At 36.5% G+C, this 52,376-nt stretch overlaps 4 protein-coding genes, 1 non-coding gene and 1 pseudogene across 5 annotated transcripts; 1 reads left to right on the forward strand and 5 right to left on the reverse strand.

Moving 5' to 3' along the window:
* Positions 1–20,560: 20,560 nt before the first annotated feature.
* On the reverse strand, positions 20,561–22,024 carry LOC141834988 (D-amino-acid oxidase). The gene is made up of 2 exons (XM_074722405.1): positions 21,147–22,024; positions 20,561–21,075 (listed from the first exon to the last, which is right to left on the reverse strand). Exons 1-2 carry the CDS (start codon positions 21,958–21,960, stop codon positions 20,696–20,698), a joined length of 1,194 nt encoding a protein of 397 aa, XP_074578506.1. The 5' UTR covers positions 21,961–22,024; the 3' UTR covers positions 20,561–20,695.
* Positions 22,025–22,248: 224 nt separating this feature from the next.
* On the reverse strand, positions 22,249–28,893 carry LOC141834457 (uncharacterized). Its single transcript, XM_074721790.1, has 3 exons — positions 28,714–28,893; positions 28,564–28,647; positions 22,249–22,365 (listed from the first exon to the last, which is right to left on the reverse strand). The coding sequence occupies exons 1-3, from the start codon at positions 28,891–28,893 to the stop codon at positions 22,249–22,251; spliced, it is 381 nt and encodes a 126-aa protein (XP_074577891.1).
* Positions 28,894–32,066: 3,173 nt separating this feature from the next.
* On the forward strand, positions 32,067–33,864 carry LOC141834587 (PAN domain-containing protein At5g03700-like; annotated as a pseudogene).
* A 639-nt stretch (positions 33,865–34,503) lies between these two features.
* Positions 34,504–38,657, reverse strand: LOC141834589 (protein LOL2-like). The gene is made up of 7 exons (XM_074721905.1): positions 38,507–38,657; positions 37,900–38,046; positions 36,920–37,027; positions 35,228–35,337; positions 35,069–35,146; positions 34,918–34,989; positions 34,504–34,846 (listed from the first exon to the last, which is right to left on the reverse strand). Exons 2-7 carry the CDS (start codon positions 38,006–38,008, stop codon positions 34,805–34,807), a joined length of 519 nt encoding a protein of 172 aa, XP_074578006.1. The 5' UTR covers positions 38,009–38,046; positions 38,507–38,657; the 3' UTR covers positions 34,504–34,804.
* An 842-nt stretch (positions 38,658–39,499) lies between these two features.
* On the reverse strand, positions 39,500–41,149 carry LOC141834588 (patatin-like protein 3). Its single transcript, XM_074721903.1, has 3 exons — positions 40,280–41,149; positions 40,003–40,065; positions 39,500–39,934 (listed from the first exon to the last, which is right to left on the reverse strand). Exons 1-3 carry the CDS (start codon positions 41,147–41,149, stop codon positions 39,614–39,616), a joined length of 1,254 nt encoding a protein of 417 aa, XP_074578004.1. The 3' UTR covers positions 39,500–39,613.
* Positions 41,150–42,908: 1,759 nt separating this feature from the next.
* TRNAM-CAU (transfer RNA methionine (anticodon CAU)) lies at positions 42,909–42,996 on the reverse strand. The gene is given in 2 exon segments: positions 42,909–42,944; positions 42,959–42,996. It is a non-coding gene; the product is annotated as a tRNA-Met (tRNA).
* Between the last annotated feature and the right edge of the window lie 9,380 nt (positions 42,997–52,376).

Consider the following 52,376-nt stretch of genomic DNA (forward strand, 5'->3'; position numbering starts at 1 on the left):
CCACATGCCTCCCTCAAATGGAAAGCCTCGGAAAGCCTCCGTTTGATGTCTGAATCCTCGACCCACCAAGACTTTCTGCCTCTCGGTCCATCCGACCTACAAGGACTTCCTGCATAGCCGCAACTAGGACGTTTGCCCCTCGGTCGACTTCCTGCCTAACCGCAACTAGGACTTCTGCCCCTTGGTCTACCCGGATCATGGCTCTTCCGATGGTTAATCCGATGAAGAGCGACCTCGCTATGATACCACTTGTTGGGTCCTCAAGGATTCCGCATTTCCACAATGACATGATATTGTCCGCTTTGGGCCTAAACCCTTGTGGTTTTGTTCTTGGGCTCTCCTCAAAAGGTCTCACACCAATGGAGATATCTTTCATCCTTTTAAATCCATGGTCTTTTCCATGTGTTTTAGATGTAGAACTATGTTTGCACTCTTACAACCCAACAAAACCTCCAACTCGAATCATCGAGTACTTGGTCACATGGTGCAATATTGCCTCTTTCTCCTGCTAGATGTTGCTTAAGGCCAGAAATTCCACCACCTCAGATTAATTATCTTGTGGCAGTACTTGCACTGAATCTTTTGGCGATCACCATTCACCATTATCCCATGAGCCCATCCAAGATCAGTAGCTCTAGAAGTAAAATCCTTCAAGGATTGGATAAATAGAAAAACAAAGTCAACTTAAATTGAAGAATTCTAAGCAACATACTTGCTCCTTGTATTGATTATTTCCAAATGTATCAAAGAAACCCCTTGTTTCAACTTCGAATTGTTGATCCACCATTTTTTTAGCTAACAAATAAGAAATATATATGAATCAGGAACCATGTCTAGAAAATACACAATGCTGGACAAAAGTCTTATTTCCACAGAAACACAACCTAAATGTCATAGTACAGAAAAGACTAATCACATGATGCCAAACATTCACAAGTGCCTGATATGTCTCAAGGAAACTGCCATATCATTGCTAGTTAAAAATCAAAAGAATTTCTATAAATCATAAACCTAAAAACGTTAAGTTGAACAACTTTGTCTATGAAATCAGTTACCACAAATAGTACGAGTAACAATATTATATGAAGTATTAGATACTTGAGTAAAATCTAAGCAATATGTTAGACTAATGATCGAGGATGGACAAAGTTGCTTGGTCAAGTTAACTAGTTATGTCTGAATCCTCGGGCTATGTATTCAGGCAACGTATGCCTACTTAAATGATATTTAAGCAATTATATCTCATTGTGCTAAGCACTGTGTTAGAATACCAAATAAGCACATTAGTTGCTTGGTCAAGTTAATCAATTTTGTTTGCTGTTTCACAATATTCTACAAATGTAGGTGCAAACTAATTTCCATAGATTCAGCTATGTATTCCATCCCTACTTTTCATTAAATCGTTCTGACTGACAATTAGTTTCAGTCTGACAATTAGTTTCAGTCATTATAAAAAAAACATACCCTTGGATAACACAAAATAACAAACATGTATTTTTAAATAGACATGATAACAAACAAAGAAATAGTAGAGCAATTAATTATTTCTAGAATCGTCGAGTTCAAGTTATAAGGATTATTAACATGATTGTGTCTAATGTAGGATCGGATTGGATCGGCTAGAGGGGGGTGAATAGACGATTTAGAAAAATAACACTCGATTTTTTAAAAAAAAATCTTAGTTGCAACTGGATCGTTGCTTCCAAGGCGGTGAACACTCAATAAGAACTCCTTTAGGCAGAGAAACATTTACAATTGTAACACAGCGATTTAGAGAGAAGAATAAAAGTATTGATGATTTAACTCTAAAACTCTAAGTCTATTTATAGCTCAAGAGAATAGATCTATATCGCTGATCGTAGATGAACTTTTTCTTGATCGTTGATCCATTGATGCGATCCTAACCGTTGATCAGAGATAGGCTTAATCATAGCCGTTGAGAAAATAAAGATAAACTTTATCTTTAATAAAAGATAAAGAGAATTATTTTTAATAAAAAAATAAGTATTTATCTTTTATATGATAAAAGATAAATCTTATTATTTTTTCTTTTTCTCTTTTTTTAACCGTCACATCCAAACGGTCCAAATCTAATTAAGTCTTCTTCTCTGATCAAAGTTAACGGTCAAAGCCAATAGTCAATAGTTTGACTTTTGTTGACTTTTTATAGAATCTTCGGTTGGGTGATTTCTAACCAACCGGAATTATGCTCACCCGAACCCAACTCCGGCCTTTTGCCCCTTGAGCGTGCTTCCTCCCGGCTTCTCGTCCCTTGGACTTCGCGCACGTCCTTATCTCTCCACCGGCGTACTCTTCCGTAGCTTTCGCGTCCCTCGAATTGGACCGAGCCCGTCAACTCACTTCCCCGCGCAACCCTTCTCGTTTACTACGTCTTACGCTTGACTTTCTCTGTACCTAAGTTCCTGCACACTCAGCAGAGGGATTAGAACAACACAGGACCTAACTTAACTTGGTTGATCACATCAAAACTAACCGGGGCACCAACAATCTCCCCCTTTTTGATGTGCATCAACCCAGGTTCAGTTAGGGTTAAACCAAAAAAAAAAGAAAATAAATAAAACTAAATAAACTGGTTAAGTATGAAAAAAATTTGCATGTTAAAACTATAATCTCCCCCTGAACTTCAGCCTATTCTCCCCTTTTGATCACAGCAAAAATGGGGTATTTAAAACTAAGGAGAAGTGTCTAATAAACGTAGAACAGATCATAAAAAATTTGATTGCCAAAAATGGCTTAGCTAAGTATTTTTCATTTAAAATATAATTTCCATTTAAAAATTTACAGAAAATAATTTCACGGTCATAAAAATTTAAAAAATTTTGTGAAAGTTGAATAAAAAGTTTAGTAACAGTACAAAAATTTTTGGAATTAATTGGATTTTATGTGAGAAAAAATAAATTAAATATTTAGATAATAAAATTTTGAAGAATGAATTTTTAAAATTAAAAATTACATTAAAAATATAGATTTTTTTTTGACAAAGACAATACATAATGTGTAGATCAAGAAAAATCAGATCTAGTCAAAATAATTTTCTATTAGAATTTAAAATTAAAAAAAATAGATTTTAATAAAAAAATCATAGAAAATCAAAAATGTGTTAGAAAAATCTAAAATGAGTATAGTTGTGATGTCCTTTTGATCATTGCCTGTTAATAAAATATCATCCACATAAATAATAAAAAATATCATAGATCCATCATTGTATTTGTAGAAGGGTGAAGAGTCTGTTTTTGATCCAGAAAATCCTTGAGCTTGTAACCAAGTAGATAATCGACACGCACGAGAAGCTTGTCGAAGACTATATATGGATTTCTTTAGCTGACAAACATGAGATAGAAATTGTGGATGGATAAACCCAGGTGGTTGCTGCATGAATATAGTGTGCTCAAGATGACCATGAAGAAAAACATTAGAAATATTTAATTGTCGTACATGTCAAGTAGAACTTACAACTATCGATAATAATAATCTGATAGATGTAATTTTAATGACGGGGCTGAAGGTGTCATGAAAGTCAATACCTGATTGTTGATTAAATCCTTTTGCTACAAGATGAGCTTTGTACCTTTCAAGAGAACCATCAGCTCGATGCTTGAGGCGGAATACTCATTTACAACCCACAACATTCATGAAGGGAGTGCGCAGAACTAGAGTCCATGTTCCATTGCGAATAAGTGCATCAAATTCTGTAGACATTGCACAACGCAATTCGAATCCTTGTTCGCATGTAAAAAACAAGTTGGTTCAATAGATTTTGAAGATACCACTAAACTTGTAGAAGGGGATATCGAGTTGTCATTGATGGACAACGTTCATAGATATCACTTAAAGGAAGCATACGACGAGAATCACTATCATTTGAATCACTTGTTGATGGCGATGAGGAAGTGGGCTAACAAAGTGAATTCGATGATGAACCTGTTGGTGAGGCTTCCAAGATTGGACACGGAATAGGATCCAACATATTATCCCCTCTGATAGTGTTAGTGCGTCTTGCTCTGGTTGGAGTAGCAACTTGAGGTGATTCGGATGATATAGGATTATTGTTAGAGAGCTCTGGAGCAGGACCTAGGATGCCATCACCTCCGACAATGTTAAGTGTCATCAAGAAAGTGTCACTCGTATCTGGAGGAGAGATTGAAGAAGCTATCAAAAAAGGGAATAAAGACTCATCAAAAGTAACATGCCGTGAAGTGTATACCCGTCCTGTAGGTATATGCAAACAACGATACTCATGATGCAAATTACTATAACCAAGGAAAACATATTGTAGTGAACAAGAATCAAGTTTGTGTTTAGAATAGGGGTGTAACCATGGATAACATGCGCAACTAAAAATTTGAAGAAAAGTGTAGTCAGGAGTTTGATTGTAAAGTTTTTCTAAAGGACACTTATGATTAAGCAATGGGGTAGGGAAGTCGATTTATGAGATATGTTGCAGTACAGACAACTTCATCCCAAAATTACGCGGAATTGATGCCTGATGAAGAAGAGCTAAGGCAGTTTCAATAATATGTCTATGTTTTCTCTCAGCATAGTCATTTTATTTTGGAGTATGAGGGCATGCAAGAGACTCGATGAACAATTCCACAAGAAACAAGTTGATGATGGAGAGATTGATATTTGCCTCCCCAATCAGAATGAACAGAAAGTATTTTATGATTAAAATATCTTTCAACTAGTTTTTGAAAATTACAGAATATATCCAATAAATCAGATTTTCTTCTCATAGGAAAGAGCCAAGTATATTTGCAAAAATGATCAATAAAGATAACATAATAAAGAAAGCCATGGTTATACAAAATAGGTGCAGGACCCCAGACATCCGAATGAATTAATTCAAGTGGAAAATTAGAAACATGATTAGATGAAGAGAAAGGTAGTTTGTGACTTTTAAATTCCATGCAAGCCCTACATGAATGAGACGTAGAGGAGATAGAGGAAGTAGGTAAATCATACCTATTAATGATCGATTGAACAATGCGAAGAGAAGGATGACCAAGTCGGGCATGTCAGGCTGGTTATTTGTACGTTTACCAATGAAAGTCTTAATTGAAGAATTTTGAATATAATAAAGGTCATATTTGATTCCTCCAGAAAATAAGATAGTATTTGTCCTGTTAGATTTTATAAAATAATGATTACGATGAAATTCAAAAATTACATCATTATCAAGACAAAATTGACGTATGAAAAATAAATTTTTAGTAATTGATGGGACGTGAAAGATGTTGCGCATGCGAAAAGTACGATTAGATAAATAAATATGTGTGTTTCCAAGATTAGTAATTTTGCAAACCTGAGTCATCGCCTACTTGCACTGTGTCCGAACCATAGTATAGTGTTACTTCTGTAAATATATTATAATCTGATGTGACATGATGAGTTGCTCCAATATCAATATATCATTCAGTAGAAGAAAACTCCGGTGGTTTATCAAGAATAGGCACGGCCGAGAAAACTTTAGGATAAAGAGTAGGCACGGACGATTGTCTCAAAGTTGTAGGACCATCGATAAAATTTGTATCATATCGTTTAAGGACATTAGGTACCAATATGCCTAATTCTGAGATAAATTTGACATTTTCTTCGAGTATTTGACATTGAAAATAGAAGCAACGAAAAAAAATAATGAAAAAGTGAGAATAAGGGAGAGAAAAAGAAAAAATTAGAGAAGTAATGGTTCTGATACCATGTTAGAGAAAGATAACCGAAGTAGAGAAAAGAAAATTGAAAAAAAATAAAATTTTCTCATTAATGATTTACTCGTAAGGGATACAATTTATAGGGATATTAAAATATCTGATCAATTGACATATTAATAAAGAAATTGTCAATTGATATATTATAAAAGAAAAGTTCTAATCCTTATAATAAAACTAGTTTTCTTTTAAAATTAGTTCTCCTTTGACTTAAGCCTCCTCAGCGCCTTGATGCGGCAGATTTTCCTGAAATTAAACCATCTCTTGCATCCGGAGGTTTCGAGGATGAGGTATTCCACGCCCACCTCAAGGAGTTCGCCGTCGAGCAACTGCCCGAGGGATTTAGGTAATTCGGTGACGTCGTGGAAGACGATGTGGCATTGGCGGATTAGGGCGTGGGGGAAGGTGAACTGTTGGCTGATGTATACGCCGCCGGAAGGGTGCCCGACGTCGAGGCGGAAGGCGTCGAGTCGGGGGATGGAGGGGAGGAGACAGCGGAAGCGGGAGCAGACGACGGAGAGGGCGACGCGCTGCTTGATGGGGAGGAAGGAGAGGATGGAGATGAGGAGGTCGTCCGGGAGGGAAGTGAGAAGGTCCTCCGCCGGTGCGCTTGCCTGCTCACGCCGGTGCTTGCACTGGCGCTCCATCAAGCCTATCGAACTGTCTCTGCCGCACGGCTATTTAAAAGCGCGCCGGTGATATTACCGAAAAAATAGGAGATTGATATAAATTTAACTTTTATTTTATTTTATATAAAATTATTATTATTATTATTATTGTTATTGTTAATGTAGATTATTATATGGTCGTTTTAATTAAGAAAAAAATCTTATGAGAACTTATTAGATTTAGTCTTTATTTTATTTATTTACCTCTATGACAACGTCAATTAATTAACAATTATAGTAAAAAATTAATATTAATTTTTTAGTTTTAAATTATCAATCTGATGAATTCAATAAAAAATGAACAATATTTATGACAATTTAATTATACAATTTCTTAGTATTTAAATTTATCCGAGAAGAGTTTTAGCCGTAATTTAAATTTAAATTATTAGGTGCAACGAAGAGATTTATCCTTAACGCGTGAAATAATCTTTCACTTAGGTCCGTCAATATTGTAAGCGGAATTTAAGAAATATTAAAAGGTCCTTCGTACAAAGATTTATATAATTAAACTTATTTTTTCTTAAATATAGATTAATTGTGAACGACATCAATATTCTTATCTTTATTTGTATGTTTATATTATTATATTAATTAATAGACGAAAATCCATCATGAGATTTATGAAGAGGTTATAATATTCTAGAGACATTAGATTGGATTTATAAGTATTTGGTTTGATGTAGTAAAAGTCTAGCAAACCATGGTAGAATGATCACAAAACCTCATCCATTGGTATCAAATACTTAGATGAGCATGTAAGTATTGTGATATGTGGACATGTGGAGATATAGTATCTTGGTGTTGGTGGTGTCATGAGTTTGATGTAATTTCTTGTGTGATGGGTCAGATGTGTGTGCTCAACAGCTGCTGTTGTCTCGGCTATGATGCTGGTGTTTTTTTTGGAATAGGTACATATGTATAAATATATTTTGAGAGTTAAATACTCTCAAAATAGAATCAAAGCATACAAGTCCATCTTGGAGCTTGGACCTCTACACTTGAGGTAACTCCTCCTATACACCATCAATATCAAAATACATCATTTGGGCATATATCGTCCAATGTGACACATTCAATCACTTACATACTTTCAACACTAAACTTTTCAAGACATCAATACCCAACAAATTATGATGCTGGTCTTTTGATTGTACATTTGAGGGGTCTAACTTCTCTTATATTATATATATATGAATCATTTTTTTAAAAAATACTTATGATCTAAACAAATAGTCACAAAGTTTGCAAGTTAGATAGATCATAGAGTAATGCATATAGGGCTTTAATTTGTAATGGTTGAAGTAATTAGGGCAGATGATTTGTTCGTTGAATTCGAAATCTGACTCAAAAATCTGATTTAACTTGAATTTAAGATGGACAAATTATTTTAAAATTAAATTAAATTTTAATGTGAAAATTAAAATGCTTTATATACATCTATTTTATAAAATAGTGAGATAGAACTAAAAAATTATGAAAGAAAATAGTAAAAAAATAAATTAATCGGGTTATTCGAGTTTAAGTTTGAATTTGAATTTATAGTTTTCAACCATTCATGTCAAATTTGAGTTGAGATTTTTTATAATATTCTTATTTTGATCCGAATCGAATTCATCCGATCTATCGGAATTGATACCCCTAATTTAAAATAGAGTATATTAAAAAATATAGCAAATGCTATTTTGTTTAGCCTTAATTAAGAATATAAAATTAAATATAGCTAATGGTTAGTTATGCTTCTATTGGAAATTAATATATTTTTAATTTGTGATTATTTTAAAGAGTATCCTATCTTTTTTAATATCTTATTGGAAAAATATTTATTTTATTATAATTCTTGCACAAATATAATCAGGGATCAATTCGAGCGGGTCGGATGGACTCGAGTTGGATTGAAATAAAATATTATTAAAAAATCTCAATCTGTGATTATCTTGTGGCCGTAGTTGCACTGAATCTCAATCTGAATTCAACTCAAAATCCTAAATTCGAATTCGTATAACACGACTAATCCGAATAATTTTTAAAAAACTTTTATTATTAATTTTTAAGATAATTCTTTATTTTTATCGTAATATTTTATCATTGTTATATTAAAAAAAATTTATCAAAATTTTTATCATTGTTATATTAATATTACATAAAATATTTTAATTTTTAAAATAAAATTTGATTTAATATCTAAAAGAATCTCGTAAATCTTAAATTCGAGTCAATCTGAATTGACTTGAATTTAATCTAATCAAAAATCTATTGGGTCGCCAAGGATGTCCGCATCTCCACAATGACATAATAATATTTACTTTGGGCCTAAACCTCATGATTTTGTTCTTGGGCTCTCCCCAAAGGCTTCACACCAATGGAGATATCTTTCATCATTTTAACCCATGATCTTTTCCATGTGTTTTAGATGTGGGACTATGTTTGCACCCTTGCTCAAATAAAGGACCACAGGCCTCCCTCAAATGGAAAGCCTCGGAAAGCCTCCGTTTGATGTCTAAATCCTCGACTCACCAAGACTTTCTGCCCCTCGTCCACCCGACCTACTAGGACTTCCTGCCTAGCCGCAACTAGGACTTCTGCCTCTCGGTCGACTTCCTGCCTAGCCGCAACTAGGGCTTCTGTCCCTCGGTCTACCAGGATCATGGCTCTTCCGACGGTTAGTCCGGTGAAGAGCGATCTCGCTCTGATACCACTTGTTGGGTCCTCAAGGATGTCCGCATTTCCACAATGACATGATATTGTCCACTTCGGGCATAAGCCCTCATGATTTTGTTCTTGGGCTCTCCCTAAAAGACCTCACACCAATGGAGATATCTTTCATCCTTTTGAACTCATAATCTTTTCCATGTGTTTTAGATGTAGGACTATGTTTGCATCCTTACAACCCAACAAAACCTCCAACTCGAATCACCGGGTACTTGGTCACATGGTGCAATATTACCTCTTTCTCCTGCTAGATGTTGCTTAAGGCCAGAAATTCCACCACCTCAGATTAATTATCTTGTGGCAGTACTTGCACTGAATCTTTTGGCGATCACCATTCACCATTATCCCATGAGCCCATCCAAGATCAGTAGCTCTAGAAGGAAAATCCTTCAAGGATTGGATAAATAGAAAAACAAAGTCAACTTAAATTGAAGGATTCTAAGCAACATACTTGCTCCTTGTATTGATTATTTCCAAATGTATCAAAGAAACCCCTTGTTTCAACTTCGAATTGTTGATCCACCATTTTTTTAGCTAACAAATAAGAAATATATATGAATCAGGAACCATGTCTAGAAAATACACAATGCTAGACAAAAGTCTTATTTCCACAGAAACACAACCTAAATGTCATAGTACAGAAAAGACTAATCACATGATGCCAAACATTCACAAGTGCCTGATATGTCTCAAGGAAACTGCCATATCATTGCTAGTTAAAAATCAAAAGAACTTCTATAAATCATAAACCTAAAAACGTTAAGTTGAACAAGTTTGTCTATGAAATCAGTTACCACAAATAGTACGAGTAACAATATTATATGAAGTATTAGATACTTGAGTAAAATCTAAGCAATATGTTAGACTAATGATCGAGGATGGACAAAGTTGCTTGGTCAAGTTAACTAGTTATGTCTGAATCCTCGGGCTATGTATTCAGGCAACGTATGCCTACTTAAATGATATTTAAGCAATTATATCTCATTGTGCTAAGCACTGTGTTAGAATACCAAATAAGCACATTAGTTGCTTGGTCAAGTTAATCAATTTGTTTGCTGTTTCACAATATTCTACAAATGTAGGTGCAAACTAATTTCCATATATTCAGCTATGTATTCCATCCCTACTTTTCATTAAATCGTTCTGACTGACAATTAGTTTCAGTCATTATAAAAAAAACATACCCTTGGATAACACAAAATAACAAACATGTATTTTTAAATAGACATGATAACAAACAAAGAAATAGTAGAGCAATTAATTATTTCTAGAATCGTCGAGTTCAAGTTATAAGGATTATTAACATGATTGTGTTTAATGTAGGATCGGGTTGGATCGGCTAGAGGGGGTGAATAGACGATTTAGAAAAATAACACTCGATTTTTATAAAAAAAAATCTTAGTTGCAACTAGATCGTTGCTTCCAAGGCGGTGAACACTCAATAAGAACTCCTTTAGGCAAAGAAACCTTTACAATTGTAACACAGCGATTTATAGAGAAGAATAAAAGTAATGATGATTTAACTCTAAAACTCTAAGTCTATTTATAGCCCAAGAGAATAGATCTATATTGCTGATCGTAGATGAACTTTTTCTTGATCGTTGATCCGTTGATGCGATCCTAACCGTTGATCAGAGATAGGCTTGATCGTAGCCGTTGAGAAAATAATGATAAACTTTATCTTTAATAAAAGATAAAGAGAATTATTCTTAATAAAAAAAATAAGCTTTATCTTTTATATGATAAAAGATAAATCTTATTATTTTTTCTTTTTCTCTTTTTTTAACCGTCACGTCCAAACGGTCCAAATCTAAGTCTTATTCTCTGATCAAAGTTAACGGTCAAAGTCAATAGTCAATAGTTTGACTTTTGTTGACTTTTTTTAGAATCTTCGGTTGGGTGATTTCTGACCAACCGGAATTATGCTCACCCGAACCCAACTCCGGCCTTTTGTCCCTTGAGCGTGCTTCCTCCCGGCTTCTCGTCCCTTGGACTTCACGCACGTCCTTATCGCTCCACCGGCGTACTCTTCCGTAGCTTTCGCGTCCCTCGGATTGGACCGAGCCCGTCAACTTACTTCCCTGCGCAACTCTTCTCGTTTACTACGTCTTACGCTCAACTTTCTCTGTACCTAAGTTCCTGCACACTCAGCAGAGGGATTAGAATAACACAGGACCTAACTTAACTTGGTTGATCATATCAAAACTAACCGGGGCACCAACAATCTCTCCCTTTTTGATGTACATCAACCCAGGTTCAGTTAGGGTTAAACAAAAAAAAAGGAAAATAAATAAAACTAAATAAACTGGTTAAGTATGAAAAAAATTTGCATGTTAAAACTATAACCTCCCCTTGAACTTCAGTCTATTCTCCCCCTTTGATCACAGCAAAAATGGGATATTTAAAACTAAGGGGAAGTGTCTAATAAACGTAGAACAGATCATAAAAAATTTGATTGCCAAAAATGGCTTAGCTAAGTATTTTTCATTTAAAATATAATTTCCACATAAAAATTTACAGAAAATAATTTCACGGTCATAAAAATTTATTTTGTGAAAGTTGAATTAAAAGTTTGGTAACAGTACAAAAATTTTTAGAATTAATTGGATTTTATGTGAGAAAAAATAAATTAAATATTCAGATAATAAAATTTTGAAGAATGAATTTTTAAAATTAAAAATTACATTAAAAAATATAGATTTTTTTGACAAAAATAATACATAATGTGTAGATCAAGAAAATTTAGATGTAGTCAAAATAATTTTCTATTAAAATTAAAAAAATAGATTTTAATAAAAAAATCATAGAAAATCAAAAATGTGATAGAAAAATCTAAAATGAGTATAGTTGTGATGTCCTTTTGATCATTGCCTGTTAATAAAATATCATCCACATAAATAAGAAAAAATATCATAGATCCATCATTGTATTTGTAGAAGAGAGAAGAGTCTGTTTTTGATCCAGAAAATCCTTGAGCTTGTAACCAAGTAGATAATCAATGAAACCACGCACGAGAAGCTTGTCGAAGACTATATATGGATTTCTTTAGCTGACAAACATGAGATGGAAATTGTGGATAGATAAACCCAGGTGGTTGCTGCATGAATATAGTGTGCTCAAGATGACCATGAAGAAAAGTATTAGAAATATCTAATTGTCGTACATGTCAAGTAGAACTTACAACTATCGATAATAATAATCTGATAGATGTAATTTTAATGACGAGGCTGAAGGTGTCATGAAAGTCAATACCTGGTTGTTGATTAAATCCTTTTGCTACAAGACGAGCTTTGTACCTTTCAAGAGAACCATCAGCTCGATGCTTGAGACGGAATACCCATTTACAACTCACAACATTCATGAAGGGAGTGCGCGGAACTAGAGTCCATGTTCCATTGCGAAGGAGTGCATCAAATTCTGTAGACATTGCACAATGCAATTCGAATCCTTGTTCGCCTGTAAAAAACAAGTTGGTTCAATAGATTTTGAAGATACCACTAAACTTGTAGAACGGGATATCGAGTTGCCATTGATGGATAACGTTCATAGATATCACTTAAAGGAAGCATACGACAAGAATCACTATCATTTGAATCACTTGTTGATGGCAATGAGGAAGTGGGCTAACAAAGTGAATTTGATGATGAACCTGTTGGTGAGGCTTCCAAGATTGGACACGGAATAGGATCCAACATATTATCCCCTCTGATAGTGTTAGTGCGTTTTGCTCTGGTTGGAGTAGCAACTTGAGGTGATTCGGATGATATAGGATTATTGTTAGAGAGCTCCGGAGCAGGACCTAGGATGCCATCACCTCCGACAATGTTAAGTGTCATCAAGAAAGTATCACTCGTATCTGGAGGAGAGATTGAAGAAGCTATCAAAAAAGGGAATAAAGACTCATCAAAAGTAACATGTCATGAAGTGTATACCCGTCCTGTAGGTATATGCAAGCAACGATACTCATGATGCAAATTACTATAACCAAGGAAAACACATTGTAGTGAACGAGAATCAAGTTTGCGTTTAGAATAGGGGTATAACCATGGATAATATGCGCAACTAAAAATTTAAAGAAAAGTGTACTCAGGAGTTTGATTGTAAAGTTTTTCTAAAGGACACTTATGATTAAGCAATGGGTTAGGGAAATCGATTTATCAGATATGTTGCAATATAGACAGCTTCATCCCAAAATTACGCAGAACTGATGCATGATGAAAAAGAGCTAAGGCAGTTTCAATAATCTGTCTATGTTTTCTCTCAGCAGAGCCATTTTATTTTGGAGTATGAGGGCATGCAAGAGACTCGATGAACAATTCCACAAGAAACAAGCTGATGATGGAGAGATTGATATTTGCCTCCCCAATCAAAATGAACAGAAAGTATTTTATGATTAAAATATCTTTCAACTAGTTTTTGAAAATTACAGAATATATCCAATAAATCAGATTTTCTTCTCATAGGAAAGAGCCAAGTATATTTGCAAAAATGATCAATAAAGATAACATAATAAAGAAAGCCATGGTTAGACAAAATAGGTGCAGGACCCCAGACATTCGAATGAATTAATTCAAGTGGAAAATTAGAAACATGATTAGATGAAGAGAAAGGTAGTTTGTGACTTTTAAATTTCATGCAAGCCCTACATGAATGAGACGAAGAGGAGATAGAGGAAGTAGGTAAATCATACATATTAATAACCGAAGTAGAGAAAAATGGAAAGAAATAAAATTTTCTCATTAATGATTTACTTGTAAGGGACAGAGCCGGCCCTGGCCCAGGGCAACTAGGGCGCCCGCCCAGGGCCCAAAATTTAAAGAGGGCCCAAAATTTTAGACCCAAAATTTTAATTAAGTGGGTAGAATATCAGACCACTATTTTTTTTCCCGTTTCCCGATATCGCCTCTCCCCTCCAACCGATTGGCGAATGCGCTCCCCATTCGAAGCCAGAGAATGCATCACGGTGGTTGCCGGCGGTCAGGAGCGTCGCCCGGCGGGCTTGGATCTCGTCGGGTGGATTGGGTGGCGGCGGCGATTAGCGCGACGTGAGCAGAGGAGTTCAAATATGAGAAATCGAGATCGGTAAGTTAGGGTTTCTTCGGATTTGTGGTTTTTCCTTGGAATTCCTTCAGATTTTGGAAGTTCTTGGATTCATAGGTTGTGAAATTGGAGAGCACGATGGTTTTTGATCGGAGAAGAGGAAGGCAGAACTTGGAACTATAGAATCGGAGATTTTAGGGCAACAGAGGTAAGGTTTCTGAATCTAGTTGTGGTTATTACTTGGATCAAATTCTGAATGGTGATCGGATTTCATGGTTTCGGGATTTCGATTTTGGTGGGGTTGTGATGTCCTGTGAGATTCCGGTGAGATTCTTCCATTTCAGTGGCATAGCTTATTTCTTCCAGTGAGTTTATTCACCAAATCCCTTCTCATGAACCTATGCAGTTTTGTATTAAATGTGTAAGTTGTATTGAATGTTATCATTTTCTGTTATTAATCACTAGAGATATTTTTTCTTATCATGCAGGAGACACTCATTGTATTAATGATCTGTAGCATATCCTACTTACTAGCATATCCTTTAAAACAATTAATTTGGCTATTCCTCAAAAACCTGGAATTCTCATGTCAAAAAATATTTTACTCAACTCAACTCATCCTAAACATTTTAAACTAGTATAGTTTGCAAACAAATATTTAAGAGTACATTAAATAAGTACTCGCTTGCTATCTTCACTTGATTTGTGAATACAACGATCATTTAAAATTTTGGCCTATTGCCAATCTCTGGATCTTGTCAAACCTGTATAGATCAATTATATGGACACACACTATAGTCTGACATGATGATGATTGATGAATCACTTGTTGCCTCTTGCATTTCCTTCCAATTTGAATTCAAAAATCATTTCAAGCTTTTAAATATAAACAATGTAGGCATATCTACATTAATTGAAATAAGCATTCACATTAAAAAATTGGAAATGTCAAACTGCTAACTGAATTCCTCTTTCACTACAATTGGAGGTCATCTCAAAATTGCCCGCCATATGGAAATCCTCCAAACTCCCATGCAAATCATCCTACATTTTAAAATTATCTAAGCACCCTGTTTGTTGATTTCTTGTTGTAATCTTCTTAGAAGGTAGCTAACTGTAGGAATTTTACTTTGCTCGTTATCATATCTGGATCCTTTGTTGTTATTTTCAGCTATGATGTAGGATGCACATGTGGTTAGGAACAACGTTAAGATCTAGAGTATTGCAATTGGGACAGAGGGAAGTCAGACTGTGAGGAGAGGCCTAAAGAATGATGTGGCGCCTGTGATTGTCATACCTTTCTAATGAGTATCACTAGTTCTTTATTTTGATTTATCCATCATCCTATCCATTTGGGCCCCTTGATGTCCATTGGTGGATGATTTACCTTAAATCCTGACTGCTTATCTGTCACCAGCTCCTCATCTCTCTACCTTGGGCTCTTTTGCATCCTTTGAAAGAATGAAAATAGCAACCACTTGTTATAATAGAGGTGTCTTTTCTTCTCTAAGAGCTTGTGGAAGGTCAGTTGTGCACTTCTGTATGAATCAATTTTCAAATTGACCAATTCTCTGTAGCTGCTTGAGGAAGTTGCTTGCTTAATGGTGTGTTTCTTATGATCCCATGCGAGAAAGGAGAGAAATGGGAGGTAGGGAAAGTTGAGGTGTGACTCATTTTTAACTGCATTAACTTACAAGGCTACATGAGAAGGGAAATAAAGTTTGCATTGTTTATAAAATTGACTTACGAATGGTGTAAGCTGATTGATAGACTTAACCTGAATGGTGATCGGATTTCCAACACTTTTAGCATCTATATACTTTTTACTGTTTTGTTGTCATATGCAAGCACTGTCGATGGAAAATCAAATGATTGATGCTATGATATGAAAATAACATAATCTAATTTAAGTGTATTTGACAATCTAATTTAGAGCTAAATCCAAGTAGTCTAATCTTCTATTTTCTTGTAAAGAGTTTGAAGGAATGATAAACTAAAGGTCTTAGAAACGACAAGGCTCTGATATCATTTTTTTTAATCGCTTGTAAAAATGGGTTTGTGGAACACCAAACAAAAGGTCTGCATGGATGACAATATTACTATTAATTTTGGTATTAGAAATTCAAAAAATTTAATTATTATCGGTATTAGATTGGTGGGATCAAAATCTGTGAAAAGATTAAATTTTACTTTGACATTAATAGTAACACCAAATTTTACTTTGACATTATAATATGTCAGGGCCTAAAAATTAAATTTCGCCCAGGGCCCTTGTACAATCAGGACCGGCTCTGATATTATAAAAGAAAAATTCTAATCCTTATAATAAAACTAGTTTTCTTTTAAAATTATTTCTCCTTTAACTTAAGCCTCCTCAGCGACTTGATGCGGCAGATTTTCCTGAAATTAAACCATCTCTTGCATCCGGAGGTTTCGAGGATGAGGTATTCCACGCCCACCTCAACGAGTTCGCCGACGAGCAACTGCCCTAGGGATTTAGGTAATTCGGTGACGTCGTGGAAGACGATGTGGCATTGGCGGATTAGGGCGCGGGGGAAGGTGAACTGTTGGCTGATGTCGACGCCGCCGGAAGGGTGCCCGACGTCGAGGCGGAAGGCGTCGAGTCGGGGGATGGAGGGGAGGAGACGGCGGAAGCGGGAGCAGACGACGGAGAGGGCGACGCGCTGCTTGATGGGGAGGAAGGAGAGGATGGAGATGAGGAGGTCGTCCGGGAGGGAAGTGAGAAGGTCCTCCGCCGGTGCGCTTGCCTGCTCACGCCGGTGCTTGCACTGGCGCTCCATCAAGCCTATCGAACTGTCTCTGCCGCACGGCTATTTAAAAGCGCGCCGGTGATATTACCGAAAAAATAGGAGATTGATATAAATTTAACTTTTATTTTATTTCATATAAAATTATTATTATTATTGTTATTGTTAATGTAGATTATTATATGGTCGTTTTAATTAAAAAAAATCTTACGAGAAGATATACTTATTAGATTTAGTCATTATTTTATTTATTTACATCTATGACAACGTCAATTAATTATCAATTATAGTAAAAAATCAATATTAATTTTCTAGTTTTAAATTATCAATCTGATGAATTCAATAAAAAATGAACAATATTTATGACAATTTAATTATGCAATTTCTTAGTATTTAAATTTATCCTAGAAGAGTTTTATCCGTAATTTAAATTTAAATTATTAGGTGCAAAGAAGAGATTTAGTAGCTCCGTCAACATTGCAAGCGCAATTTAAGAAATATTAAAAGGTCCTTCGTACACAGATTTATATAATTAAACTTATTTTCTCTTAAACGTAGATTAATTGTGAACGACATCAATATTCTTATCTTTATTTGTATGTTTATATTATTATATTAATTAATAGGCGAAAATCAGTCATGAGATTTATGAAGAGGTTATAATATTCTAGAGACATTAGATTAGATTTATAAGTATTTGGTTTGATATATTAAAAATCTAGCAAACCATGGTAGAATGATCACAAAACCTCATCCAATGGTATCAAAAAAAAAATGATAATCCCAGTAGCCACATCTCTGGGGGTGGTCAGCCCGGTCCAACGGAAGTTTCTCACCGACCACCAAGGTAAATCGGGAAGCGCATACGGTGGCTAATCCAGATGCCCAACATCCTTTGATTGCGTTCCCCATTTGGAGGAAAATTCCTGCAAATACGCCGTAGCTGGGGATCGAACCGCGAAGTAGTCCCTGAGTTACAACTCGGATGTCCTACCGTTGCACCATTGCCCTGGGGACTCATCCAATGGTATCAAATACTTAGATGAGCATGCAAGTGTTGTAATATGTGCACATGTGGAGTTATAGTATTTTAGTGTTGGTGGTGTCATGGATTTGATGTAATTTCTTATATGTTGTCTATGATGTTGATCTTTTGATTGTACATTTAAGGGGTTTAACCTCTCTTATATTATATATATATATATATATCATTTTTCAAAAAAATACTTATGATCTAAACAAATAGTTATAAAGTTTGCAAGTTGATAGATCATAGAGCAATGCATATAGGGCTTTAATTTGTAGTGGTTGAAGTAATTAGGGCAGATGATTTGTTCGTTGAATTCGAAATCTGACTCGAAAATCCGATTTAACTTGAATTTAAGATGGAAAAATTATTTTAAAATTAAATTAAATTTTAATGTGAAAATTAAAATGCTTTATATACATCAATAAGATAGTGAGATAGAACTAAAAAATTATGAAAGAAAATAGTAAATAAATAAATTAATCAGGTTATTCGAGTTTAAGTTTGAATTCAGATTTATAGTTTTCAAGTTGAGTTTGGGTTCAACCGTTCAGGTCAAATTTGAGTTGAGATTTTTTATAATATTCTTATTTTGATCCGAATCGAATTCACCCGATCTATCCGAATTGATACCCCTAATTTAAAATAGTGTATATTAAAAAATATAGCAAATGCTATTTTGTTTAGCCTTAAGAATATAAAATTAAATATAGCTAATGGTTAGTTATGCTTCTAATGGAAATTAATATATTTTTAATATGTGATTATTTTAAAGAGTATTCTATCTTATTTAATATCTTATTGGAAAAATATTTATTTTATTATAATTCTTTCACAAATATAATCAGTGGCCAATTCGAGTGGGTCGGATGGACTTGAGTTTGATTGAAATAAAATATTATTAAAAAATCTCAATCTAAATTCAACTCGAAATCCTAAATTCGAATTCCTATAACACCCGAATAATTTTTTAAAAAACTTTTATTATTAATTTGTAAGATAATTCTTTATTTTTATCATAGTATTTTATCATTGTTATATTAATATTATATAAAATATTTTAATTTTTAAAATAAAATTTGATTTAACATCTAAAAAAATCTCATAAATCTTAAATTCGAGCCATTGACTTGAATTTAATCTAATCAAAAACCTCCAACTCGAATACCGGGTACTTGGTCACATGGTGCAATATTGCCTCTTTCTCCTGCTAGATGTTGCTTAAGGCCAGAAATTCCACCACCTAATATTAATTATCTTGTGGCAGTAGTTGCACTGAATCTTTTGGCGATCACCATTCACCGTTATCCCATGAGCCCATCCAAGATCAGTAGCTCTAGAAGGAAAATCCTTCAAGGATTGGATAAATAGAAAAACAAAGTCAACTTAAATTGAAGGATTCTAAGCAACATACTTGCTCCTTGTATTGATTATTTCCAAATGTATCAAAGAAACCCCTTGTTTCAACTTCGAATTGTTGATTGAGCTAACAAATAAGAAAAGGAACCATGTCTAGTTAAAAATAGAAATCACCATTAAAGGTCATGCAGACGAAACTGATTCTCAAAGGTGACAAAGATTAGGCATTGATGACAAACATGATTAAGTGACCTCATTCTCTACTTCTTTTTCTCAATATTTTTCCTATTTATTTAGATATAAAGCATCACTCCCATAAATAGTTGAAATGAAGCCATTAGATATAAAACGCAAAAATGTACCCACATGAGAGCTTCAGATCGTTGGTTGACATAAAAACTGGTAACTTCCGTTATAAAAACCTAACCCCATCTGATGCTATGCACTGTGCTACTTATTGCTGGTATAACATGCAAAAAACAATTGAATTTTGATGATAAGCAGTGCATAAAACTGAATTGCATTTGGCAGAACCAGCTTAAATTAAAATGAACAGCACAAAATGTAAAAATGAATTAAGAAATAAAACGGTTGTTGTACCACGAAATCTCCATTCGTGTCTATTATTTTTCACAAGCAATATCCAAAAGCATAAAATTTCACTAACAAATGCGTCAAACAGATTAATTAAATTAATCTCACTTCAAGCATAGAAATTAGCTCGCTCCGGTCCCAAATCACAATGAGGGAAAAAATAAATCTTTTATTGCAAAGCTAGACGAAGAAGTGAAAAATTAGAAAACCGCCAACAATATAGAAGATTTCAAGCCGTGTACACCTATTGATTCCATCAAAAAAACAGAAAACGAAAAAGAGAGAGAAATCTAACCGAAGCAAGGAGCTACCGATCGAGTTTCTTCGCCGGCGACATGCCCAGCCTATCGCGGTGCGACAGGACTAGCGAATCAGGTGATACGGGGCGCGTAGCGTAACGCCACGGTACGTGACTCAAGGCGGCATGCCGGGTTGCGTTTTCCGATTCCCTCGTTTCGTCTTCCGTTATGATGTTAACGCCGCTCGTAACGGGGTCGAATGGCCGTCATAAGTCGCCGTATCAGATTTGGAGGATCACATTGTTCGGTTGCGATCCGGTTTATCGTCGACGCGTTTGTTTTTTTGTTTCAATGAACGGTGCCGTTACTCTCATCGTAGCGAATCAGGACTGTTACATGACTTTGATGCTTTGAGATTCGCACACATATTTAAATTAGTTGATGGCATTGATGAAAATAAATAGGCACCAATTATCACTGAAACCAATTCAGTGCAAAGGCAAGCCCCTTTATTGTTTACTTCTTCAGATGAGAAGACAGTTGCTTTATAATAAGGAAGGAATTAGACTCCTTGCCTGGTGCGCCTGTGGAGAAACCTGGAGGGACTGAAAGGTTTGAGATCGGCAATGGTGGAATTGCCATCTAAGATGAGCTCTGCAAGTGAAGCTCCAGTGGCAGGACCATTCAGAATTCCCCAGCAGCTATGCCCGGTTGCGACGTAGCAACCTTTGATCCCTGGAATTTCCCCAATTACAGGCAGTCCATCATCGGTACAAGGCAAGAAGCAAGCTTGCTCAGCCACCACCTCCCCATCTCTCAGGTGACTCGACACTGTGCCGGCGATCTCGTGCAGCATTGAGATCGATTCGCTCTCTCCGTGGATCTCTTCAGGGTCTTCGGGCACTTCAGCTTCCTTCGACATCCCACAAATGTACACTTCCCCTGCAGCATTAATCAGGATTCTTGTTGCTCAGGTGCAGAGGAAACTCAATGCTCGTGTTTGTTCTACTTACCAGTGGGTCTCGGGTAGACCTCGGGATCCAATGTCTTGGCGCCGGGGGTCGGCTGGTAGCTGAGGAAGAGAGCGTGAGGGGTGATGGCGTCGGGCGCCTTCGGCCGGAGGACGATGCTGTGTGCCTTGAGAGCAGAGACGTTGAAAAGAGACGAAAGGATTGGGGATCGGTTAGACCAAGGGCCTAGGGCTAAAACCACCGTGTCGGTCGGAATGACACGGCCGTCGCCTCCCTTGAGCTTTACCCCAACCACCCGTCCGTCCTCCACCTCCACCCTCTCCGCCTCGGCGATCACAACCTCCACCCCATGTTTCGAAGCCGCGACAGAGATGAGAGTCCTGGTGAATAGCTGCGGATGCACCTGGGCAGTGGTCTCCGTGGTCCCGATCGTGCGCGGCGGCCGGGCCCGGGGGCCATCGACCCAACGCGGGAGGGAAATCGACGGAGCGGCGTCCGACGCGGAAGAAGCAGAAGAGAGGAGGGTGAGGGAGAGAGTGTCGAGAGGGCGGTAGCCATAGCTGGTGGGGCCATCGAGGGCGACGGCGAGGGAGCGGTGAAGGTGGAAGCTGGCGCGGGCGAGGCCACCGAGGGGGCTACTATCGCACCAGTCGAGGGCGAGGAAGCCCCCAGCCTTGCCGGAGGCGGCGCACGCGACAGAGGACTTCTCGACGACTGTGACCTGAGCGGCTCCCTTGGTGGCGAGGAAGTACGCGGTGCAGGCGCCGATTACGCCGCCCCCGCACACGACCACCCTCTTCCCGACTGAGGCCGTCCCCTGACCGGCGGCCGAAGGCGATAGGAGTTGGGAGGCCATGGCGAAGATGGGCGACGAAGTGGGAGAGGCAACGGAGCAGATCGGCTGTGGAAGTGTGTAGAAGTAGGGCCACTCTTTTTCTCTCTATCCTGTCGTTTTATCGCTGTACCCATTTTACAATGAACCTTAATTATTTAAACATGGGCCGGAACATTTGGGCCTTCCTTTCTCCTTTCATCAGGCACAAACAACCCCAAAACATATTGGTATCAGGGCAAAGTTGGAAAATCTCATCTTTTCAAGGTTCTTAGTTCTGAGCGATGAGAAGAACGTTATTAATGCAAAATATTATATATGCTGCATCCAGAAGGCGGCACGGCGGCAACCCACGGCGGCGGCGACGGCGGCGGCGTACGGACACGCTGAGGCATCACGGATTCTGGCCCTAAACCTCTGCAGATATCTCTTTAAAAATTATCTCATAATATCAATCGTAAAAGGTAATTATTCTATACCATCATATCAAATCAAATCAAACACGTAATAATTATTAAAATATATTTTTTTATTAAATCATCCGATAAATATATTATATATTATACATAAATTTAAGATTTAATGAATAAATTTATTATTTCTCTATTATTTATCTACCTAATAGTAGAGTCAACAATCTCTTTCTCGTAGTCATTTTCTATATTGTCTTTATCGTCTGCCCTTAAAAGTTCACTTGCAGCATCTCACACCACATTATTTTTTTCAAATAAAAAGGATGACTTCATTGTCATCTTCGTTGATAATTATTTCCTTGGCACCTCATTGTTGGTAGACTTCTTCCATTTTCGACGGTCAAACCACAACAAGAACCTTTAAATAAATTCTTCCCTTTAATCTTTATTTATATACAATGTCGAAATTTTCATCTCCATCATCCAACACAGAAACAAGCCTAGCAACACATCTCTCTTCCTTATCGATGAACGTCATAGCTTATCTACCATTAAACTTAATAATAATAATTATATGCTTTGAAATATTCAATTCCTTTCGTTATTGCGTGTCCATGATGTACTTGGAGTTGTTGACAACACCTCTCTTAAACCAAGAGAAGCTAATCAAAATTTTATTATTTGGGATAACAAAGATCAACTAATTATGACATGGTTGATTTAGACACTTAATGAATCTGTACTTTTTATAATTGTAAGGTTTGATAGCTCTTGTCAAATATGGGATGCTCTTGCTCAAATTTTGCTTCACACTCTCAAGCATGTGTTCTTCAACTTCGCATGCAATTACATAAGTGCAACTATGAGACAAATCTATTAATGAATATATACAATCAATCAAGACTATCACCAACAATCTAGTTATGATTGGACATCCAATTTCATATGCAAATTTACTAATCTATGTTCTTGTAGGTTTGGGATCTCAATATGATAGATTTATTCCTACTGTGACTACTCACATTGATCAAGTGTCCCTCAATGTCCTTCATAGCATGTTATCCTCTCATGAAATACTCCTACAACTACAATCTCAAAAGATGTCAAATCCTCTCACTCTTTCAGTACACACGATTCGCAATACTGATAGTACTAACCATCATCAACAAAATCAAGGTCGAAGAAATAGAAAACGAGGATGAGGATAAGGTTGAGGACGAGGTCGAGAACATTGTTAGATCTGTCTCAAAAATGGTCACTTTGCACATCAATGTTATAGGAGATTTGATTTAGATTTTCCAAGAGATATTTCATCCTCAAATACAAATCAAACTTCATCCTCAACTTCATCATCTCATCCAGGAGCATCCTCTCTTGCAAGCAATCTTTATATACCTGCGACAAATTCTTCGATCTCAGGATGACATCCAGATTCTGGAGCAACTCATCATGTCACACCGAATTATGACATTCTTGCAAAAGCTTCATCCTATCATGGTCTTGACACGATACAAGTAGGCAATGGCTCAGGTTTGCAAATTGCTAATATTGGAAATACATTATTTCATTCATCTATTCGACTCTTTCACATGCACAATACTCTTTATGTTCCGTCCATCACTAAAAATTTACTTTCAATTCGTCAATTTGCTCTTGATAATAATATGTTTTTTGAATTTCATCCTCATCATTGTCTTGTGAAGGATCCCACAATTGGAACCACCCTGCTCAGCGGAGAAATTAGAGATGATCTTTATTACCTTTAACCTACATCCGCGAAAGTCCTCGTTAGAGAACACACAAATAAGTCCGCCTGGCATGCACGACTTGGTCATCCATCTTTACGTCTCGTTCAAAGTATCATTAATCAATTTGACTTGTAAACTTCTTTGGCATCTTCATCACATTTTTGTGAAGCATGTTTGAAAGCAAAGAGCCACAAATTATCTTTTGTCCCTTTTTCTCATGTGTCAAATTTTTCTTTAGAAATAATTCATTTTGATGTTTGAGGTCCTACTCTTATTTTGTCAAATCAAGGTTTTCTTTATTATGTGATTTTTATTGATGACTTTAATAAGTTTACATGAGTCTTTCTTATGAAACGTAAATCTGTTCTTTCATGATATCTTTTATCGATTTCAAAGACATGTCGAACATTACTTTGGATGTAAAATACTCTCTCCACTCTGATTGGGGTGGAGAATATCAAGCACTTTATCGTCATCTAAACTCTTCTGGCATCCTTCACCAAATCTTGTGTCTTCACACTCTTGAACAAAATGGTTCCGCAGAGAGGAAACATCGTCATTTAATTGAAATTGCATTGACTCTTCTTAATCATGCATCTGTACCTTTCAAATTTTGGGATGATGCAGTCCTATCATGCCCCAGGGTGTCATTCTTGCACACCGAGAGATATCCCACTTGGTGACACTAGAATAAAAGAAACCACTTATACTATATAAATAGAATAACCAGAAAATTCATCAACTGTATATATATCATATGTTTCATGGACAACAAAATGATACATATAAAACGATATATGAAATAAAATGTAAATATAATAAAATAAAATAAAATAAATCAGGAATCAGTAGGTCGAGATCTCTGAGTGACTCTAGATAAGTTGAATCCAACTAATATATATGTATCAAAAAAGTGTCTGTGCCTGTAAAACTGGAGGTCAAATACAGTTAGCCAATGGCTAAGTGAGTAATAAAAAAAGACATGCATTTTATCTTATTTAAGAAGTCAAAAAAGTAGAGTAAATCATAATTTTTTATTACAACTTTAAGTTCTTCTTAAAGTTTTACATTTATACGTCATTATATATATGCATCATTATCTTCAGTTAACATTATATGGATATCATATAATATTTTTATATTGGAATTTAAAATCTCAACTTGGATAAAGATCATAATCATGTGAGTATCAACATGTATATCTATATCACTAGTATAAATCTGATAAATCAATAGAGCCAATATCAAGAGTTAATAATGTCACATATATAAACTAAAAGTCATTCAGAGTATATTGTGCATACATTATCTAATGTATGGGCTAAAAGTCTCACCGGTGGAATATATTGTTGCACACGTTATCGACAACACTATGGACTAAAACATGTGGGCAGTCCAATATAGCAGTACCACAACAACATATGGGTGATCTAAAACTCTGGTATAAAGTTAGACTCATAGTTTTCACCTTTTTGTATTTTTTTTCATTCTCATATATGAGTTTGAGTGGAACACGGTGATCTACTTACACTCAAAGTTTTTTTTGTGTATATACAAGTAGGTACATTCTATCCTTTGACTCATATATTTCATTGTGAATGACTAAATAGATTAAATGAATTATATATACTTGTATAACTATTTTCAAAAAGGAGATTAAAATGATATTTAAAATAGTGAAATGGGTTAAAATAATTAAATCATTGGAGGGTAAATAATTGATATTATTTCCTGTTCACATATGGATTCATATGGGGATTAAGATGGAAATGAGTATTTTAAAAATTAAATATATGTTCTGACTCACTCTTTTAAAAATTAAATATATTGATACTTGTCTTTACATAAAAATTCTTTTGCTTGAAAATCACAAGTAGAAACAAAAATTCGGAAATAAATTTAAAATCCACAAACAGAAATCAAAACCCACAGAGAGAAATCACAAATCGAGCTCTGATAAATCCAAACTACAGTTTATCTCATTAATTATCTACCTACCCCATTGCTTCAACATAAATGTCCCATGGAAAAAAAATCTATAATCGGCCTCCCAACTACATCTTCTTATGTATCTTCGGTTGTGCATGCTATCTGTGGCTACGTCCCTACTCTAAACATAAATAAATCCTCATTCTCAATAATATGTTTTCCTTGATTATAGTAATTTTATCGTTGTCTGCATATACCGAAGACGTGTGTGTGTGTGTGTGTGTATATATATATATATATATATATATATTCTGACATGTTATTTTTTATAAGTATTTATTTCCTTTTGTAGTCACAACAACAACTTCATTCTAGGAAATAGTGGTACTTTCTTGATATCACTACTATCCCATAGGTTGCTCATAGAGACGACATAATGATACAAGAGGGGATGACATCCTAGGTTCTACTCTAGAGTTTTATAATATTAATCTCTCCTAGGTCATCAGAATCACCCTGAGTGGCTACTCCATTAAGAGGAAGATGCACTAACAGAAGGGATAATATGTTAAAACATATTCTGTGTCCAATCTCAAAAGCATCACTAGATATTATACTCTCTAATTCTGGATTATCAGATAATATAAGTATGTCATCTGAATCTCCATGTCAACCTACTATATATTGTCTCTTCACCATCCTTGGTGATTCAAATGATGATGCTCCTCGTCATACTCTGTCCTTAAGTGACATATATGCATGTTGCCCACCAATGAAAACTTGACATCCCCTTCTGTGAGCTCTAGTGGTCTCTTTAAAATTTATTGAACCAATTTATTTTTCACAAGCGAACAAGGATTCGAATTGGCATAGTGCAATGGCTTCAGAATTTGATACACTTCTTCATAATTGAAACACAGAGCCTAGTTCCGCGCACTTCCTCCATGAATGTTGTGGGCTCAAAATGGGTATTGCGTCTTAAGCATCAAGCTGATAATTTTCTTAAACAATACAAAGCTTGACTTGTAGTCAAAGGATTTAATTAACAATCAAGTATTGACTTTAATGACACTTTTAACCTAGTCATCAAAATTACATTTGTTAAATTATTGTTATCAATAACTGTTAGTTCTAATTAGCATGTATGACAATTAGACATTTCTAATGCATTTCTTCATGGTCATCTTGAGAAAATTATATATATTTATGGAGCAACCACTTGGGTTCCTCCATCCACAATTTTCATCATATATTTGTCAACTTAAGAAATCCTTATATGATATTCGATAAACCCCTCGTGCATGGTTTCATCGTTTATCTAGTTGGTTACAAGGGCAAAGATTTTCTAGATCTAAGATTGACTCTTCTCTATTCTACAAATACAATGATAGCTCTGTGATATTCTTCTTTATTTATGTGGATGACATTTTAATTATTGGCAATGATAAAAAAGACATCACAACTCTATTACGTCTTCTTCATCAAGAATTTCTAGCTATTCGAGATCTAGGTAATGCACGTTTTTTTCTTGGTATCGAACTTATCTCACACGATGAGGGTTGTCTCCTCTCTTAGAGCAAGTATATTACTGAAATTCTTCAAAGATCTAAGATGGATGGAGCACGTCCAATATCCACACCAATTGCCATAAACGACTTCTCTGCATCTTCTCCTGCTACGTTTGATCTCCAAATTTATCGAAGCATTATTGGAGCTTTATAATATGTCACTATCACACGTTCTGATATTACCTTTACAGTAAATCATGCTTGTCAATTTATGCATGCTCCCACTGAACAAAATTGAGAAGGTGTGAAAAGGATTCTTCGTTATCTCAAAGGAACTATTTTACATAGTCTTCTCTTAAATAGTCAATCTCTCGAGACTTACATGTCTTTAGTGATGCGGATTGGGCAAGCTCTAAGGAGGGCAGACGCTTTACTAGTGGATATGCAATATTTCTTAGACGGAATCTTATCTCATGAAATTTGAAAAAGTAATTTACGATTTCTCGTTCAAGCACGGAGGTTGAATATAAAGTTATAGTCAATACAGCATCTGAAATTATTTAGTTTCAATTATTTCTTTTTGAATTTCATAATGCGTCAAAAGTTACACAGAAAATTTGATATTATAATATTGGAGCTACATATCTTACTGTAAATTTTATATTTTATATACGTATAAAATATATGAAAATTAATTTTTATTTTGCATGAGAATGTATGACAACTCAATAGTTATCTTTTTTATTTCTGTAAAAGATCAAATTGTTGATATTCGTATAAAATCATTATTTAGGCAATGTTTCAGCATATTAACAAGTAAATTCAAACGTTAATAATCTCCCGTTAAATTTATGAGGTAAAAGAGAATTATCTTATACGATCGAATTATAAAAAAATATTCCGTACGAATCAAATTAATAATATAATAATTATTAGAATATATTTTTTTATTAATTGATCTACTGATGAGCCCTATAAATACATTATATATTGTTTTTATTCGTGGACTGCCCTGAGTTGACCATCGACCAGCTGTTGTTGCGAATTATCCATCGCGCTCTTCAGTTCTTCCTCCGTCGTCTCGCTTTTCGCTATCGATATGATTGCCTCAGCCTGATCATTTCAGCAAAAGATATTGAATCACATGTTCCACTGTGTGCTAGTGAAACAGAGCTGGACCTGGCTCTCAGTGGCATAGCACACGCAAACCCTGTCCTTGTAGAAGTTGGTCATCTGCTTTTGCTGCTCGCCGGCGCCGCCGAGGGAAAGCCTGGGCACAGCCTCCATGCCCTCCGCCGCCGCCTCCTTCTCCTTCTTCTCGACCTCCAGTTGCTCACTCCGGCTCAGTTTTAAAAGCATGAAGGATCACGTTAAGAACAATTAAGGTGCATCTATATGAAGATGCCTTTAATTATTGCGACAGTAGATCGCTGTTCTTGGTCCGCGAAGGTGCTGTTGATGACTGATGAGTTGGGGAAGAAATTAAAGCAACTGTTTGGCTCTCAGTGTCTATGAACGCACGCAGGAATGAGGAATCCACCGCCTCACGCCGGCCCTCTTCCCGCGCCAGCAACTCCACCCGACACGCCTCCCATCCTTCTCCCTTATCTTCTTCTTTCTTCTCCCCATCTCTCCTTCTCTTCTCCAACAGCTGCAAATTAAAGCTGCAGCCCCTTTCTCCTCTTTGCAAGAGTAGCAGCCGCCCTCTCTGTCCCATGCCTTTTGCTATTTTTCCAGCCGCTCACAGCAGCCAACTTCCAGCCAACAACAAACCCCGGCAACAGCCGCCGAAGCTCACCGGAGCTAACTGAGGCCGCCAACGAAGAGGGTAAAAGCAACCTTAGTAGCTGCCTTCTTTTCCCCGGCCCAGCCGCCAACAGTCCTCTTTCCCTTCTTCTCCAAGCCACCGGGACCAACAACCTGCCCTTTTCTAACAATACATCAACAGGTTTACTTTCTCTTCTTCAACGATTTAACGTTCAGCACTAATTTCTACAACAGCTCTGTTGTTCATCGCAGCAAAAGCTGCAATCCACCGTCGCTCACTGCCGGAGCTAAAGGCGACGATCACCGGCTCTTTTTTTGTCCACATCAAGGAATTGTACGACTACCGAAGGTAAGATTGATAAATAATTATTTAATAATATTTAAAAAATAATTAATTAATTTGATTAATTATGATTAGTTGTATATGTTTGATTCGCTTGAGCATTTCGTATCAACGAAAGTCGAAGAAATATTACAAGTAACGGAATCAAGATTTGATTATCTCGTATTATTATGTTTCGATATTTATCTTGCATTTTGAGTAATTTTCGTACGATCCTTATAGAGATAAATTTGAGTGGAAATTGATGATCCATTGAGGTTCGAAATTTTGAATGTATATTCAAGTGGATAAATTTTATCTTTTAATTCATTTTATATTTTTTTATATATGAATATATAGATTAAATGAATTATATATGTTTGTATAATTATTTTTAAAATAAAAAGTAATTGCTATGATATTTAAAAGATGAAACATTAGAGGGTAGATAAATTGATATTCTTTCATGCTCAGATATGAGTTTATATGGGGATTAAAATAGAAATAATATTTTAAAAATTAAAATAATTTTTTTTAATTCTCTTTGATTGATACTTATCTTTTGTTTTGCTCGACCTTTCATATTATTGATATTTCATATTATTGATACATACAGACATTATTGATTATACTTAAATAAATCGATATATATGATTTATATGAAAATGTTAATTTAGATTGGTCATTTAGATTAATCGATAAAATATAAATTCAAAATTGAACAATTATGATAAATATAAAAAATGAAATATTAAAAGTGAAAATTTTGAATCTAACCTTATACTAAAGTACTTAACTATCCATATAAGTTGTAGTAGTGTAGTCATCCATAGTCAATATTTATTATATATTCTATCGATAAGGAGGCTTTTAGCACATACGTCAAATGGTGTTATGCTCTGAGGACACTAGTTCTAGTGATACTTCTTAATTAACATATCAGATTTAGACCATTAATATTTATATATGTTGATACTTACATGATTTGTGATATTCATACATGTTGAGATTATATTATTGATAATTTATATATCTACTGTTAAATAGTAAGAATTGAAATAATTGACGTCGATAATTCTAAATTTCAACACAAAAATGTTAGATGGTTATAGATATACATTTAAGTATAAATTGAGAATTTAAAGAAGAATTTAAGTGATTGTGATCTATGTTGTGCTTTTATTTTTTAAAATAAAATTAAATTCATGTATATCCATTTTGATTACCCACTTATCTATTTATGCTTATGGTCGTTTCCCTTGGCTTCTAGTTTTATAGGCACAAATATTTTTTTAAAATTATAGTTGATTTCAGCTTGTTAATAAAGTTGTTTATAGATCTCGACTTTTAGTTTTATAGGCACAAATATTTTTTTAAAATTATAGTTGATTTCAGCTTGTTAATAAAGTTGTTTATAGATCTCGACTGACTGATTTCTGATTTAATTTATTTTTTATTTTATTATATTTATGTTTTATTACATATATTATTTTATTTGTATAATTCATTATATATGTCAGATCAAGTGTAGTACCTTTTTTTTTTATGTACAAGAATTACACTTGTGAGACACAAGGGCGGAGCCATCTTATAAGTTACCTGGGCTATAGCCCAAGGGCCTGACAAAGTTGGAGAATAAAAAAAGGAAGAAGATAGCCTAAGATATTATGTCGGTGTAGCTCATAGTCTAAAATCAATCCGAGTAACACAAGTTCAATAAGAAAAAAATAGTCATAAAGGAAATTGCAATGTGAAATTAGGATCCTATTTAACATGTAATTAACTTGCAGTAAGTGGAACTCAAAGTTAGTGTTTTCATCATTGAGCATTTATTGCGAGACAATGATGATAATTATTGAAATTAGTCTCTGTATTTGCGACTCAAATAAAATCAAATATTGTTTTTTTTCTTTGCAATAATTAGATCGTTGACATTTGAAAGCCAAACACTTCGCTTTAGTTTGATGGAGGTAAGAGTTAGTGGCTCTCTTCTCGCAGGAATTCAACATTTGTCAGCAAAGTTAATGTTTGTCTTTATTTATTTATATTTATTTAATATATAAAAGATCAAATAAATAAATAAATTTAAATTATGAATAATATTCATATTCATCAATATATAAATTTTTTATAAAATTTATAAATAAATAAAAAATTCTCAAAACGAATAGATAAATTTATAACATTAAGTCACTAATAAATGAAGCAAGCTCGAAGTAAGAGTTTATAAAATATAAATGAATCGAGTTTAAAATAACTTTAAAGCTTATAAAAGAAAATCAAATCAAACTTAATCCAAAAAGTTTAAGACACTTCCATCGTTTACAGCACTACTCTTCAAAGCCGACCCGATCATATTTTCTATTAAAAGAAAATATTCAACCACTCAATTTGTCAACTTGGAGATCATGCATCAAGTCAAATCTATCGACATTGCACTCATAAATATCCAATTTCAACAGAAACCAACAAAAAAACAAAGACACTAGTTCTTTTCTTTTTTTCTCCACTACCGCTCATCTTTTAGATTAAGCATTATCATTTTTCGAAGATTAGAAGTATATCTCGATCACGTCCACTGTCCCATGATTAATCCGTGGTTGCTGATAGATAATGGATGAAATGAGTTGCTCTGGAAATCTCTGCGCATGAGAAGCAGAGTAAGAGAGAAGGTGGTTTTGGCCATGGCGGCCGCCGCAAAGGCGCTTCCTTTTCCAACTGCAATCTTTCTTCTTGTTCACTTGGCCACCACGGTGGCAGCTTCCTCCGTCGGCCATGAGATCCGCAGAGGCTTCTCGGCCGGCCACGACCACTCGTACTCCCAATTCCAGGCCCTGCTCGCCGACCCCACTGGCGTCTTCTCCCTCGGCTTCCTCCGCGCCGCCGCCTCCGACTCCTCCCAACTCGACCTTGCAGTCCTCCACCTCGCCTCCTCCACTGCTCTCTGGCGCGCCGCCCTCGCGCGTCCCCTCCTCTGGGCGGCACCTGTTTCCCTATCCTTCAACGGCAGCCTTGTGTTGTCGGATGCAGAAACGGGTATTCTCTGGTCGACTCCTGCGGTCGACGCTGGCGATCGCCTCGTGCTCCTTAACTCATCCAACCTTCAGGTCCAGAAGCTGGCGGCGGGGACCGCCGTGGTGGTGCTCTGGGAAAGCTTCGATTTTCCGTCGGATACGCTGGTGCAAGGTCAGAACTTTAGCACGGCCGCCGTTGTTAAGTCTACAGACCAGATCTTCTCGATGAGGGTGGAGGAGAGTTACCTCGCCCTTTACATGAAGCTCCCCGGAGGCACGCCGCCGGTGATGTACTGGAGGCACGCGGCCATGCAAGCCAAGGCCCAGATCGTCGCCGGCGGAGGAGCGATTTACGCGCAGGTGGGAGACGGGTTTCTAGGGATGTACCAAAACGAGTCCGCCCCCGTCGACGTGCTCCCCTTCGACAGCTTCAATCTAGGAATCCGCGGTTTCCGCCGCTTAACCCTTGAATCCGACGGCAACCTCCGAGCTTACTACTGGAACGGCACGATCTGGGCCAAGGACCTCGAGGCCATCCCCGACCGCTGCAATATACCCACATCCTGCGGCGCCTACGGGCTCTGCGACGATTCAGGCGGATGCGGCTGCCTCGACGGCGCCAGGAAGGCGGATAGGTGCCTCCCGGCGGCCTCCGGCGACTTCTGCGCGGTCGGGGCGAACGAGTTCGGGATCTTGAGGAGGAAAGGAGTCGACTTGGCGAACAAAGTGCTGGCGGCGCACGAAAAGGTGGGATCTTTGGAGGAGTGCGAGGCTTCCTGCGAGCGGAACTGCAGTTGCTGGGGCGCGATCTACAACAACGCTTCAGGTTACTGCTACCGGTTGGACTACCCGATACAGAGCCTAGTGGCGGCTGACGAGATGAGGGAGGGGTACTTCAAGGTCAGGTCGAGCGGCGGCGGCCGCCGCCGCCGCAGCAGGGTAAAGATGGCGTTGCTGGCGGTGGGCAGTTTGGTGTTGGTCGGAACGACGACAGCGGCGGTTGTTGCATACTGTGTACGGAGGCGGCGGCGTGGAGCGGCGGGGAGAGTGGAGGGATCGATGGTGGAAGGGCTGACGCCAGGGCCTTAAAGGATCTCAAATCAGCTTCGTTTCGATCAGTTGAGCTATCCTAAGCTCACAGATTGCTATTATTTTAAGAACCATATTGGATCATAGTGGCCCACGAATGGCTTTGAAATATTCAGCATCTTTCTTCGTCTCCTTCAACGCAATTTACAGAGAAGGCGTCAAGAAAGATAATGATCAAGGAAAACGTAAGTGAATGAAATGTATGAATATCTATTGAATACATTTTAAGTCTTTGGATTGGAAAATTCAGGTGCAAAATAGGAACAAGTCAACTCTAGAACTTGAGGGCGATAAGACTAACCTCATATTCGTCGGTCTCACCTTACCTATTACGATCGAATAATAATAGATAGTATGAAAAATTGTAGTATGAATATAACATGACACACTCAATACAAGTGGATCTCATTGACATGGGATCCACATCCATGTGTCATGCTACATTCATATTATAATTTTCATACTACCTATCATTACTCTCACTGATCAGTAGCCTTTGATCCTCATCGGGTCTGTATGCTGCTTGCTCAACACCCGCACTTCTCGATCATTTCACGAGCACAGGGCTGCACGCCAGCGCAAGTCGCCCATAGACACCGCTTGTGAAGGTGCTATCATCAATCTCGCCCAAGTTCACTGACACAAAAGGATTTTTTTCGTCACTAAATCTACAAGCACTGCTCATGTTTGCCCAAATGGGTGGATGAGATTGATGTGCCCAATAAAGGTACACTATCAAACCACATGCAAGAGAAGGCATTTATCTTTGAAAAATAGTTATAACTGAGTTATTACGATGAAACAAAATTAAAGACAAAACATTATACATCACGGTATAATAGTAACAACATACACAATACAGCCACACTGTCATAAAGATCGAACACTATATATATAATGGATAGACTACGAACAATTCAATCTGATGCAGTAACTTTTACAAACCAAAAAGAATGCAGGTGCTGCGCATGCATCACAATCTATGAAAAACATGGGCTCTTTATAATGTATAAAGACCATTCTTTTATACAACACAAACATAGACATATAATTGTTCTTCTGCACAACAAGCCCGATCTTATTTCTTCCCTGTAGTGACTCCGACGACAACATTGCTCACCTGCATTGTATTAGATTTAAGAACTTTTAATCACATTTAAAAATTCATCGAGAACAAAGACCAAGGCTTACCAATTTTCCGCTTTCATTCACTGACATTGGATTTTCAACCACCACTGTCGTGTTTGGAACATGAGAGGAATGCTACAGGGAAACAAAATAGATAAAAATATAAAAATTCCAAGAATTGGTGAAACTAAGAGACTTGGAGAGTTGAACATACAACTGATGTTGATGGCTGGATGGGTGCAGTCTCATTTGGCCTCGATGCTGCAGGGGCTGTAACTCTCATATTTGGCAACTTTAAGAAAAGACAAAGTGTTTGTAAGAAAAGGTAATCAAATTAGATGAATGGAAAAACAAAGTCCTATTCAAATTATACCCCAACATTAGTAATGTAATGGCAAATTGCACATTTGACAGATGACGCTCCGTATGGGTACATCAGCATTCTACGACATTGGCTGCAGTTCACATGAGAAACTTGATTTGCTGCATTCAACAAGGTATGGGAAAGCAGATTCAAGATCAATATCAAATATCTGCAAGGTAATGCTAATGAAGGTCTGAGCAAGGTCAAAAACACATCAAAATTTCTAACACAACATCAACCACATACTAGAATCATTGTTAGCAACCACACTAACATATGTAGTGGAGATTGAAGAATCGTCGAGTCAACATGGCAACAACTTATATTTGGTTTCACTCAGTCACAGTTGATTCTCCAAATCAGTAGTGTGTGTAATTTTCAAGTCAGCGCTGATTCTTAAAAGCTGTCAGTCTAAAGTGTCATTGATAAATGTAATTTGATTGCTAATTGAAGGAAACATAAAATAAAATCATAAAAAAAAGATTCATCTGATCATTTCTCTTCTCATTTATATAGTATGGACTTAGAGAACATATTTCTACTCCAGGAATCAATGGCGTTATAGCCAAACCCAAATAATTTAATGCCCAGAGTAAAATTTTGTTTAATACAAGTAGTATTTGGTGCTTCGTAGATTTTATCTTCTAAATTTAGATTTACCATGAATGAATACGTTAATTAAGATTACAAAGTAGTGAAATGCCAACACATGAAACAACATATTTATTTGGGAGAAGTGAGAAGCGATATCATGTTATCTCGCTAGTTTATACTAAAATGTAAAAACACACTGCCACTAGTCTTTGAGCTTTTCTAGTTATTGACACAAAAGCCACAAGCCAGTTTATATCTGACAATTGTCTAAACAATTGTTCATCAAAGAGGGTCACAGTGTCCCCAGCTCACAGAAAAAAGAGGAGGGGCAGAAAAAGTAAAATTTTGATTGTTCTCCTCCCAAATACTTCTGACCAACTTGCACCAAAAACAACTCTTTCATCACATTAGCACTTGCCCCTAAGAATTCTCACTAACACCAACACCAACACCAAAAAGAGATCACGTAGGCGAAACTCATGTGGCATAGTTTGTGTGTGGTAGTACTGGCACCAATGAAGCTATGGAGCTTGCAGACAGAAACACATCCTAGCAAAGTTTGCATAAGCCATCACTCAAATTGGTGAAGCTTGCATGTGGCAGAACGCCCGACATAGAGTAGAGAAGTTCACATGGCTGGGGACGACCGTAGAGATCAGTGAGAACAGGCAATACAGGTTGGATCAAAAGTGGAAGACAAGGTCATTTTAGGGATTTTGATTCACTTTCATTTTTCCATCCTTTCAATTAAACAACTTAGTACCTCTTCTTTTCCTTATTCCTTTTATTTGTCACATCAAGTAGCAAGGGAACAGAAGACCTGCTGATGACTCCAAATCAATGTAGACATGAATTGAGGAGTGTAATTATTTTGTCAAATTTCGTTGCATTAGTGGAGAACTATTAAAACCTCACAAAACATGTAGCTCCTCACAAAAGATATCTCAATCCACAACTAAAAAGATAGTGCATATCTTAAATTGTTGCTGCAAATCACTAGAAAGTGAAGCTCAAGTTGCATAACGTTGTAGGCTTGTAACCAAGTAATCAAATAAGTAAACTCACAAGGAAGAAGCCAAAATAAACTATGAAGAAAGTAATAGATACCTGACATAGTGACACTGATTGTGTTGCAACAGGAGCATCTTACACTTGCTGCACCGCGAGCATACATCAATATTGTTCGACAGCCACCACATACAAGTTGAGCCATTCCTGTTAAGTTAATTTTAGAATTGTCTTTATGACTAAAACGAGAAAAATGTATCTTCTTAAGAAGAATGGCACTACTCTATTTAACATATTGTGCAATACCAAGCATCTAAGGAAGCGTAGTTAGACAAAAAGATAGGCAATAGTTGTTTCATAGAAATTGCATAGGCTGTTACACTGACTGCTGCATCAAATCCCATGCATGCAAAAGCTCATCATAACTAGGAAATACTTCATCATGTCAATTCTCAAGTAAGATGTATAATGCTTATTAGGCAAGAAGAAGCTTATTATTGCCTGGCTAACAAAAAAAGCAGATGCTCCTTCTTTAAAATGAAGAGGCAAATGAACTTAGGTTCTCACCCTTATGGGATTTAAAGCCTCTTATGCAGCTGCATTATGAGACAGCTGAAATGATTTGAAACTCCAAGATTCACTACATCTAATCAACATCAATAATGCCAAAAAAAGTTGAATTTCTTTTAATACCTATATATGTAGACTAAAGAAGTTATATTAAACTGACTGGTTTACTAAGCATATAGATTATCAATAGAACATTCACAAAGAAAATTAAGAGGCTATATCAATGCATCAGCCATATTCATTCGTAAGTACTATTTCTTAGTTCTGCAACTGCATATTTCATAAGCCAATTCATTTTTCGAAAAAGACTAAGTTTACTACTGAGTTAGTCATTAAGTTAAAATAGAGTATAGCTTAAGAATCTACTGCAGTCACTGGATACTGAAAAGAAAATCAACTAAATGTTCACCGTAATGGTGCCTGAAACTGTTGGAAGCATAGCCTTTTTTTTCACAACCAGCTTTCTGTGAAATGAAATCAACTTATATCAAAAGATGTCAACAAGGTACCTGCAGCAGCTGGGGTGATTGTGCTGCATATGGCACAACGCACCTCCGTGGCTCCCCTTGGGTAAACAAGGATAGTCCTGCATCCGTTACAAACAACTTGGCTCTGCATAGCTGTATCGTGTTTATTACCACAATTGGTTGCTGATCCTGTGATTCTCAAAATACATAATATGAAATCAATCAATCAAAAAGATGCAGTTGACAATCGAGAAATCTTAAAAATACGTTAAAACAAAGCACCCCCATTACATAATCCATGTACAATGAAAAAACTACAATAAAAAAGTTCAGAAAACTTTGGGGTTTTATCCGTCGGTATATAATATTTCCCCAATTATAGAAAAAAGAAGGTTTTACGCATAGCAAAAAAATAAAAACTATCATCTGACAACAAAACCCTTAATATATTCGTATACAGATTGGATTAAGGATAAAAAGAATCTAATCGAACAGCAGGGCTGCCTGAGTTGCAGATCGGCAGCAAATCGCGCAGGATCGTGCCCAAACAAGCAACAATAGCAATGAACACGGAAAATACCGCTCTATTTCTCATAAAAAAAGACAAAACTAAAAACACATCGATGAAGGATAGGAATCATCAAAGTACCTTTGCCTCAATGGCGGAGGAAGAAATCGACGAAACAGCTATATCCTCGCCTCCTTTGACGGGAGAAAAGGAGACGGCTTCGTTGACGGGAACGAAACGACGCAGATTTCCCCCTTTTTCCCTCTCCGCCGGTTCTGTCCGCGTCGAGGGAGGACGATGAATACAATTAAGAATGGCAATTTCTAGTTCGCCCCTTGCGTTTTCATTTATTTCAATTGTAAGCTTCCAACTTGTTGGTCAGTAAAAGTTGTAGCAGTCAAAACGAAATGTTTGAACTCAGGCTGGGCCCAATACAATAAACAGGCCGGCCCATGTTACGCCCAGCTCGTCAAATCTTTTGATACCAAATTGACTCAAAATAGTTTTTTATATTTTATTTTCTCCTTTTTTTAAAATAATAATAATAATAATGGCTGCAGTTACCAAGAAACTTCTTCAGCAACCTGCAGAATCTTTTTATATAAATAGTTCAGGTTTACCATTTTCTAGGGCTGAGCCACACTGATCCATGTGATAAGCAGCAATGCATCCTTATTTTATTTACTCTGTAGAAAATAAAAATAAAAAAAATTGATTTTAAAAACAACCAATATTGTATAAGATTTTCTGACTAAGTAAAAAAAAAAGCACAATAAGATGTGCTTTAAAACAACAGTATTGTATAAGATTTTCTGACTAATTATCCATGAGATCTGAATCCACTACAGTCCTTCCGTACTCTCAAAAATATTAAAGACTTCTTTTTATAATTTCTGTGATGCCAAAATGAATGAGCTGTTTTTGTTTGGCAGGGCATCAAATTATCCAGCGTCCATGAAGATATAGTTTTGTGTATATATATTTATATATATATAACAAAAACTGTGGAAATTAGACTAGTTAATGGAGTGAAATATTGCTTTCATTAGAGTAACATTAGACAATGACCAATAATTTAGACTGCACATGACAAGACCAACATCAAATCGATCACTCATGTCAATTCTCTCCCAATAAACTCAAAAAACAAAAAAAGTTCCATAGCAAATAACATGGAACTGATGCATCAAGATCGGCCCTTGATTAAGTACAAACATATACACAATCTCCCCTCTTTGCTACACTCTTTCAGTGGACCGGTGACATCGTAGTGGCAGTGGTTGTGACGGTGGTGGTGGTGGTGATAGTCGTCGCGGTTGATGTTCGTGGTGTCATCACTTGCTTGATTATGACAATCGGGATTAGATTCTTCTTCCTCCTCTCTTCTTCCTTGATCAATTCACTTGCGAAGTGGTCGAGCTTACGGGCATTGCTCTCCTCGGAGAGCCTTTTTCCTCTGAAGAGAAAGGATTCTACATGTCTCTGTGATAAAATGTCTTCCATCGTTCGCATCAAATTCTTGGAGTTGAGCAAATGTGGCGTGCAATTTCCAGACATTAAATTGTTGGCCTACAAGAAATTTAATTTAATCGATGGATCGGTTAGACAATCATGACTCCATCATTAATGAAATTTACCTGGATGCGAGTATAATTGTTTGTATTGCAGTGTCCAAATGCCATGGCCACAGCTTGATCCACCTGTTCAAATAACTTAAAAAATTATTTTTCATGATAAGAAAAAAATATTAATTAATTGAGATAAAAATTATTATTATTATTATTATTTTCCTTAAGTATTCCACCGCAGTTCTCGCTGAGATGTGATTACTAAAACTACTCAAGAATTGAACGGCTCAGATCAGTTCTCGATGGAAAAGGGCGGAAATGGGCTAGCAGGGAGAAGAGTCCGTACCGTATCGGCGACGCCCTCGCTGGCGATCCTGAGGAGTTCTGCCACTCCGGTTGGGGCGGGTTCCCTAGGGGCGGCGCCGAGAGAAACCACGAGGAGGTCCTCCAGTCCGGCGGCGAAGGGGAACTCCTGCTTGTTGTGCAGAACGTGCGTGATGGCGGTGGCCGTGGGGTTCGCCATCGCAACGCCGCCTCCCACCGCGGCGACCCGCGTCCGTCCGTCCACAGACCGCATCTCCACCGCTGCGGTGTCGGCGCACGTGGCGGCGCACACCTCCCACATCCGGAAGTCGTACCCGTCCGCCTCCACCGCGTCGGCCCGCGAGAAGAGGAACGGCGCCGCCGTCGCGAGATCGTAGCACGGGATCAGGATCGGCTTCACGGAGTCCCTCAGGGTGGCGTCCCCGAACACTCGGCGGAAGAACCCGCCCGGCCGGCGGAACACCCCGCGGAAGAGGCCGCCGCCGCGGGAGCAGGCGAAGCCGCGCCCGCGGCGGCGGCGGCTCTCGGCGACGAGCAGGTGAAGCGCGTCGGCGGCGGAGAAGAGAGGGCGACCGTCGTGGCCCCTGGTGAAGAGCATCGCGGCGAGGACGCCTCCGGCGCCGGATCCTGCTGCGACGTCGAAGAGGTCGGCGACTCGAGCGTAGGGTTCCCCGGTATGGCGGCGGAGGGTGGCTTCGAGCCGATCGAGGGCAGCGGCGGCGAGGAGGACGTCGGATGGGCGGTCGCCGCCGTCGATCGAAAGGACGCGAATCCTGCCACCACCGCCGCCCAAGATCGTCGGTGATGCAGCGGTGGAGGAGGTGAAGAGGAATTTGCTCTCAAGGAAGGAGAAGATCTCGTAGCTAAGCTTGTCGGCGTCGATGAATGCCATTAGAGTCCCCGCCGAGCAGTCTGCTACAATCCTAAATCGAATAGGCTACTGCAGAGGATTGCAGAGACCCGCGCTCGGTTGGCGATTAAATAGAGAGGGGTGGCGCCACCATCCTGCGCACGATAGCCAGCTCTCATGGGCCCAGCATCGTGAATGCCGTTCGATGCGAATCGAACGGTCAGTATGCGCCTCGGAAGGTGGCGCGAAGGCGGGATTCCGGTCGGTAGCTGGCGATGCGGCGAGGACTTGGGATGGGCTCGCGCACGTGCGGAAGTACGGGCACCGACGGGATCGGCAGGCGACACGCCTGGCGATCGGACGGTCTAGATGTGTGGAGCGCCGGGATCTGTCGGAAGAACAGGAGACATGATCTGATTGCCACCAACCAGGATCCGCGACGTGTCCTTGCGATGGACAATACTGGAGAACTCGGCACCCGTGCCAATAAACTTGAGGTAATTACGAGTTAATATATTTAGGTTCTCATTATTTAGTAAAAAAATAATATTTAGAGAGAAATAATATAGAAACAAGATAATTAAAGTGAAAAAATATGTCCTTATATTTTATTTATGATGGTCAACTTGGATGAAGAATCAGACTGACGTGCTTTGACTTACACATCGAAAAGCAAATATTTTATTTATGCTGACTTAATCATCTGTACTGCAACAGAAAAATGTGATTGAATATATTAGGAAATAGGAAGGCTACTTTTTGTAGAGTCAAAATGTTGGACGTGTGTTTGGTTGTTGCAAGACATGAACTGTCTTTTTTTTTTTTTGTTAAAAAAGAAAAGAAAAGACAATGAGGCAACCACTTGATTCCTCTCCTAGCTAGTTTTAAAAACGTGCCTTTGTTGCATTCATGCATCGAGCTGCTTAATTTCTAAATGAGCATGAAGCTGTGTGGCCTTGGCCTTGCTCTGTCATGATGGAAGAGTATGCAGTTTAATGGGTCTCCTACAATCAATGAAAAGCTTGGCTGCTCTCCCACGCAAACGTTGTACTTAAGTAGGATGAAGAAGGGATTAGTTCCACTGAGCTCATGGCGAGCAAGGAGACAAGAAGGGGCCAACATCAACTTAAATTAAAGCTCACACTTGAGTTTTTAATTAACCACACCAGCTAAAATTGATGTATTTGATAATAGCAAATTAAGCTTTATTTCTTCTTCAGATATGGTTAATGCTTTTGCGGTGCTCTTCTATACAGTATGTCAGGGTTAGGTCAAATACTGTATGCATCTATGGACTGCATCACTCTGACTCTTTGATGTGAGTGGCACATGGAAAGCTACATTGCATTAATTCAGCATTTATAGGATTAAAACAGAGATGAAGATGCTTATAGGTTTCACTAAATCTAATCAACAATTAAGCCAATGCATATATCTTTCAGTCTACTTTGGTACTTTAATAATAAAATGTTTTGCAATATCATTAGAGAAGCTGATATTATTCCAACAATGATTTTACTTTTTTGGAAAATGATTGTAAACTTAAAGATGAAGCTTTTAAAAAGGACAGAAACTAGTTCTACCATGGTAGAGTTGCTTGGACGAATTTTTTAATCACCTGGTTTAAATCAGATGTTTAAAAAAGATGAGGTTAGAGAAGCTCGAACTCTTGATGGATTTCTCAACTTAAGCGCTAGCCAACTGCGCCACCACCCATGTTCTAGCTTAGTAGAGTTACTTGGATGTATTTTTAATCAGTTGGTTTAAATTGATTTATTCATCAAATTTTGTTTAAAAATGATGGGGTGAGAGAGGCTCGAACTCTCGACCTCAGGATTTCTCAACTTAAGCTATGAGACCTACGCGCTAGCCAACTGCGCCACCACCCCATGCCTAAAAGTCTCAAAAATATATAATTTGGATTAATGATGCCTCAGCTTTTGTTCACTTCATTCCCAACGGGAAGAGTTGGCAGTTGGATTACGCCCGCGTCTCCCTTGATATTTTTAAAAATATATAAAATACTATAACCATTTCTCTCTCTTTCTTTTCCATAATCGTCTCAAACTTTTATCGATATTTTAACCGATTAATTCATCATCATTTATTATAAAAAAATTAAAAATTAATTATATATATATATATATATATTTAAATCCCTCAGTATAAGCTATTTATTGGTACTATTTTTATGAAAAAATATCACATTCGAATGAGTCCATTGGTTTTTTTTCTCATCAAAGCTGCGCAATATATTTATTGTCGCCACCGTGGATTTTTTATCGTCAAAAATCATGATCTAAAGTTACTTATGCTCGATTTCAATACTTAGAATAAGATTTCGAAGGATGTGATGCGCGGTGACTTGATATGAAACCCTAGCTATCTCATTTTTTCAATTGTTTATTTGAGTTTTGGATATTTAAGATCGAAAATTTTAAAATTTAATTGATTTATTAAGATATATTATGTTTTTTTAATATGTGTTGAAGAAAATAGTTCTGATGATTGATGAATTATTGTATCAGCTAGAATCAAAGATTAAAATCAAAATTTCTAAATTTAATTTCGTGCATAATATTTTTGATATAATATTTAAGAGTTGAATTTATCATTTATCTCATCATCATGTACTTTCTATCTATATATTTATTTGAATTTATCTCCCTTCCTATTAATGAGATTGCTAAATACAAGTGATCAATTGTAGTTTTTCGATTTACCTCCTCACAAATGGTCAGATCGTGTGGGGCCGTTAAGGTGACGGATTCCACCTTTTACAGAAGAGATTGCTGAATACAATGGCAGATCCATTTTTTTTTAATAAGAGAGTAGTTGAGCGTTGAGCGATTAAAAAAATTTATGTACATGTTCAATTACAAAATAATTAATATGGAACAACATCAGTAATAAATTTAATTACCAATTAATTGGTGGTCGGTGGGAAACTTCCGTGGAATCGGACCGATCACCCCAGGGATTGAGTCCATGAGACTGACTGAGATTTATCATTTTTTTTTAATTACCAATTAATCTTCATGATCCACCAAAAATATTATAACTTATCGTGCCATGCAAATGTTACATGCATGTATTTAGAAAAAATAAAATAAAATGATCTATCCGACCAGAATACCAACCTCACATATATCTCGCCTCCACATTTAATTTAATTTTAATGATAATCATTTGGAGATTAGAATCATAAGCTTCTCCTGGCATGGGCAATATAGAAAACAATATCACAGAGGTAAAATGGAGCCATCATCTAAAGTTCTAAATGATCCTTCAGCTCCTGTTTTGTTTAGTGATCGAAGCTTAAATTAAAACTTTGAAAACACAGCTACCCAAACTATGAATTCAGGGGTGAAAGTGAGATTTACTTTACGGACAAAAGGATCGATCAAAAATTTGAACACAATGAAGGCTGGTCATAGGTCAGCTAAGGGCACCAATATTCGAAATCCAAGGTAACTATTGTTGAAAAAACACTACGGAAAAGATGAGATTATCAGCGAATTTCTTCTGTCCAAAATGAATTTGACCGGTAAACATTTAACATTATCTGTCAAAATGGATCTTGGCCGGTGATTATAAAGCTAGCAATGTTTAATTTTTTACTAACCAAGTTAAATTTGATAAGTAATATTAAATTTTTTACTAGTCAAATCTATTCGGTGATAATTTTAAATTTTTAAAAGTTTAATTTGGTTAGTAATTTTAATTTTATTTTAGATTTCGCTTGTAATATTTATATACTTTTTCTGGTTGAAATACGAATTTGATAAATAATTTTTAATTTTTATTTATCAAAATTTGATTTAAGATTTCACTAGTAAATTAAAAATATTTATTGATTATACTTCTTAATTAATTTTTTTAATAAAAATACTTTTAAAATTTGGAGATATGAGAGATTTTTACGTTTAAATTTTTTATAAAAATATATTTAATATTACACTAGATTATTTTTTTAAGTTTAATTTTTTTTCTCCGTCTTTATTTTCCTTCGACGTCATTAATTTTTTATACAATTGTTGTCGCGCTGTTACTCCTTCACACATTGTCGTACGTACCCTCTCTTTTTTTAATTCACCGTAGATGCCAAAAAAGATTAATTATATTTAAGTATTTTTGATCAAATAAATTTAATTAATAATTTATCAAAATTAAAATCGATCCATAAAAAATTTAAAAATAATGATTAAAGTGTATATAAATTAATATTATAATAATTTATCATTTATTATCAAATTTAACTCTTATTGTTTTAAATTTATTTATCAAATTTAACTTTATTTAGTTAATTAAAATATTTATTAACCAAATATATTATTCTTTAAATATATACTTGAAAGTTTAAGTAGAAAAAAATATTTTTGAAATTTTACTAATAACATTCGATAAAGATACCATAAAAATTTTAGTAAATAAAATTAAATGTCAATAACAATATTTTATAAATAATTATATTAAATTTTACCAAATAAAAGTTTAAATAAATATGTCCTACTTTTTTTTTCTTCTCTTTCTTCGCCTATGTTAATTTTGATTTCTAGAAATTTAAAAATAACATCTACATTTTTTAATATTTTTGTTCTAAAATTATATCACCATGTTAATTTTTTTAAAATAAAAATTATGATAGATCAGATAAAACTGTCAACAAAAATAATTGATTAGTAATTATAATAAATAAAAGTTAATATTTCAATCATAATGGTCAATATTCATATTTATTCTAACCAGTAAAAAATTTAAAAATATCATTTATTTTTAAATAAATTTTGACTTTTAGTTTATTTTTATGATAAAATTTAATAAGGCTACCAATAAAAATTTAATAAATAATTATTATAATAAACAGTAATTAATTTACAAGTCAATTTTTTGTCAATAATTATATTATGAAAATTTAATTTTATTTATATCAGTTCTCTTTCTTTTTCCATTTTTATTTTCGTTAATTTTATTTATAACGGTTTTTTTTCTTTTCTTATTTTTATTTTTGTTAAGTTTTTTTACTTAATTTTACTTGCCCGTAAATCTCGGTGCATGCGACCTCCGTGCGTGCGAAACCGTAATCTCACGCCGGCAACCTTTCCTCTTCCTCTATTCAACTCCAACAGCATAAATCTGACGCCGGAAGACTCTTCAATTCCTCTTCCTCTATTCGGCTCTATTCATCCTCCGTTCGACCCCAAATAAATAAGGAGCATATCTAAGGTTAAAGGTAGCTAGGATTCGTACCTCTTCCTTCTTCTAAAAGGTGTGACCTTTCTATAACTGGCGCTATTGCTATTGTTGTGTTGGGACTGAGCTCTAGCTGGTTGGACTTAACTTGGATATGACTCGGGCTGACTCGATCGGGTTGAGATCGGCCTTGAGTCGATTGACTTGACTTGAGTTTGGTCATGAGTTGGCTGATTCAATCTGAGCATGTGTTGACCAAGTCTGAAGCCTGGTTGACTAGAGCTACCAAGTTGGCTGATTCAACACGAGTGTGTTGACCAAGTCCGAAGCCTGGTTGACTAGAGTTGAAGCTAGTCCGATTGAACTTGAGTTTGACTTGAATTGATCAGGATCCACATTGATCAGGTCATGAACTTGCCACATAGTCATTGTTGTCTCTGCCACATCATCAGTTATTAGATGTCATTGTATTTTATATCTATATGAAATGGTTAAGACTTATATCTATTTGTATGGATTTGATCAAACTTATTTGATATGGAATAATCATGATGAAAAGGTTATAGATCTATCTGAAAATGCAAATGTAAGAATTGATATTGAAAATAATAATGAGATAAATGAAGTGGAATGTGAGGATTCGAAATTTATTGACATGTTGAGGAACTTACTTGACTTAGAATAAGTTATGCTAGAGATTCGATATGGACAATGGTAATAATAATGCAACATTCAAGTTGTTTAAATCATTGTTTAAAGATAACAACTTGTGTTGATATTTTGTGTTCTTTGAGTTCTTTTCTACAAAAAAAAAAAAAAGAAGTGGAATTCGCCATCTTAGCGGCCCCACACGGTCGGCTCCACGATCATCTGTGAAGATATAAATCGAGAAACTGCAGTTGATCATGACGCAGAAGGATATTGTCTAATGTCAGGCTTCGCCAAGATATATTTGATTGATAATTATTTTTAAAAAATTATGGTCAAATATATATTTGACTGTTATTTTTAAAAAAATTATTATTTTGACCGATAATTTTTTTAAAAAATATAAGCCAAAATAATGGTCGGACAATGATATACTGGTCAAGTCTTTATAAAATATTTTTGGTTGGTAATCTATATTACTGATCAAAATAATAGGATTAGCAACTATTTTTTATCGGTAAATTTTTTTTTCTTGTAGTGAAAAATGCATGAAAATAGTTAACAAGAGTTTAGTGAGTTTAGTCGTTAAGAGTTTTGAAGTAAATCATAACTATAGATATTATGAATTTTGTATAAATAAGGGGTTTTTTTTTGTTTGCAGATCGCACTAAACCCACTACACGCGTCTGGATTGTCGGGGCAAAAATTGCTCAAACAGCTTGGTTAATGTTTTGTCATTCAGATATATTAATGGTCGAATCAAAATAGATGATCATTAATTTAACGTTTAGGGTTTAAGATTTAGAATTTTGATAAGCTTATAAAAGAGTTCTTTCCTTGGACAGTGAAAAACAACTCCTTTCTTTGCTCTCCCTAATGATAGCATCCGGGTAAGGCATGTTCTCAGTTCGCCAACATACAATACTTGGTCTAACTCAAGCGTCGATAGCTCGGCCTATTAGGTAGCTCGGTAACTCAGGCTGCTTGGGCGGCTTGGCAATTTGATAACTTAGTTTGCTTGGTAGCTCAGCCTAGTCGACAACTCGGTTAGCCCGGTAGCTCGGCTTCTTTGGCCAATAACTCAGCTCGGTGTCTCTACTAGACAATTCAACCTTCCCATCTAAGTTTGAATTTTTAAATTCAATAATTTTTCATTGCATTATGCCACAGTAGAAAGCCAATGAAAAATATTGCCAATTATAACACACTACTAAAAAATCACGATTTTGCGGCAGTTATTTAGCGGCGGTTTTTAAAACTGCCGCTATTATCCTTTTTCCCGGCGGTTTCAATTAACCGCCGCTAAAAAAAATAAATTTTTAGCGGCGGTTTTAACAACCGCCGCTATTTTTTATTTTTTTGCGGCAGTTTTAATTAACCGCCGCTATTTTCAATTTTTTGCGGCGGTTTAAATATGATTTGCGGCGGTTTGAAATTTAATCACAATTTCACATGGTTTAAATGATTCACAGCGGTTGATTTACGGCGGTTTGAAATTTAATCGCCGCTAAAATTATTTTTCGCACTTCACGCCTAACGGAGCCCTAACCCTACACCGCACTTCACGCCCTTCGCGATTTCTTCCGCATTCCCTACACCGCACACCGCCGCACGATTTCTTCCACACTTCACGCCTAACGGAGCCCTAACCCTACACCGCACGCCGCCGCAGTTTCTCCCGATCGCAGTTTCTCCCGATCGGCCTCTTCGACAGCCGCAGTTTCTCCCGATCGCCCTCTTCGACAGCCGCCAGACACCGACACCGCCCTCTCATTCCGACGGCCGCCGGACACCGACACCGGCCTCTCATTCCGACGGACACCGACACCGTCGTCTTCCTCGCGCACTCCGAACGGAGCCCTAGCCCACGATCGTCCTCTTTCTCGCGCACGAGAGGTATGCGTTCTCCCTTTTTTAAAAATATTTTCGATGCCCTTCGATTTAATCCATTGACTTTGACAATTTTCAAAGTCGTCCATCTTGTAAAGAGAAGAAACCCTAGGCGGATTGATTTCCGATCCTGTTCCTCGCTCGGCCGGCGCTTCGTCGTCAGCGTCCTCCTCCTCCTCCTCAAGACCCCACAGCGGAAGCTTCTCCCCTTGCTCTCCTTTCTCTAGACCTCACTATCTACAGCCCTCGTAGCGCAAACGATCTGCAGCACAAGGTCACCCAGTTCCCTCCCTTAATTTTAAGTTTTACGTTGTGTGTCTTTATACCCTTGCAGTTTTTTTTCCCTGTACATTGCTGACCCTACCCGACATTTTACAAGGACAAAGAATTGCTTTTTTTTTTCTTTATGAATGAAACATGCGAGTTTGCATCTGCATCTACGGAGGTGATCTATTTGTTGTTGAATAGGTCATGGTACATTCATGCTGATGCTGAGAAATCTGCAATGGTTGGAAGAGTATTTGTAACAAGCCGAATAAATTAAAATTTTTGAATGCATATGAGTATCTTATTTAAGTGAACATGCATCTCGTAGTTTCATAGGTCAGATGCAGAATTCAGATTTAAGATTAGATAATAACTTTTTGATGCGGCAAATGTTATGGACGGTTGTTCAATGTAAAGTAAATTTACTAAATTTGAAACACAATCAAAATGTTGCTTTTTGTTTGGAATATAGATTATTACACCTTGTTTTTGTGCCATAACAATAGTGCAGTGTCCTTTGCACTCTTCCTCAGAATTATGTTGAAAAGGGAACTCCTTGTTTAATTTCTTCACTCTTCTCCTCCTTCCAATTTTTCTTTGAAAAATTTCCTCTCTCTTTATTACAATGCATCATGTAATTAACAAGGTCTACACTAGTATCATTATAACCTTTAAAAATGACAGAACTCTATGAAACTAAACTAACAACTTCTACTGTGATCTGTAACAGTCTAGTAGAGATTATGCCCATTTCCAAGTTACAAACTACTAGTTCTGTTACTAGTAGAGCTAATACTTCTCCGACCCATTTGCTTTGCTTGAAATATTAATTGCTGCTTGGTAGTCATCTCCTCCTGCATTATAGGGTTATCCAGATCCCCGAGAAACATGCCCATGAAAAAACCAAGTCCACCACCTGAAAGGCCAACAAAGAGTACCTCTCTCTAATCAGAAATCCAGACAATAATAATAAAAGAAACGTCCCATGAGAAGATGGCTTTAAATATACATGATAATACTTAAAATGGAACTCTACTACAAAACCAAGTTTTGAATCAGTTCAAAATTTTATTACAAAAAAAATTACCTTGAGTAATTTAATTCTAGGAATGTCCTTTCCTAATTTTTCTAGTATTTACTAAATTACTGCTATAGAATATTTGGAGTTAGTTTAAATTATATTAGAGTTTATTTAGCCTGGCCAAAAGTTTTTTACACCAATATAATCTAGACTAGTATAATTTTACAGAGTTTTTGAGTCCTTATTTAACTTTGGCTTCAATTCATATTTAGGATTAATTCATAGAATTAGTTTGTTTTCAAGTAGGTTAATGGTCTTTTTTAGCACCTACTATAGCGTGCTTTTAATTTAATGGTCTTATTTAATGGTCTTTTTTAGCACATACTATAGCGTGTTTTTAATTTAATTATCTATTATTGAATTAGATATGGACAAAAGTTGGATTTTGAAGCCGCGAGATACTCCCGAATATATAGATGGATTATTGAAATTTTTGGACTTTGCATTTGCTAATGCATCATCCGATAATAGGATAAAGTGTCCTTGTTCTCGTTGTGGATTCAGACTATTTCAGACTAGAGAAGAGGTGTACGATCACTTGTTGTTAAGGCCCTTTCCACCTGGTTATACAGTTTGGCTATTACATGGTGAGAGAGGTGAAGGGGAGACTTCTAGTTATGTGCATGAAACACAACATACTAATTATTCTGAAGATCCAATCCGTGATATGATTCAAGATGCTTTCATATTCCCTACTTCAAATGTCAGTCAAGATTCAACAATGCATGATCCATTAAATGAAGGTGAAGGAAGATATACGCCATCCCTTGTTTGTGAGTTTTCATTCCACTGTGTTTTAGGCACAATGATCAATTATACCCTCAATTGCACTTGTTGCATGTGTTTAGCAAGTATATAAAGTTGTCTTGTATCAAATTCCGTAATAGTTTTTTTTTTCCGTTTTGCAATGATTAACTTCACTTTCTAGTTCCTATCCAATTTAAGTTCAGATTTCTGTATGCTAAGATTCTCCCGATGCAGGGATCCCATGGACTATGTGTTATGTGTTATGTGCTAAGATTCTCCCGATGCAGGGATCCAATTTAAGTTCAGATTTCTGTATGCTAAGATTCTGTATGCTAAGATTCTCCAGATTTCTTCATTAGTCTATGTGTTATGTGTTACCATAGATTATCTTGCAATTTCATTGTCTTCATACAGGATGTTCTATTGTTTAGAGTAGCACCTAAATTCTTGTGTTATGCTTTGTTCAGTACCTACTTATAGTGAAGTTAACGCCATGCATTATGTCTGGTTAGGTTATAATTTGTCTCTTCTAATTTTTTTTTATACTTGTGCAGGCATAACTACTTTACAAGTTTGAAGAGCTCTCCAAAGATGACTACTTTTCAAAAAGCAATGAAGGAAAGGCGATTGATCTTTTTCTAGGATTTGACATCTGAGAAAGCTAGAGAGATTTCTCAGTTTTTTTGTAACCAAACAAAGTTTCAATTTTTTTGTAACCTAAATTCACTGTATTTGACATCTGACAACTTTGCTTATATGTGTAATGACTCATATTTGTTTACTAGTTTTGCAAGAAATTAATGCAAATAAAATTTTCTATTTATTACAATTTTTGTTTAATTTTTTTATTTATTTATAAAAATCGCAGGTTGAATATTCTGTAATTGCATACTAAAAAGCTAAACCTGTCGAGAAATTATTTTGCGGCACTTTTAGCAAACCGCCGGGAAATCATTTCGCGGCGGTTCGGGAAAACCGCCGGGAAATAATTTCATACCGCCGGTAAATGAACCGCCGGGAAATTATTTTAAACCGCCGCAAAAAAAAAACCGTCGGAAAATCATACCTAACCGCCGTTAAAGGAACCGCCGGGAAATTATTTTAAACCGCCGCTAAATAAACCGCCGGGAAATATTTCAAACCGCCGCAAAAAAAACCGCCGAAATATTTCGAACCGCCGCAAAAACAACCGCCGGGAAATCTACTTTAGTGGCGGTTATTCCAGCGGTTCTCTAAAACCGCCGCTAAATGGTTTAACGACATCGGTATCAGCGGCGGTTTGGTAAACCGCCGGGAAATGATTTGCGGCGGTTTCAAACCGCCGCTAAACGAATTTAAAACCGCCGGGAAATCCTTTTTTTCTTGTAGTGACACCAAAACTATCTGTAATTGAAGAGATTAAAGATAGTTAATTATTTCCATATTATTATTATCATCCTCAGG

This window comes from Curcuma longa, chromosome 9 (genome assembly GCF_044706935.1).
Source record: "Curcuma longa cultivar G26 ecotype Majalengka, Jawa Barat chromosome 9, ITB_CL_G26_1.1, whole genome shotgun sequence".
Taxonomy (NCBI): domain Eukaryota; kingdom Viridiplantae; phylum Streptophyta; class Magnoliopsida; order Zingiberales; family Zingiberaceae; genus Curcuma; species Curcuma longa.

Bases quoted from the DNA above. Each gene is read 5' to 3' on its own strand.
- LOC141834588 (XM_074721903.1), bottom strand. From the start codon at position 41,149: ATGGCATTCATCGACGCCGACAAGCTTAGCTACGAGATCTTCTCCTTC. The intron at 40,066-40,279 runs GTACGGACTCTT...TTATTTGAACAG, and splicing joins GCGAGGGCGTCGCCGATACG to GTGGATCAAGCTGTGGCCAT. The intron at 39,935-40,002 runs GTAAATTTCATT...AATTTCTTGTAG, and splicing joins ACAATTATACTCGCATCCAG to GCCAACAATTTAATGTCTGG.
- LOC141834457 (XM_074721790.1), bottom strand. From the start codon at position 28,893: ATGCTTTTAAAACTGAGCCGGAGTGAGCAACTGGAGGTCGAGAAGAAG. The intron at 28,648-28,713 runs GTCCAGCTCTGT...TGAAATGATCAG, and splicing joins GCTATGCCACTGAGAGCCAG to GCTGAGGCAATCATATCGAT. The intron at 22,366-28,563 runs GTCGATGGTCAA...TAATTTTTAAAG, and splicing joins ATAATTCGCAACAACAGCTG to AGATATCTGCAGAGGTTTAG.
- LOC141834589 (XM_074721905.1), bottom strand. From the start codon at position 38,008: ATGCAGAGCCAAGTTGTTTGTAACGGATGCAGGACTATCCTTGTTTAC. The intron at 35,338-36,919 runs GTATCTATTACT...TGTTGAATGCAG, and splicing joins AATCAGTGTCACTATGTCAG to CAAATCAAGTTTCTCATGTG. The intron at 35,147-35,227 runs GTATAATTTGAA...CTTTTCTTAAAG, and splicing joins ATTACATTACTAATGTTGGG to TTGCCAAATATGAGAGTTAC.
- LOC141834988 (XM_074722405.1), bottom strand. From the start codon at position 21,960: ATGGCCTCCCAACTCCTATCGCCTTCGGCCGCCGGTCAGGGGACGGCC. The intron at 21,076-21,146 runs GTAAGTAGAACA...TTAATGCTGCAG, and splicing joins GGTCTACCCGAGACCCACTG to GGGAAGTGTACATTTGTGGG.